Below are 69,959 nucleotides of genomic sequence, written 5' to 3'. Positions count from 1 at the left end.
GCTGGGTGCAGAATGATGGGCAGGAGTGAGGATGAGGAGCTGGCTGGGGTTTCATTCACCCTGAGAGAGGAAGGGTGTTGGCTGGCAAGGAGGGGTGAAATGGGGCTGGAGAAGGGGGAAAAAGGGATTGCAGTGAGGAGAAAAACCTGGCAGCCACAGTGGGATGCAGGAGCTGGGCTTTAAAACAAATCCATGTATTTTCCATAGGGATATTTGTCAAATTTAGTGATTTGCAGCTGGTGTTCTGCAGCCCCCATGCTCCAGGGACTGTTCCCAAGGGGCAGAGGGAGGGAGATACCTGGGAGTGGGTTCAGTTCATTATAAAACACCCATCAAGTCTGTTGGGAAAAACTGGGCCAGTCTGGATTTCATTCCACTGACAACTACAGCAAGTGTTGGAGAAAAATCCCAGCCTTCTTCTAAAGTTTTCCAGAAATGAAGAATTCCTCACAGCTGCTGTAATGCTCTTCCAACAATTTATTTACCCTCCAGCAGCCAGCTGTCATAAATCAGCCCTGGGGTACCCTCTTTGTGTTCTGGCCCCCAAATCCTCAGAGTAACCTGTGAGCAGAGCAGCCTCAGCTCCCCTTTGGAACCTACACACACACACAAACCTTTTTCTGTGTTTCCTGCTTTCCAGCCTTTTACTCATTATTGTGCATCTTTTGGAGCCCCCCCCAGTTCTGCAGGGTTCTTCCAACTGTGAACAGCAGATCCAAAATGACAAATCCTGAGCTAACAACAGGAGAAAATTATTCCCATTGCTTTGGTCTTGTCCTGGAGATTAAGCTGCTTCCAGGCTGATGTTTGCCACTTTGATCATCGCTGATGGGTGATTTTCCAGGTCTTTAATGGAAATTTTGGAGGATTCAAAATTCCCTCTGAGTCTGTATTTTATTTTTGTTTGTTTGTTTTATGGCCAGTGTTTGGGAACACCTGCCAGGGCCAGAGCTGGTGGTGGGAGGCTGAAATAAACCTCGTGTGTCACCTCGAGGGGCTCCATGCAGAATCTGAATTAGCAGAGAGCTGTGCTCTGACACAAACTCGGGGACCAGTTCCAGACACAAATAACAGGACAGAGCTGGGATTTTTGGGAGGCAGACTGCATCCCTCAGTTGCTATTGAAATTATGGCTGAGACTGAGTGATTCCATCCAGGTTCTTCCTCATCTTTGTTGACTTCCAGGGTTCCTCCGCTGAACTCTGAACTTTTCCCCTTACTTTGTTTCTGGTTATCTAAGGCAGATATTGCCATTAAATTATTTAATAAGTCTCACTGGGAAACAGAAATTTACCTCCTGCACTGAAAAACGTTTTTAAAGAAATTTTGACTGTCATCACAATCTGCAAAAATAATAAATCAGAGCCAAATTGTGAATGCTGGGAGAGCTTGTTAAAAACCTTAAAACCCAAACTTGGAGATGTCCTTAACCATGTTATTTTGGGGAATGAGGGAATCCTGTTTTGTGCACCCATAAACAAGGGGTTTTATTAAACCAAACAAGCAAAATATTCTTATTTTGAAAGCAATGAGTTGTGAGCAATAGGTGACCAGAGAAAATGGGCAGGGAGGTCATGAGGTACAAAGTTATTTGGCTACAACTGTTATATTGTTCCCCAACGGAAATTTCATTCATGGAGCCAGCTGTTCATTGCAATTTTGGCTTCTTGGGTTCTGAATCATCTGTGAAGCAACTGCAGTAATTGTTTGGTGGTTTTTTCATGTAGCCATTATTTGCCAGTATTATTTTGGTCCCATTTCCGTCTGCAGATGACCTTTCAAATAGAATGGTAAACTGTGACCTTCCAGGATGAGCACTCTCTCCAACAAGGAGACCTGTTCTGTGTTTGGAACTGCACAGATTTATTGCTCAGTGCTCCCTTATATCCCAAAATTATAGCTGATATGAAAATTTTATCTATTTAAAATCCACCAACCCAAAAAAAAAAAAAAAAAAACCCAAAAAAAGTGTATTTTCAATATCTTTGGTTTTAAAACATGTTTCAAATTTGGAGTGTTTGCAGCTTTTGAGGAATGGACAAATACAAGAGCTTGCACCTTCAGCATGGAAAACATCATCAAAATTGGGTTTTCCCAAACCTTTTTAGTGGTTTAAACAGCCTATCAGTTCATGGGAAAACAATGTCACAGAGGGGTTTTAAAGGAAAAAGCAGAAGAAATTTGTTTATTGGTATTGGGAATGGGGCAGGAGACTGTCATTAGTGAAAACATCAGTGATGGAGATGGAAGGAGCCCACTGAGGAGAGAGGTGCTACCAGGGACATTAGTCCCACATCCCAAAACAACACAGTGCCCCCATTTCCACTGCTTCCCTATCAAAGTGTTTTGGTGTCCTCATCATGAGGATGCCTGGAGTCTTCTCTCAGTTTCCCAGACAAGTAAAAAAGACTTTAAAGGATTTTCTAACCTAATTTTCAGTGCAATAATCTCAATTATAAATTGAGATATTGCAATTACAATAATTTAGTGCTTGTTTGGTGTCTCCAAAGCACTCCACTAAGGGGATCTCACAGTGCTGGGGGAGCTGCACAGTTAATTCTCCTCTCTGCTGAATGCTCAAAACCCACTTTGAAACCCCTTGTGATGTAGCATTAACATTCATTGAACATGATTCTTTCGCCCGGGATTTTCTCCTGGGAAGCTGAAAGATGGCGAGAGAGAAGGCCTCAGAGAAAAGGAAAACAATTCTTATCTCATTTGCTTCTCCTGTGCTTTGCTTATGTGGAATGTGTTTGGAGATTTTTTACCCACAGGTGATTGTTTCATTGATTTCATGTGAATTGTTCTGACTCATTGGCCAATCAGAGCCAAGCTGTGTCCAGACTCTGGAGAGAGCCACGAGTTTTCATTATTGTCTTTTTCATTCAATAAGTATCTTTTCTGTATTCTTTAGTATAGTATAGTGTCACTATAGGACACAAAATAACATGACCTGTACAGGCAGCTCTCTCAAGAGTAAAAAAAGAATTTTTAATTTCTGACTACAACATTTAAAGATTTCCAAAAGCGACAGTGGATTGGAGGGTGACAGTGCCACCTCTCCAATGACACTGGACGAACCAACAGTCCATCAAATTTCTCCTCTTCCATGAAAGGATGCAAAACATTAAGTTATTTATGTAAAGTGTGTGAGAAGGTTTGTTACAAGGATGTAAACATCAGAAGGCTTAGAAAAACAAAAAATGAGGGTGACAGTATAGTAGAGTATTCTTTATAGTATAATAAAGTAATAAATTAGCCTTCCGAGAGCACTGAATCAAATGCTGAAATGCATCGTCTTGGGTTGGAAAGACAGGAGTCTGCTAAGGAAGGCAGGAGCCGCCCCTGAAATGGAGAATGTAAACTCTCCCCACCCCTCCAAATTGCTACAAATTTTAAATTAAGGGGTTCTCAGGCAAAAATATGGGAGCAGGAAATAACAGTTCTTTAATGGGGAAGAAAAAAAAAGTATAAAATAAACAATGGCGTACACTAGAACAGCACTGACAGAGTCAGAACCCAACCTGATACCCTGTGGGTCAGGGTGTTGGTGGCAGTCCCATTGGAATTGTGGCCGCAGCCCTCCCGAAGTGTCAAGTGTGGTTCTGTGGGAGCAAGGGGGTCGTGTAGAGAAGGATCTATTCTTCCTCCAAAGATCCAGTGGAAGGAGAGGCAGATGCTGTTCCTCTGGGGAATCCAGTGGAGAAACCGTGCTGGTGTCTCAAAACCTCTGGATTATATCCGGGTAGCAATGCTTGGCTCCTCCCTCTGGGCTCACATCTCCCAATGGGATGTTATAGTTCTTATCAGTCATGCAGTGACATTCAATAGCTGTTATCAGCAATGTCCCCTCCCGAGGGAGAAGTGATTGTGGTCACTCAAAGAGAGAGATAAGGCAAACTGCTCACTTGACAAAGGCAATCTGCCATACAGATGGCAATTGAAAACATCTTGCATTGCAATCTGGAACAATCATTCTCTCCCCTTGTTGGGGTAGCCTGCTTTAACAACACCTCGTCCCGCTTCCTCCGGCGGGATGTTCCGTAACTCACCTTACAGCGAACCTGACTTCCTTTTCTTCTCTTTGCAAAGGATTATGAGTACCCTCTTCATTCTCACAGCTCCCAGCAGCAGCAGAAGAGCGACCGGTGCCCGCCGCCGCCGCAGAGCCTGCCGGAGCGCGCCTGCGAGGTGCCCAGCTGCCGCTCCGACGCCGAGTGCCAGCGCCACAAGCGCTGCTGCTACAACGGCTGCATCTACGCCTGCCTTGAGTCTGTGCAGCCCCCGCCAGGTACAGGGAGCCCCGGGGGAGCTGGGAGTGAGGGGAGCTTGTGGGGATGGGGGCAGTGGTGGGGGTGGGCTTCAGGTGTGTTGGCGCGGGGTGGGAGTTGGAGCGCGGGTTCTGTTCTGCACTTGGGGTTTCCGCAGGGTTGAGGAGTGAAAAGGGTGTCCAAGGAAAGCTGGTGTGGCAAAATTTCCACTTGGGTGAGTTGTAGAAGTCACTCAAGGCCAGTTATTTTCCTGGGATGGTATTTTTCATGCCCCATCCCTGGAAGTGTCCAAGGACAGGCAAGCTGGTGTGGCAAAATTTCTACTTGGGTGAGTTGTAGAAGTCACTTAAGGCCAGTTATTTTCCTGGAATGGCATTTTCCATTCTCCAGCTCTAGAAGTGACCAACAAAAGCTGGTGTGGCAAAATTTCCTCTTGGATGAATTGTAGAAGTCACTCAAGGCCAGTTCTTTCCCTGGCACGGCATTTTCCATGCCCCATCCCTAGAAGTGTCCAAGGACAGGTTGGATGAGTCTTGGAGCAGCCAGGGATAGTGAAAGGTGTCCCTGCCCACAGCAAGGGATTGGAATGAGGTGATCCTTAAGGTTCTTTCCAATCCAAACCCCACATTCTGTGTTCCTGTGTTTCTATACTCAGGAAAAGAGGCAATCCTGGCCTGAATTAGTGCTGATGGAAGTGAGGCAGCCAGCTCACCATCCCCTGCCATGGGAATGGGAATGGGAATGGGAATGGGAAATGGGAATGGGAATGGGAATGGGAATGGGAAGCAGCAGCTGCTTGAGCCTCTAGGACAGCAGGTTCTTGTGGCCCTGGACAACATCCATGTCTCCCTTTCCACTGGGACAACAAAAACATGAATGTAAGTCCAAATCAGATCAATCCATCAGGCAGCCTCCTCACAGGCCCACAGAGGAAATCCATGACTTTTCCATAACTCTGTGCCCTGTGGTTGCTACATCTTGACACCGTGGTCTCTTATTTCTGTCTCTGCAGTCCTGGACTGGCTGGTTCAGCCCAAGCCCCGCTGGCTGGGAGGCAATGGGTGGCTTTTGGATGGCCCAGAGGAAGTCTTACAAGGTACAGGACATTTCTCTGTCTTCTCTGCAATATCCATGATCCCACAAAGGCCCTGCAGAATGAATCCCTCGTACACAGAGCTTGCCTGGGATGTTGGGCTGCTGGGGCTGCTGGTGTTTGTCTGGAGTTTCCACAGGAATAACTCTGTGTGGTGCTGGGAGCTGCTTTCTGCTGCAGTAAATACTTTTTATGGATATGGATTATCCAGCAGAGCACTAGGAATGCTGCAGGGGCCTGGGCTTGTACCCATTCTTCAAATAATTAGAGATATATCTTCCTTTTAGAAAAAGGCTTTGTCATCATACACATAATTTTCTGCCAGCTTCCTGAGAGAGTGTGGGTGGACTTGGAATGGGAGATCCTTTAATCCAGAGTGGCCTCATCACCCAGATGCCTTGGGCTGGGGCTGTGGCTCTTGGATCTGAAGGTGACTTGGACAGGAGCCCTGGCAAACTGCTGCAGAGCTGTGCCAACTGGGCCATCTAAATTTGGAGGCTGACAATGAGATTGAGCTTCTCAGGTTCATTACATAGGAAAAGGGTTTTAATTAATTTTTTACAATACCTAAAACTGAAATAAGGAGGGAGTCAGGAGGTGGGAAGAGAAGATTTCTTCTGTGAGGCATTCGCAGGTGTATGGACACCTGAAGTTTTGGGGTTTTTCATGGAAAAGTTAACCCAGCTTTTGATCAGCTTTAGTCAGATCCAGGTAGTGCCAATAAATTCCCCTCTTTGGTCTTACACAGATGGTTTTAGACTCACTGAGCCTCAACTCTCATCTATTATGGAAACTCCAAGTACTTGAAGAGAAAATTCTGCCTCCAGCTCATTGGAGCTGCACAGCTAGAAACAAGATAAAATAGGTTCCTCCTCATCCATCCTTGTCATGCTTATATTATTTGTTCTTATCTGAACACCTTCATCTCAGCTTGAGGGAGTAATTAGGGAAGCAAGAGCCATCAGTCATGGCATGAGAATTACAGCAGAGGTGCTTGGAATTAAAAATGGGAGGGAGGAGTGGCCCTGCAGAGTCTGTACATGCAGTGGCCACAAATACTGCCCAGGTCCTGCTTTGCCTTCCCATTCTGAGCTGCACTTGCTGCCTGTCCCAGGTCAGAGTGGTGAAACCTCTGTTTGGGACAGGGGTGGCACTGCCTGACCCCTCAGTGAGTCACACCTGAGGTTTGGATTCAGCAGCAGGTCTGTGGGTGTGGAGCAGAGAGCAGAGCAGCACAATGCCAGCTTCCTGCTCATGTTCCAACTCCTCTCCCAGCCCAGAGCCTGGTGGGACACACTTGTCCCTGCCTGGGGAGAACAGCCCCATGGGGGGATCATCCTGCACGGTGGGCACTGATCATGCCTCTTTGGGCTACCTAAAAACAGAGGTCAGACAAAATTAGGAGGATAAAAAGCAGTTTATTTATATTTTTTGAAAGATCTCCAGGTGCATTTAGGGCAGACAAAGCCCCCCAGGGGCTACACCCAAAATGGACAATGGATCACAGGTTTTCACACTTTTATAAGTTTGATCCATTTACATATTGGGGTCAATTGTCCAATTACAGCTTCAGGTTATGAAGTCCCATCCTCCTATTTTGCTCTCTTCAATTCGCTGTTGTTTGCACTTTTTGGGCCTGAAGCTGCAACAGTGCCCTTGGTCCTGGGACTGGAAAAGGATTGTTTTGTGTGACTAAACTGTGAAGAGTTTATGTGAAGTTCATAGTCACACACCAATGCTGTACAAAATCTGAAAAATACAAAAGCTAAAAGAATTGCAGGATTACAAATACATGAAAAACATACAAGCTAAAACCCTGCAGCATCACTGGTGGGCAGTGCCCACCCCACAGCTGGCACACAGGCTGTGGGGAGGGTTTGTGCAGGGAATGGGGCTGAGCTGGAACAGAGGCTGGACAGAGTTAAAGGAATAAAGTAGGGATTTATTAAAAGGATACTTCTTGGGCAGTATAGGAGCTAGGCCATGGCTACACCCAAGATGGACCACAAGTTTTCATACTTTTATAAGTTTGGTCCATTTACATATTGGGGTCAATTGTCCAATTACAGCTTCAGGTTATGAAGTGCCATCCACCCAGTTTGCTCTTCTCAGTTGACAGTTTTTTATGCTTTTTGGGCCTGAAGCTGCAATGGTGTCCTTGGGCTGGAAAAGGATTGTTTTGTCTGACTGAGCTGTGAGGAGAACTTGCTAACACTTTATATGAAGCTCAGAGTCACACACCAGTGAAGTACATAATCTGAAAGATACAGAAGTTAAACTTAAGGCATCACACCAAAGAATTGCAGGATTACAAATACATGAAAAACATATTAAACTAAAACCCTGCAGCACCAGTGGCGGGTGGTGTCCACCCCAGAGCTGGCACACAGGCTGTGGGGAGGGTTTGTGCAGGGAACGGGGCTGAGCCGTGCCAGGAGGGGCCAGCCCCCGTGGCAAGGAGCCTGAGGTGGGGTGGTGGCCGTGTTGGGGTCCCTGTGGGTGTCACAGCATGAGGGGTTTCTCTTGCAGCTGAGGCCTGCAGCACCACGGAGGACGGGGACGAGCCCCTGCACTGCCCCACGGGCTACGAGTGCCACATCATCAACCCAGGCAACACGGCCGAGGGCATCCCCAACAGGGGCCAGTGCATCAAGCTCCGGGGAAACCCAGGTGGGTCAGGGCAGGAAACCTCCCTCGGTGGGATGAGGCCCTTTTCTGACTCCCAGATGGGGCAGCTGGGAGGCGTTTTAAAAACTTGTATTCCATTTTCGGTCTCAGGCGAAGGGTGAGACAATACAGATGGTATAATGCACGCCATCACAATCAGAAGCTAACTTCTGATTGTGCTAATTTCTTAATTATAATGCATTATAAGCATTTATTGGCCTATCAGCTTTAGACACACCATGCTGTAAATGCCTTAAAGCCAATAATCTAAAATTACCCCTTGTGAGTCCCACAACATTGCATCTTTCATGGTTCTGTTTCTCCAAAGTATCTACTCTTATTTGCAAGGCCACCCTTTGAAACTTGTTTCTAGCTCCATTTCTCTCTCAGCAATGTTTGTCCTATTCCATGGCGTTTCTAAGTCAGCACTTCTTGTCTCAAGGTTTGCATACAGATGCACACACTGTGTGAGCTTTCTGTCAGGCTTTGAGAATTCCCTATAAATCTATTTGCCACATTTTCCCCCCTCTCTTGAATGGAAAAAACCTCTTGTGCATGCTGATGTTTGCAGGGCAGAAGCAGAAGGGAAGGGACCAGGACACCAGGACACTCATGCCAGTGTCCTCTGGGGCTGTGTCTGTGTGTGCTGTTACTACACAGCACAAAAATTAGAAATATTTATAAGTTACTACACTCTTCAATGAGAAATCTGAGTGTTAAATTCCAGTTTTGTCTTCTGACTTTGCTCTCTGCATCCAAAACTTTGTTGCCTTCATTCTGCTGATGCATTTGCCCAAAAAAGAATTTCATACGTGCCAAAATATTTTCCAGGAAAGCTCATAGCATGTTTAGATATCCATTGAATGGTAGGATATGTACATTGGCACTGAGCTACAAATCACCTCAGAGCTGAGACATGAGGCATCAGTTTTGCCATTTGGTCACTGTAAAAAACAGGAGAAGCATCAAACCAGGTCTCTGAGCTGCTTCCAAAACAGATTAAGAGTTTTTCCATCATCTCTTTTATAACCTTTTATTTAATAACCAATCCATAGTAACCAATGTAATGCAGAACCGTGGGGATCTTAGACATGAAGTATTTCTAAGGGCTTAAATAATTTTATAAATGGTAAACAGAACAACCTAGCTGGAACTTGAATTATGTAAAATGCTAAAAGATGGTCTGAAAGGTTACCCAAATTTTATTTCATTTGGGAAAGCCTGTGATTCCTTGACTTGCAGCTATTGAAAAGGTTATAAAATGCTAGTGGCAATTCTCACTCTTATGGCAAATGAGTTGTGTCCACAGAGCCCTGTAATCTCAGCAGTTTATAAGAGGTTTATAGCAACCCAAATTACTTCAGCCACAGAGGACTTTTATTTCCCTCATTGTGAGGTCATTATTTCCCTATCTCTAATTTCTCTGTGCCACACACAGCAGGTCAGAGTTTAACACAAAAAATGAAGGTTGACTGGGTATGTTCTCACCATGAACCCTCTTTTCCAGATGGACACAACCTGAGGCATAAGTATTACAAGGAATATTTTGGTAAGCTTCTGGCATGAAGTGTTTGTTGTTGCTATTATTATTATTATTATTATTATTATTATTAAGCTTTATCATTCTTGCAGTGCTTACAAGGAATTTTGTGCTTATGAAATGAAGGTTTGTACATAGAAAAAAAAAAAAATTCTTTATCTTCAACTCTCTATGCTTTGGTCAGATCTTATTTTAAGATCCACAATGTCCTAACTGTGGACTCTTGAGAACCAGAATTTTCAGCTGTGACAGAATGAGTTAAGTGATGCAGCCTTCTGCCAGGGGAACCACCCAGACCAATAATCTTTTTTTATTATTATTATTTTTAAGCGTATTTTTGGAGCTTTGCTCTTGGCCCAGGACTCTTCTGTGTTGCAGCTGAACACAGAGCTCTGTCAAAAGCAGGGTCTTGGACTGTGGTTAAGAGATAAGGGATGGTGGAGCCCAGTGAATTCCCTCAGAGGTGTCAGGTCCCTCTCGCAAATCTGGGGCTCAGAGAAAGCAGGAGCATCTCCCACATCTTTCCTCATAATTCCAAAGCTCCTGGTTCCTCCCTCTTGGATCTGGATCAGATTGGAAGTGACATTCAGGTATAACTAGACAGCATCTTTGACATAAGATTTCCAAACAGCCAAATTTGGCCACTTTGGCTGTTAAAACCATGAGAGGATTTCCTTTCCTCTCTTCCAGTGTGGGCTAGCCCAGCTATCTGTTAAATAATGATATCAATAAACCTGCACTGCTGAGGGAACCTCGAGAAACCATTGACCACAGCCCAACCCAAAACCTGACTTTGCTGATGTTTGTTTTACAGGGAGCAATTCCAACAATTTGGTTGGCTATGTGAAAAACCAGCAGAAGCATTTAGGCTAATTGAAGGTGTGCCTGGGTAAGTGCCCTGCGAATAAAGGGAAAGCTGGGTGGAAATAGCTGGTGCTTAGAATGCAATTATTCACAGAAACATTGTCTGAGGGTGGTGTTTCCTCTGAGCAAAATGCTGGAGTAAGGACAGCACCTTAAACCCTGTGCAGGTGCATGAAACACTCTCATTCCACCAGACACACCTGATTTCTTGGCAGAACCTTTGCCTTGTGGGCATTTAGAGGATGAAAAACAATTGGTGTTCCTTAATACTTTAAACTTTGTGTTTAGAGGCTTCTTCTAGCACAGATGTAACTGGGCCTGCCAGACAAATTAAAAAGTTGTTTATTCTGGCCTGACTGCAAAAAGGGTCAGTCTTGCAAATCCTTCAGCACATGGGGGGTTTTGTGGGATAATTTTCTGTGTGTGAACACTTGTGCTGAGCAGTGGCACCACTCATGTGAGCAAAGGCACATTGATGTGGCCAGAGCCAAGCCAACAGCAAAAGCTCAGTCTGTTTTATCAGCCTTGCATCAGGCAAGAATGAAAATATTTATTACACCAAAAGTTCTGTCCCAAGATGGTTTTCTCAACACTTTCAGCTTCACTTTAAAGTTAACTTGGGTTTAGCTGGGAGTTGTGAAAACAAAGAGTTCAGTACCTACGTCAGGCTGGCTGTTAAGATTGCTCAGCTACTTAAGGACAAGTTCTGCGCAAACATCCTAGGAAGGATAAATATTTTAATTCCTCTTCCTCTTTTTTTTCTTTTGTTGTTTGGTTTTCACGCAGCTGGACCACTCTGTCAAGGAATGCTTTACCCAGCAGCTTTCTGGTCCCAGATCTCCACATCTCCAGCACCCCCTGATCCCTGCCCATCACTGACAAAAAAATTCATTATCCAAGGAACGGGATGAATTCAGATTTTAGCCCCACCAGGAAGGGGAGAAATGTGATCTCCTGAAGGAAACCGCATTGCTTATCAGCTGCCCTTCTACAAATGAAATGCAAACACCTCCAAGGGATCCCTGAAAGCCACAGTGCCATGATCAGGCTGCTGACACAGAGCCAGCCCTTCATGTGCTTGTTGTGTGACCAATTCAGATTTCAGGCCTGTGAACACAACCCAGTGACGTCAGAATTCTAACTAAATATCATCTCTAAGTTGCTTTAAAATAGGTGAGACTAAAGAGGTTCTCTGGATCAAATCCAGTGCCTGCCTGTCTGGAACAACCCCTTTAAAGAAGCCCTTTCATCAGCTTAAAATTCAAAGAAACCTGCAAAGAAACCTTCTTCTTTTCCTATTTACATCCAGATAAAAACCAGGCTTGACACCCACTCTAAATGGCTAAACCTGAAGTTTTAAAAATTTGAGGAAGTTTAAGCTAGAAGAAAAACAGCTTTATAAATGCTTTAGGTTACTTTCCTCTTCTCAGTCTGGTGAGCTGCAGACTGAGAGTTAATAATGGAACAGATTCCTTCCTACAATATCCAGGCTGACACACAAATGCATGCCAGGTTTTGTAATGTGCTGCTTTTAGCCAGCACAGCTAATACTCACAAAATCTGGGGGCTTGTACCTGCAAAATCTCAGCAAGAGGCCTGAAGTCTGGATAATTTGTTAAATGTGTTAGAAAATCAAACCCAGGATATTTTTGTGTGCTGAAAAGGATTGTCTGGCAGATGGGCCACTGCTCCTCAGGAGTCCTGAACCTTTGTGTTGATTTCCCTAAATCCTTAAAGTCTGGATATTGGTATTTGGGCCTCACAGCTTCTATTTAGCTGTTTACCATTATGCAATGGAAAACACATTTTCTATTAAGGTTTTCCTTTCCTGTGGCAGTCCTGAAGGGACAGTTGCATTTATTGTGACAAACCAGCCAGAATTGTCTGGCAGAAAAGCCACATTTGCTCCATGGTGTAGTCCATGTCCCCATCTGCCTGCATGACATTAACATTTTCATTTGCACAGTAGTAGCACTGCATATAAATACCCAATTCACAAATGCAAGCCCCTGCTTCCACTCACAAAATATAGGATTTTTTTTTCCCACTCACTAAATGGTTTAAGCCAAATCCAAGACACCTATAAAACTCGTGATACTTTGCACATGACATTTGCAGCTGGAGAGATGGAAGGTGCCAAACTGCTCTTCTGTTTCTTATTCTAAACACACTCCTGGGTGCTTTACAGAGCAAAGGAACAGCTGAAGGGCTCCACATTTTCCTCAATATCTCCATTTGTTGAACTCATTCTTTTCCAAAGTGCAAGATATTAAATGCAGCACCATATTTGGGCAGAGCTGTTTCTAGAATTTTATCCTATACAGATTCCTGCAGTGAGATCTTAATTCCAGCTTGGACACAGGAGCCACAGAACCAGAGAATTTTGGAATGGTTTTGGAAGGGAGTTTGAAGCTCATCACCTTCCACTAGACCAGGTTGTCCAGGCTCCAATCCATATTTTATAGTTCCAATCTTTGTTCAGACAAGAAACTTATCACTTATCCTACTGCAGCCTTGCTCCTCTGTGCTGCTCAGTGAAATGGATTGATTTTGTTCAGCATTACTTCCTGCAGGAAAAAAAAATCAAATTCTGATTATATGAGCAAAGCCCTCCAGTGATCACTGCTGGCCCCAAAGGGTAAATGCCAAAATGTTCTATTTTAAACTAAAAAATTCCTAAAACCTTGTGAGAAGTTAGTTGAAAAACTGGTGGCGTGCATTCACAAATTTGAAAGATCTAAACTTCAAATCTCAACCTAATCTCTCAAAGCAGCCCAAAATATGCTTAATTTGAGTGGACACATTCACTTCAGTGTCTGTTTTCTTTGTAGCTGCAGAAGCACATACCTGACCACCTGGGTGGGACAGTACAGGTATTTTCGGCTTGCAAAAGGAATTAAAATTTAAAAAAAGAAAAAAAAAAGAAAATTGACAAATAAATAATTTGATGATGAATTTCTGTTTACTGGGTGTTTCACAGCCATCACCCTTCTATAGTGGTGCTATAATGCTCAGGGGGATTTTTCCAATTTAATTCAAGTTATTAATTGTCAAACTCAGAAACAAAAGCCACAGAAGGGACTTGACAAAGTGCTGAAATGTGAAACTCAGACACTGAAATGAAAACACAGAGCAGGTGAGCTGTCCTCAGCTGCTCTGCTCTCCAGAAACAGATGCTCCATCAGCAGCCTGGTGCAGCACAGTAGGAAATGCCTGGTGCAGGATGTTTTTAACATTTTCATGACCACTCTGCAGCGTGTTTGGTGCTATGATAACCTTCCTGTGTGTCACTGAGTGCTGCACTGCCCACAGCCCCCCACATCCCCGAGGATCTGGGCAGCCCCAGGAGGCCCCTCCCTGGTTTGTGCTGTTCAGGTTCTGCTTTGGTGCTCAATAAAAAGTGACCAGTCTATTTTTCATCCCTGCTGAGTTTCTGTTGTGTCTTCTTGATGAACTTTCAGCTTTGGATTAGCGGAAAAAAATGGAGATTTTTTAGTTGTTGGGACAACATAACACAAGCGTAGGGAGACAAAAGTCATTTTGTCCACTGGGAGGGAGGTGATAGACCCCAAAACACATCCACCACCTCTGTCCCCTTTCAGAGGGGCCCTTGTTTTGGGTGAGACCCTCAGTTCTTGGCATTTGCACTGCTCACAGAGGAGCAGGTGGACAGTGATACCACAGGAGAGGTGACCCTTTGCACTGGGGCAGTGCTGGTGCTGCCAGCTCAGGTGCTTTGGGCTGCACCAGCACTGCCCAGGCAGCTTTGCAGGAGCCTCAGAGGGTGGAGAAACCGAGCAAGGTGAAGGTCAGAGCTGGGCTGTGCCCACTGCAGGCCAGAGCTGGCACAGGAGAGAGGCTGGGCTGTTCCCAGCCTCCACCACCCACCTGCCCCACCCAGGATCCTGCTCTACCTGCTCCTCAGGAGGGACAGGAGTGCTCCTGCTCTGCCCTGACAGCACAGCAGGGACAGGAGCTGCCTGCAGCTGAGACACGGGGGGACAGCAGCCGGGCTGGCACTTTGGGAATGGCTGGGAGGGTTCAGGTGAGCCCAGGCAGCTCCAGGTGTCAGGGGAGCTCCTCACTGTGGCAGGGAAGGTGTCCTTGGGACCACCTGGACCTCTCGTGGTCCTTGGGATCCTTGGGATCTCTTGGAGCTCTCGTGGTCTTTGGGATCCTTGGGATCACTTGGACCTCTCGTGGTCCTTAGGATCTCTTGGGAACACTTGGACCTCTCGTGGTCCTTGGGATCATTGGACCTCTCATGGTCTTTGGGATCATTGGGACCTCTCATGGTCCTTGGGATCCTTGGGATCACTTGGACCTCCCATTTGGATGAGGAGGTCACAAAGGGTGTTCACCTAACTCCTGTCTCCTGCTGGGAATTGTGGCAGCAACCAAGAACCTCAGCTTTCAGGAGAATGATTTGTTTGGTGAACACCACAAAATCATGGTTTAATTTCAGCTCATTTCCACGCCAATGCAAGTGAAAATGGTTTCTGCTGCTGTAGTTTGGCAGTGATCTTTGAGGGAAAAGCACAGCATGACCTGAGGCCGTGTCTGGAGTGACACTGAAGTGCTGCCACGGCATCCCAGGAACCGACAATGGGATCAACAAAAGGAATAATAAAATAGAACTTCAAGTAGTCTACTCCTACCACCAGAATAATATAAAATAAATTCTGATGTACCACTCTGTGGCATTGGAGCGTCTTGGTCACCTTCAGGAAGTTTTCCACAGTTTGCTGAGCAGTGAAGAAGCCTCTGAGGTTTGGACAACCCACAAAGGAGTTTTTGGACGCTGGAGGTTTCTCTTTGCCCGTGGCACAGCGGGGGTTGGCTCATACAGGGGGTTGTTTTCTTCTCCCACCTCACCCTGGCTGCACAGGCTGGATTTCCCTCTGGAGGTGGGGTTGGATGAGCATTGATTGTCTCTCTGTGGCAAAAGGATTTACTGCATCATTTAGCATCCTTTAAGGGTAAATTAAAAAAAAAAAAAAAAAAACCCCAAAAACCCAAAACAAAAAACCAAAACCAAAACCAAACAAAAACAAAACAAACAAACAAAACAAAAATAATCAACCAAAAACACTAAACCCAAAACAAACAAACAAAACCACCAACAAAAACCAACCAAACAAAAAAAAGTCAAAAAAAACCCCAACTTTTTCTGGTGAGTCTGCAGCGGTAAATCCTATTTCTTCCCATTATTTTCTCCTTGTTATTTTTCCATGCAGACAAAATAGCAAGAACAAGAGAGGTTGTGTAAAACAAAAAAGATTTTTAGAGAGTTTCCCAGACAGAGCTGTGGATGGTGGGGCTTGTTCCACTCATCCTGACCCCCCCACCAGGTAAGACTCCCAATTTAAGCAATGGAAACTGTGCAAAAAGAAACCAAAAGCTTTCATTAAATTCCTCTTCCTTGCCCATTACACACCTGGGGACAGACTTGGATGGGACAGGATGTTCTTTGCTTTAAAAACCAGGAGCAGCCCAGGGAAATTCCAACCCAAAAGTGAAGTGTTTGGATTTTTGGGTAGCAACAAACTCCATTCTACCCATGCAGAAGAGATTTTTTCCCTCAAGGTGGCACAAGAGGAACAAAAGTGCAACAAGCCTGGTTCTGGCAGAGGAGCAGGTGAAGGAGCTGTGAGTTTTGATCTCACAGCATCAGAATTTTGGGTTCAGGGGGTCTCAGAGAATGTCTCCTTTGCTGTGTGTGTCTTCATAACAGATATTTTCTACTTAAAAGAAAAAAAAAGGAAGGTTTTCCAAATAATCTCCTTAGAACTGGAGCTTTATTATCCAATTAAATAGGAAATATTGTAATGGCACTGAAATTGGGCTGTGTTATGTTTTTAGAGTGTGAAAATGATAGAGTGAAAAGAATACAACTTGTATTAATGTTGTTTTCTTAACAATATAGTCCTGATTCAGTCTATTCCAAACATTTTCTGAGCCATGGGATAGCAAAATACATTAATTTTGCATTAGATTTTCTAACATGCAGAAATCAACAGCAGCAAGATAATGAAACTTGAGTCCGTTCAGCAATTTCTCAGAGTGAGGGGCAAACAGCAACATTATTTTCCTGCATTTATTCCATCTCATCAAATATCATTTCCCATAACAGAACTGAGGGAACACAAAGATGAGAGAGAGGGACGTGGTCCTGAGCCCAAACCAGGCTGCTCCTCCCCAGTTTGCTGGATAATAAAACAGCCTGCACTGATTGTTATGGTGCACTATTGTACTCATCAACACATTTTTCTCCTTTTCTGTGCCCTTTTTGTCTTGGAATTTCTGTCAGTCCCACTCAGGGCATTGTTCCCCCTCCCTACCCCAGGGTGTGGCCGTGGTGCAGATTCTGGATTTTGCTCTTGGAGCTCCATGAGTCTCTACAAGCAGCAGGGCTGTGCCAAGGGGATGATGCTAAATAAGGAAAGGATCAGCCTGTTGTTTAATTAACCATGGTGGCTAATGAGGGCCACACTGGGCACGGGCACACCATGCACAGCACAGCCCCAGGATGCTCCTCCTGGGCAGCAGATTAGTGGATGATGGGTGAGGATTTGGGGTGGGAAAACCAAAAGCAAAACCAAAGGGAAATTTTCTTCCTACCTGCCTAGAAAGGGGGAAGATATTTTCCACCACTTTTCTGTCAGGAACACAAGGATTTGGAGTGATGTTAGGATTGTGGAGACCACGAACAGGCTCAGGTGGGCAGGGGGAGGGATTCCCTGGCAGGCAGTGCTGCTGTGCCTTGTCAGGAGCTGCCAGAGCCAGCTGGACGTGCTCCAGCTCCTTGGAAAAGCTGCACAAGGAGAGGGAAACCAGCTCAAGAGCACAAATGAGCCCAAAGAGGTTTCACCTCCTGATTCCCACACGATAAAGTCCAAATCCCTCTGTATCAGCTCCAAGCCCTGGCTAAGCACCTTACCTAAGCCCTGGGCAGGGCCTGGATGTGATATTCCCGAAAATCAGAGCCCAGCATCACCGCTGGCTCCTTTCCCACGGGAAGGAGCGCTGTTGGGTGATGCAGGAGCTCCCTCCCTCTGCCTGACGCATCCCGCTCGGATCCTTGCGAAAGAATTGCTCAACCGCGGGAGTCGGGAAGCCCCAGCTGGGTTTTACAAGGTCCCGGCTCCTTGCAGCCTTTCCCAATCGCTTTGTTTTCCTCCCAGGCTGGGAAGAAGCCCCTCCCTCCCTCCACAGCACCTCGGTGGGTGCTCTCTGTAGCTGCGTGGAGTATTCCAGGAGCTCCCCAGTTTGTCCTGGATCTGGGAGATGCAAACAGGATACAGATGCTCCATGGAAAAGCAGCGTTTTGGTGAGGGGTTTTGGCACCACGGGTGTCACAGAGGTCTAGGGGCTTGGCCTCATTGTGGTCCAGAGCAAAATAAATGTGCAGTTTTCTGGACATCGTCCTTGGAGGAAACTCTCTTCTCCTGCAGAAAAGTGCACATCTGGTTTTCTCTGGCTGGGAATCACTTTTATTCCCTCGGTGCAGTTTTTACTGTCAAAGGAGGATCTGAATCTCCCAGGTTACACCTCAGGGACAGATTAAGGGTAAGTGGATCCTGCAGTCACAGTGCCTGGGGGAGGATGTCAGACTCCTGGGGCAAACCAGAGTGTGATGCTCCCTGACAGGCAGCCATAAATCTTTGGGAATGATGCAACCAGTGCACTTTATCAATCCTAGAATCACAGAACCAGAGGATAGGGAGCTAGAAGGGATCCACAGGGATTACTGAAGTCCAGCTCTGGACACCAAAGTCCAACCTTAGCTGTGTGTCAGGCTTCACCAGGAAAGCGCAAATGAAACACTGTGGGTTTGATAAATGATCATTACAGATCCTCATATCACACCTCCATGATGTAAACACTTCTAAATCCCGGCGTTGTGCTGACTGGAGCATTTCCTAAGGAGAACCATCCCAGCCTGGAAGTTTACAAACAGGCTGGGCCGTGCATGTAGCCTATCCCTGGCCAAACACCTTCCCTATCTCCCCGCCGACGCTCCTCCCGCAGCAATCCTTCTGAGGGCGGAGGAAAAACCCCAACCTGCTCTTCAGGTGCCCATGGAGGTGTGCCTCGTGTCGCAGCCCGGTGTCACACACAGCCAGCCTTCCCGGCCGGCTTTTATGGGAGCAGCTCGCAGGGCGCGCACCTCCCTGCGGCTCCGGCGGCCGAGGGAAGGAAGGCGTGACTTGGCGGCAGCTCCAGGTGCCTCTGTCTCCCTGCAGGTAACCCCGAGCTGCCGGGGGGACGGAGCCAGCCCTGCTGCTGCTCCCAGCCTGCTGATCCCGGTGGTGCCAGCCCGCTGGTGCCGGTGGTGCCACCCCGCTGGTCCCGGGGCGCTCCGCAGCGCGGCACGGCGAAGATGGGCCGAGGGAGCATCGCCAAATTCTTCCAGAAAAAGTCGCTCCTCCGCTTCGTGCAGAAATATCAGCCCCTGGGAAGCGGCGAGCCGGAAGAGGAGGTGAGGATTGCCTCTTGCCTGGACCTGCTGGAATAGTTTGTGTGGTTGGGGTTTGCTCTGTGCGCTTCTCCTGCTTTGTCCCGCCGGTAACTCGAGATCGCTGTGGCTGCGCTGTCCCCGCTCCGTGCGAGGCTCCCGCAGCAGGGGGATGAGGTGGGTGCTGTTTGCCAGGGCCAGAGCCATGGGGAGCCTTGTTTCTATGCAGCAATCCAAGAGACGAGGCCCGAATCCTGCCCAGGAGCTTTGTTCCCTGCTCTGAGGAGCTTCCAAACCAAGGAAGAGCGTGGGAGAGCCCTGGAGTGCCATGGGAGTGTGGGCAGGACAGGGGAAATGGAGAGCAGGGTTCCCCTGTCGCCACGATACCCTTGCCACCAGTGCTGGTCACTGGCAGAGGGGCTGCCACCCTGGGGCTGTGACCCTTGGGATGTGACCCTGGGGCTGTGACCCTGGGGCTGTGACCCTTGGGATGTGACCCGGCTATGTTATGGCTTTGGGTTATGGATTACCCGGGCTGATACGGGCTGTGACCCTGGGGCTGTGACCCTTGGGATGTGACCCTGGGGCTGTGACCCTTGGGATGTGACCCTCGGGCTGTGAACCTGGGGATGTGACCCTGGGGCTGTGACCTTGGGATGGCGCTGTGACCCTCGGGATGTGACCCTGGGGATGTGACCCTCGGGATGTGACCCTGGGCCTGTGACCCTGGGGCTGTTCCTGCACCCCTCTGTGCTGTTCCTGCACCCCTCTGTGCTGTTCCTGCAGTCAGGGCTGGCAGCCAATGGCCAAGGAAAGTTTTGGCTCAGACCTGCAGAGTCCACTTGGAAATATTGCTTTCCTTTCCTGAAAAATGCTGCACTGTTGTGCCCTCCCTGTCCTCAGCACAGATGGAGTGGCCAGTGGTGGTTTGAGTGACATATTTGCTGTTCTTCTTGGTTTTTCACCACAAAATCTTCCAGTCTGGGATGATCTGACTATTTGCTTGGCACAAGGCTCCCACGGCTCAAGCCCCAGTTTTTCTGGCACGTGGCAGATGGGTTGGGTGCTCTGCCACGTGAACCCCATCTGTCTAATTCCTTCAGCACATGGGCTTAGCCCTTACTCCCATCCCAGTGAGCTCCAACCACACACTTGGAGAGATTCATGAGCTTTTCCTGAGTGACTGAAGCCTTTCCCAGCTATCATTTCAGCTAATCCCCTTTCTGAGGCTCGTCTGTGCCGTGTGGGGTGGGTCAGTGGCACAGGGAGAAGAAAATGAGACATTGAACTTTCACACTGTGCAGTGCATGGGGTGATGCTGCTCTGCACTGCTCACCCAGAGCTCAAAACCCCAGGAAAAGAAGATCTTGATGAGGTTACAGAAAGTCCCTGTGCCCTGGCTTGGTGGGCAGCTGAGATTTCTGATTGCACGTAGGCAGGAGGCCACTGGCAATTTAGGCTGGCTTGTTCTTAGGCTGCACTATTTATGCTGTGCCAAAATAAATAGTGATGTGTTTGCTTCCAAATCTAAACCCCTCTTGAATTTTAGCTCTGGTCCTTGCAGAGAGTGGTCTGTGTGTAACAGAGGAGGGAGGTGAGGAGAGCTTTGGCATGGGGTAGGAGGTAGGCTGCAGTGTAAAATGAAAATAAGAACTTGGCAAATCAAGAACTTATTCCCAGAGTATGATTTAGGCTGGCAAATGACTCATTTTCCCCCTACTTGATGGCATTTTGCTACTTCACTTGAAAATAGTTGCAGAGCACTTTCAAACTTATAAATATTCTAGTCAAAGCACTGTGCTGGGCCATAAAGGTGTGATTGCAGGAGATCTGATGGGACTCCAGGCAGGAGAAATGGCCAAGAGTTGGTGAGGAAATGCCTTCCCCAACATTTCCTGTGAAGGAAAGTCCCAGAGCTGTCGCTGTGGGTGATGACCAGCTCACCTGTGGCCATGGTGTTACCTGGAGATGGCAGAGCACACACCCAGCCCTGTCCAGGCTCTGCTGGGCATGGTTTAACCCTTTCCTGCAGTGCCCCATTCAGAACCAGGGGAATTCAGTCCCCAGTTCAGGGGAATTCTTGTGGGGCTGGTTTCCACTTTAGGAGAATTGTTTCCTGCAGAAATCTGAAGAACAGTCAAAGATTTTTTTTTCTTCTGAGCATCCGAGTGTGTGTGAAAGTGGGAGAAAAGCTTGGGCACTGCTTCTTTACATCCCCCTTTCCCTCTGCCCACGTACCAGGGGCACCCCCAGTGGGCACAGCCCAGGGCAGGACTCTCAAGGGGCTGCAGCTGGGTGCTTCAAATCAGCTTTGCTGCAAAACCTGGGGCCTTTTGCACAATCAAATGCACTGTTTTGAGGTTTGGATCTGCAAGCAGGTGGGGCAGGTCTTTGTTTCATGTAAAAATACTGGAATTCTGTTGGCAGATGTGCAACAGGGGAGTGGGAAATTGTGTGGGAGGTGCAGGAATGGTGGTGGTGGTGGTGGGAAAGGGCTGGGAGCTTGGAGAGGGAAGCCCAGCAAGGCAGCTCCTCACCTGCAGGGCTGAGGGCTGCTCTGGGCTGGATTCTGCATTCTGCCTGCACCCCTGGAACATGGCTCTTTTTGCCTGCCATGTTCACCCCAAAAAAAAAAAAAAAGAAATGTAAAAGGCTTTGGAGAGAATGGTTTGATTAATTTATTGGATTTTTGGCAGGATAAAGTTTAATATTTGGAAAAGCTTCATGTAATCTGAATAACCCAGCCCACTCTGGATTGCAGTCCATTAGCTGCTCCAAAGTAACCTAAGACAGGGAAAAGAATATGCAAAGCCTCAGCAGAGGCAGAGGTGGGGGAAAATCCCGAGGACTGATATTTTGGGCTGTTTGCCAGAGTACACAAAAAGGGCTGTGTGCTCTGCAGAAAGCCCCACGCTCTCTTTCTTCCACATGGGCTGCTCAGTGGCACAATTGATGGATTGTTTTGGGATGAGGGATGCTCAGGTACCTCCAAAGTGGCTCTCAGCCACACCAGCTGCTCTTTACAGCCCCCAGTGTCTCCTGATCTTGCAAAGCAATAGATAAACTGATAATTCCCCTTTTGTTATATATCATATTTGTTGTATTTGTGTTCCTGCCCTGCTGCGTGGAGTCTGTGCTCTTGTGCAGAAAGGATAAAGGTTATAAATGTAAATGGATAGTGTGGATAAGCCACATCTGCTCTGCAATGTAAATACAGAAGCCAGGAGAGGTTTGTTTGGGAAGGGATTTGCACAGGACACTGCCTGGCACCCCACATCCCCGGGGTGGGATGGGATTGGGGCACAGGGGCTCTGCAGAGGCAGCACATGCAGAGGAGGAGGAGAGAGATGGGGCTCCTGTGATGCATTTCAGGGGCTGTTCTGGTGGGGAAAGCTGTGTCATGCTCATGAGGGAGGAGCCCTTCATTGGGAGAACTCATCCCAGTGCAGCTGTTCCTGTCCCAGCAGCCCCTGGCTGCCAGGAGCAGGAGCTGCTGCTCTGGACAAACCACAGAGGCTCAGACACATCCAGAGCCTTTGGCATTTATTTCCTCCACGCCTTTTTGAAGGTAAATATTGCTGATAGAGCTGGGCCCTGCTTCCCTTGGGGACTGCAGGCATGTTATCTTCATGTCCAGGTCTCTTCCCTGCCCTCCAGCTGCTTTTATTAAAATTTAAACTCCTACAGGGCAGAGCTGTACCTTGATACCTGTGTGTGTCACTTGCAGCACAGAGGAGCCACATTAATCAGCCTGGCAGTGAATTCCAGGATGTGTTTATCCATGGCAGCCTTGTGTTTTCTTCCCACCAAACCCTTCCACCTCCATAAGTGGCTTTTTGGGATTTCAGTGTCTGGATGTCAACAAAGTTACAGGGAACTGATGGATTTGTACAAGCAGCACACCCAAACAGGTGTATAAATCAAATAAATCCCCCAAAGAAGGCTATAAATCAAATAAATCCATGAGTTTTAAACATGGAAGGGGTATTTTTGTCCCTTCTCAAGAGGTCTGTTAAGGAGATGTGGAAATAAGGGTGATGTCCAGTGCTAGGATGGCTCAAAAAGGGGAGAAATGCTGCAACTTTTCTGGGCAAAATGGGGTCACCAGCTTGAGGGAAATGTCAGGAAATGGCCCTAAAAGGGGCTGCAACAGATGGACTTGGCTAAAGCCTGGTCCAGGAGCAGGGCTTAGAGATGCTCTGAGCCCTCCAGAAACCCCAAGACTGAAACCAACTCCATGAGAAAACAGCCAAGGACATTTTCTGCACTTATGATTTTCTGCATTTATAATTTTCTGCATTTATCATTTTCTGCATTTATCTCAGGTTTTAGATTGCAAAGCCCTGCATGTTCCTAGAAAGCTCCTGAATATTCAAGTCCCCAAATACCCCTGCAGGAGGATGAGCCAGACCTGAGTGCATCCCACAGCAAACATTCCAGGGTGCTGGGAGCTGGTGCCCAGTGCCTGCCACGCTCTCTGGGGGTTCCTTTCTTAATGAGCACACACTCCTGTGCTTTATGGATGAAGGGAAAAGGGAATGGAGCTCCTGTCCCTTGGGAAGGGGGAGATTGCTCCCTCTCTGTACTCAGCCTGATCACAGTGCATCCATCGTGGGCCTGGCAGAGATTCTGGGGGTGCTGCTGCTCTGGGAAGTGCATTTTGGAGAAGGAAATGAAGGGAATGGAAAGGGAGAGGTTGGGATGCTGAGGGTTTGGGCTGCCTGGATGGGGCAGGAAGGGTTTGCCCTGCTTGGAGGAGCTGCAGAGTCAGCGGTGGAGCAAAACAGCTCTGGACACAGGAGGGGAGGTTTTGCTTCTCCTTCTGGCTCACATTTTCAGTTCATTTATTATGTTTTTAGGAGGGGAAAGGTGTTTTCCTTGCTCTGAGCATCGAGTCTCGGCTGTGAGACTCTGGCAGGGGACAGAGCTGCTCTGGGCAGGACACTCAAACAGCACAAACCTCTCCTGATCAGCACCATGAGCTTCCCTTTGTGGCTCCCCAGCTCCTCACAGCCTCTCTCCCCCCACGAGAACCTGCCCCTGCCTTTAAGCCTGCTCTCAGGATTAATTAGAGCTGGTATTAAAGCTCTGAGGTTTGGGAAGTGTCGTAGTGACTGAAGGAGCCCAGCTGGCAAGGGAAGGGAATGGGATGAAGGGAAGAAGCAAGGAGGTGCTGGAAGGCTTTAATTAACACTGCTCTCACCTGACCAGTGCTTTGCTGTGTTTGCTCAGCCCCAGGAGGAGTGTGAGCTGAAAATCATCCAGCACGAGCAGGACGTGGCAGTCCTGCCCCCGAAGGACGCCTGTAAATGCCACAAGGAGGACTTGGCAAGAGCCCTCAACGTAAGGATTTGCCCTTGGGAATGTGGGATCTGCCTGTGGGAAGGGCCTGAGCTGCAAAATCAGCCTTTAATTACCTTGCAAACTCCTGGAGTGCCCAATCCCTCTGCCTTTCTGTGGAATGGATCCTCTGAGGGTCCTCACCGCCAGGGAAAGCTTCAGTGCTTGGCTGTATTTTGGGTTCTGACCTCAGTATTTTTTAAATCCAGGCAGAATAGATTTTATCCCTTCTCATTTTGTTCCCTTTGAGTTTTGTCAGGGTGTATTTGTTTTTATTTTCTCTTTAAATACACAGTGCAACCAGAAAATCCTTCTTTCTTTTACTATTTTAGTTTGCTAATTCATTATCTATGATATAATTTCTTCCTCTTAGAAATATACTTTTTTTTAAATTAACTTGTGCTTAGTTCATGAGTTTCTGTGGGGGTTGATGGTAAAATTTTATAGTTTAACAAAAATATATATTTAAACAGAAAAAAAAAACAGATAGATTTTTTTTTTTCATGTGGGACTGAGCCATGAAGATCTTGCCTAGTCTGCTAATAGGGGTTTAATATAAATTTGACATAATAAATTTTCTGTAACTATAATATTAAGTGTTTGGGTTGGGTTTTTTTCCCCTCTAGGTTGATTTACAGACTGGACTCTCCGAGTTTTCCGTGCTCCAGCGCCGGTCAAAACACGGCTGGAATGAATTTTCAGTAGAGAACACAGAGCCAATATGGAAGAAATATCTGGACCAGGTGAGGATTTTCTGCACAGATCCTCATTTCTTGGCAGAAACAAAACCTGGCTGGGTTTTGCTGAGCGTGTGCCTGCATTGAAATATTCAGGGTTTCTACTTCCAAAGGCTGAACCTTGGAACAGGCTGTGCCCTGGGCACAGGAGCTGTTCCTTCCCTTGGGAAAAGCCACTGTGAGGCTCCTCTGCAGCTCCCTGATAACATCTGCAAACAGAAATGGACCTTTTTATCCCCACACAGCCCACAAATCAAACTGTAGATCAGATTGCTGGAGCATATTTATTCCCTTTAAGGCAAGTGAGAAATTCATGTAAGGTTTGAGGAGAGCCAGCGGTGGCTGGAAGATGCTCTGCTTTTGGAAGATGCTCAGATTTGGAAGATGCTCTGGTTTTGGCTGTCCCTCCAGGAAAGGGGCAGCTGTGGAGCTCAGGGGAGTTTTAGGGTTGTGAAGGCTGATCCAGAACAGAGACTAGATGGAGATCAAGTAGGGATTTATTCAGAGGCCTCAATGGATCCACCTTGGGCAGCACAACCCAAAATGGCCACAAAAAAATAAAAATGGACAACTGGTCATGGGATCCTTCACTTCTATAAGTTCTGCTCCATTTGCACCTTGCAGTTCATTGTCCCATTCCAGCTTTAGCCCAGGCAGTCCCACCCTGCTTGTTTTTCTCTCTCCAGCCCACGGTGTTTGTGCTCTTGGGGATGAGATTTGGATCATTTGTCCTTGGTGCCCAGCTGGAGCAGGAATTGTTTTGTCTCCCTGCTCTGTGCACAGAGCTCACCATCCCCTAAAATGAAGCTCAGAACTGCGCACTAAAGCAGCACAGAATGTGAAAAATATGAATATAAAACCTGAGGCATCAGGGTCTCTGCCAGTGACACACAGTGACAGGTACATTCAGAAATGGTGCCATGTGCTGTTGACACCCACAATTTCACAGCAGCTGCCCCAAAAGCCAGGCAGAAAGTGATATTTGTTGTCTTGTCTTTCCCCAGCTGAGTTATCCTTGAGTTTTGCTTTTATTATCTATTTCTCATCAGTATTTAATACATCTTTCACCTCTCTTTGAGATCTTTTAACCAGAAAAGAAGGGCCTTTTCTTTGTTTTTATTTTTCACTTCCAACCAGTGATTTGACAGATCTTGCTTAGCTGAACCACAAGGATTTGAGTTGCTTTGAAAGACTTCATTTTTATTTCACGGTTTATCACTTTTTTTGTATGATTGATATTCTTTAAGCTTTTGGTAAGGATCACTAAATCTCTCCAAGGATTCTTTTATTCCTGATAAAAAGTGAGATGGTGTTTTTTTCTGCTCAGCCTTAAGAACCAGTTTCTCCTAGAGGGACACCAAAGGGATTTGTTGGTACATCTCTGATCCTCCTGCAGTCTTTTGGTGCCTCTGCTCCTGCACCATTCACACCCAGCAGCCCCTTGCTGTTGCTTTTTCCAATTGCTATTTTTGTAAACATCCCCTTTGCCTTGGTTTTCTAAAGAGAAATGGAAGGGACTTTCACCTTTGGATCCATCCAGGAATAAATTTAAACCCTGGCTTTCCTGCTGAGCATCACCACACATCTGTTGCACGAACCAGGCAGATTTATCTTTATCCATTTAATTCCTTTCCATCAATTCCCACATCAGTTAAACAGAGCTGTAATTTTCTCAGGTAGCAAAAGGGGCCTCAAAATCTCTGCTTAGAAGAGAAACAAGTGAGCACCTGACTCCCACAGCCCTCGGTCCAGTGAAGATTTGAGCAGATTAATTAAAGAAAAAATGAAAAAGAAGAAGAAAGAGGATTTCTGGTTTCAGATTCTAAAAAGACAGTAAAGGTTTTGTTTGTTCTTATTGTGCATCTAAGAAGCTTTTGGAACCAGCTCTATGTCTGCAAAGGGGAGCAGTGCCTGTGCAAAAAGGGGAGAAGTGGGGGGATTCAGGTGTTTTGGTGTGAACTTCACAGAATTCACAGAATCACTGGGTTGGAAGAGACCTTCAAGATCATTGAGTCCAACCCAGCCCCAACACCTCAACTGAACCCTGGCACCCAGTGTCACATCCAGGCTTTGTTAAACACACCCAGGGATGGGGACTCCACCACCTCCCCAGAACTTTATCACTCCTTCTGTGAGAAACTTTTCCCTAATATGCAACCTATATTTCCCTTGGCACAGTGTGAGACTGCAGCAGAGTTTTTCCTGCTGGTCCCCAAGGCCACCAAATCCCTGTGGGGCAGGAACTGCAGAACCTGACCACGATGCAAGGAGGGTCCTGCACAGAACCACCCAGGGACTCTTCCTGCGGGAACCTTCCTGCTGGGTCCTTCCTGCTGGGCCCTTCCTGAGGGATCCTTCCTGAGGGATCCTTCCTGCTGGAACCCTTCCTGTGGGACCTTTCCTGCAGCACAATCCCCCAGGGACCCTTCTTGTGGGGCCCTTCTTGTGGGGCCCTTCTCGAGGAATCCTTCCTGTGGGATCCTTCTTGTGGGACCCTTCCTGCTGGGACCCTTCCTGTGGGACCCTTTCTGAGGAACCCTTTCTGAGGAACCCTTCTTGCTGGAACCCCTCCTGAGGGACTCTTCCTGCTGGGCCCTTCCTGTGGGACTGTGGGACCCTTCCTGAGGGACCTTTCCTGCAGCAAAATCCCCCAGGGACCCTTCCTGAGGGACCCTTCCTGCTGGAACCCTTCCTGAGGATCCCTTCCTGCTGGAACCCTTCCTATGGGACCCTTACTGCTAGAACCCTTCCTGAGGGATCTTCCCTACAGAACCCTTCCTGCTGGCCCCTTCCTGCGGGCCCCTTCCTGCTGGGCCCTTCCTGTGGGACTGAGGGACCTTTCCTGAGGGATCCTTTCTGAGGGACCCTTTTTGTGGGACTGTGGGACCCTTTGTGTGGGACCCTTCCTGCTGGATCTGCAGCCAGTTCACCTTCAGCACCTCTCCTTCCACATTTCCCTTGTGTTCTCAGTTCAAGAACCCCCTCATCCTCCTGCTGCTGGCCTCAGCTCTAGTGAGTGTCATCACCAAGGAGTACGAGGACGCCGCCAGCATCACCATGGTGGGTGTCACCTGTCCCCCATCACCATGGTGTCACCTGTCCCCCATCACCATGGTGGGTGTCACCTGTCCCCATCACCATGATCCTATATCACCCTGGTATGTGACACCTGTCCTTTATGCCCATGACGGGTGGCCCCCATCCTGCATCCCCATGGTGGGTGTCACCTGTCCTTTATCCCCATAGTGGTGGCCCTATCACCCATGTGACACCTGTCCTTTGTCCCTGTGATGGTGGCCCCTGTCCTTGTCCCCATGGTGGGTGTCACCTGTCCCCCATCCCCATAGTGGGTGTCACCTGTCCCCCATCCCCACAGTGGGTGTCACCTGTCCTTTATGCCCATGATGGGTGGCCCCCATCCTGCATCCCCACAGTGGGTGTCACCTGTCCTTTGTCCCTACGGCGGGTGTCCCCTGTCCCTTGCCCCCACTGTGGTGGCCCCTGTCCTGTCCCCTGTGCTCACACCTGTAACCTCTCTGTTCCCAGGCCGTGCTCATCGTGGTCACCGTGGCCTTCATCCAGGTGGGTTGTGCAGAGCTCTGCAGTGGCCATGGCCAGCAGCACAGAGCCCCCTGCTGTAACCTGGCTCTCCTCTCCTTTTCCTTCCCAAGGAATATCGCTCAGAAAAGTCTCTGGAAGAGCTCAACAAGCTGGTGCCCCCCGAGTGCAACTGGTGAGCCAGGGAGGGGGCTGAGAGGGCAGCACCAAAGGGAGAAGAGAATTATTCCAGGCTGTGGTGCACATAGTGAGAAGCTGGTCTCTGGAGGGGTGGCACTGTGAATGGGTGCAGCTCTAGGTCGAGGATGAAATAATCAGTATTGATCAGAAATTATTAAAATTTTTGTTTAACTATTAGGGGAAAATTAGAAATAAGGAGTAGGCATCCTGTGGAATTAAATAAATGCTAAGACAGGAGGGTCCCAGAAAAATCTGTTCCACGTCCCTGCAGCATCCTCTCTCCCCAGGCAGGAAAAACCTCGCCTGTGTATATATATTTTTGCTTTAGGGTAGTTTTTCCTTACAAGAGCGGGGCACAAAGCAGCACCTGAGTGCAGGTGCAGGTGGGATGGGGTTCCTGTCCTGCCTGGTGCTGCACACCCGTGTCAGGCACAGGCACAGCTGGGTCACAGCCCATGGAGCAGCTGCAGGGTGGATCAGACACCTCTTTCGCCATGGCTTTGATGTTTGTTATCAGTGCTGGAAATCACAGGAAACGTTTTCCTTATTTATGTCTTTGCAAATCAGTTTTGCCGCAGCCAACAGGAAAAAGTTGTGAGGCTCAGGGAAGCCTTGCCCTGCCAAAGAGGTGTGGGGTTTTCCTCTGGTCCAAAGTTCACCCTGGAGCTTACAAACCCCACTGTTGGTTCTTTATTTATTTATGATATGACACCAGAAGCATCCAACTGCCTGGAAGGCTCCACTTTGAATGCAACAGTGGAATGCCAGGGGTAATTCTAGCTTTAAAAAACCTCTTTTTTAGGTTCAAGAATCTGCAATTCATTATTTAAAGCATGAAAGCACAACTTCTCATTGCTCCTCTACTGTATAAACAATGTTTGAGTCACTTCTGAAATGTAAATCATCCATAACCTGCCCATCTCTTTACTAATTAAAACCAAGCCCAAGCTGAACATAATCCTCTGCTCATTGCTATGAAGATTTTCTGTTCTTATTTACATTGGAAGCTCTTTGGGGCATGGCTTCTTGTTTTCTTGCCAGCCACATTCCCAAGCTTGCAGAAGGAATAAAACCCTCACAGCCTGCTTCCCTTTCTTTTTTTTTCCATTTTCCTCATGTAGCCTAAGGGAAGGAAAACTGCAGCACCTTCTAGCACGAGAGCTAGTGCCTGGAGATATCATCTACCTGTCTGTGGGTGACAGGGTTCCTGCAGACCTCAGGCTCATCGAGGTAAATTCAGCTGGAAACCAGCCTGGCTGGCAAAGCCCTTGTCTTAACAGTGCCAGAAATGCACCTTTTGAATTAGGTTACAGATCTGCTGGTGGATGAATCCAGTTTTACTGGAGAAGCTGAGCCTTGCAACAAGACTGAGGGTGTGCTGCTGGAGGCTGGGGACATCACCACGCTGAGCAATGTGGTTTTCATGGGGACCCTGGTGCGATACGGGAAGGGGAAAGTGAGTCCTGACATCACTGATCTTTTCCTTTCCTGGGCATTAATTACAGATTCTTTTGGTGTGGGCATGGAGAGACAGGAAAAGGTGAATAACAGAGGTGAGGTTGGATATTGGGAAGGAATTCTTCCCTGTGAGGGTGGGCAGGTCCTGGCACAGGATGCCCAGGGCAGCTGTGGCTGCCCCTGGGTCCCTGGCAGTGCCCAAGGCCAGGCTGGATGGGGCTTGGAGCAGCCTGGGACACTGGAAGGTGTCCCTGCCCATGGCAGGAGCTGGAACAAGAGGCTTAAGGTCCCTTCCATCCCAAACCAGCCTAGGATTCTCTAGGTTTTTCCACCTCCATCTCTCTTTTTCCCTTTTTTCAGGGCGTGGTTATTGGCACGGGCGAGAATTCCCAGTTTGGCGAGGTGTTCAAGATGATGCAGGCTGAGGAGGTAACACAGCCCCTGGCTGGGGAAATTCTGGATGTCCTGGATGAAAAATTGTGAGCAGGAGCAGTCCCAGGAGCCAATGCACTGGGCTCAGTTCTGCTTCTGCCACAAATGCCCATGTGAGGGGGGGACACCAAGTGACAGAGAAGGACAGGACAGGCTCTGCCTGTTGGAGGGTTGAGGGTGGGAAAAGCACAGGGGACCATGAATTGAAACCAGGACTGTTGGGTCACTTGTTCTGAGCTAACCATCATCTCCTCATCCCACAAAACACCCAAAGAAAAAGCACTCATCTCTACTTTTTCCAGACTCCCAAGACACCTTTGCAGAAGAGCATGGACAGGCTGGGGAAGCAGCTGACCCTGTTCTCCTTTGGGATAATTGGTGAGTGGGATGCAGGGCTCACACTTGCATGGCTGGCTGTGGGGTCCCTGTGTGCTCTCCCAAAAGCACTGGTGGGTCTGACTTACCTTGGACTTTGGGGTTCCAGCAGAGACAGCACTGAAGGAGAGATTTGGTTGCCTCATTGGGTTTTAGTTCTACAACATCAGCTAAAACAGGTTAGGGAATTTTTTAATTAATTTTTTAATCAAATCCTTTACACCCCCAGGTTTGATAATGCTCATTGGCTGGCTGCAAGGGAAGCATCTCCTCAGCATGTTCACCATTGGAGTCAGGTGAGAACTGGAGAGCCCTTTTCTCTTTCATTCCTAATGAAACATCCCAAGGAATTCCCTGCTCGAAACAATGGACTTTTCACATAAGAGAACTTGAGTAAAACCTTTCAGAGTTAAACCTTTCACAAATACGTATCTGGCAAAATTAATTTAAGGTTTAAATAGAGTGGAGAAAAACAGAACCAAGCTTGAGGGTTTATTTAATTTTGTAAACTGTTATCTCAACAATCTTCACTGGCATCTCTACCTCATCCTGCTGTGAGTGCCTTTTCCTAGCTGTGCTGTGAATTTAGTGGGAGTGTACCAACAGCAAATATTACTCTTTGCTGTTCCTACTGGATTTACATCTAAAGAAAGGAATGCACACCTCATACGGCATAAAGAAGCATGCACAGCTTCTTAATCAAACACAATAAAAATGTGTTTTCAGCAGTGCCCATAAAACCTGTTAACTTTGCGTTGTCATGGTTCTAAAATAAATTCTTAAATAAAGAAGTGTTCTATGGAAAGAAAAAAAAATTCCAGGTGAGGAGATGAGAGAGGTGCCAGACTGATTGAGTGCCACCTTCCTGTCTCCCAGGGGATGTGGTGGCAAAGGAAAGGGGTTAATCCTGAGTTTTGGAGGGCAGCTGATGGTTTTATAATTCTCCTGGATTACATTTTGCACATGCCTAGAAGCATTCAGAGCTTCCCAAGGAATATCTAATATCCAATATACAGACTGGGGCTGGATTTTTCCAGCATATCAGGTGTTGCAGGTTTTGATGATGGGGACATTTGGGGAGCTGGTTTTGTCCCCCACATCATGGGGTAAGAGAGGAGGTGAGGGGCTGCACGTGGCCAGGAGCCAGTGGTTAATATGTGAGCCCTGATGCCAAGGAATATTCAATTCCCATCCTCAGAAAGTTAAATAAATGAAATTAAATCCAGCCTCTACACCCTGGCTTAACCAGAAATTACAGCTCTTTGGCAATGTAAAGAAGAAAAATAACTGCTCTGTCAAAATCATCCAGGAAAAGCTCGAAGGGCTGGATAAATATCCTGCTTTTGTATTTACAGTGTACCAGGAGTCCCAAGGGTTATCCCCTTAGGAAAACTCAGCCCTGGGGATGTCCCTTTGGCACCTTTGGGTCAGTATTGTTGTTTGGGCCCCATGTTGAGGCTGTTGTGTCTCTGCTGTCCCCAGCCTGGCCGTGGCTGCCATCCCTGAGGGGCTGCCCATCGTGGTCACTGTCACCCTGGTGCTGGGAGTGCTGCGCATGGCCAAGAAAAAGGTGATTGTGAAGAAGCTGCCCATAGTAGAAACCTTAGGTAAGGCTGCAGAGGGGCCACACGGCTTGGTCACCTGCCAGGCTCCCAAATCTGAGCTGGGCAGCCACAGGCTGATCCAGAAAAATAAATTTGGAATAGGGTTACTGGGACAAAGCAACCCATTCAGAATTAAATACATTTTCTGCCCTGTGTTTCCCTTAGTTTGGTGGTATGAACACAGGCACATGCTTGGATTGGTGCAACCCAGCCCAGGGGGAGCAGGCACACATTGGGTTAAAATCTTTGTTTCTCCTTCCTCTCCATGAGTGGGATCCTCCTGCAGATCCTTCCCATCCCCTTCTTCAGTGTCTGGCTAAAAAACCTCCCCAGCCCCTTCCTGGCAGCAGAAATAAAGCCATTTTTCTTTCTGCAGGCTGGGTGGACATGTCCCTGATATCCAAAAGGTCATGGAGAGGAGGACAGAGGGGACTTGAGGAGGTGTCCAGCACATCCTCACAACTGCAGGGGACAACACACCGGGATGGAATTGTTCTTCCACCTCCTCTTATCTTTAATTTGTCCCTCACTCCCAGGTGGCTGTAGTCCAGGCTTTGCTGCTCTGCCCTGGTCAGGGTGGCAGGGGTATGGAGGAGGAGACACAGAGTCTCTTTAGCACCACTCATTAAAGACACAATAAACACCAAGGCTGGTCCGGGCAGTTCCCAAAATCTGCTGCACGGCCACGTCCTGCAGCTAAAACCTGTCCTCTAAGGAAACACTGCTATTGTTTGAACTGCCCTTGTTTGTTCTGCAGTTAAGGAATCTTATCACCCTGATTTTATTGTCTCTGCCCTGACCCAGGACATCTGAAAGGGCTTTTCCCTCCTGAGGGAATTTGTTCTGCTAGGGCTGCGCCCACGGAGGCGGAACTGCAGGTGCAGAGAAGGCACAGCCAAAACTGTCTGGGAAACTTCTGAAAAGGAGAAAAACAATCCTTCTTTAATTATCACTCACTGAAAATGAGGTATTGGAGGTCACAGCTTTGCTTTCTGCTAATCCTTCCAAAGTGTGATTCATTTAATTGCAGCCCAATCTGCTTTATTTTCTCTCCAGGTTTTTACCTGGAGGTCACTGTGCTCATGGGGTTTGTGCCTGAGCACTGTGATCACCTCCAGAGCCAGGGAAGATATTCACACTCCGAAGGAAGCTGGAGCCTGATGCTTGTTTTGTATTAATTTCCTCCCTTCTTGGGAGTAGAAACTATCTGGAAAGTGGTGCCTCTGCTAATTCACCCTCTTGTGGTATTTTGTAAATGGCCTCTGGAAAAATGTGCTTTGCTGCATCAGGATCGGTACAAAGCAGAGCAAAGGGGCAGATTCTGCTCTTAGATGTGGATCTTTGAATATTTTTTGTGACAGTCTTTAACCTGTCTCCTCTCACAGTCCCTTGGTGAGGCAGGGAAGAGCTGCTATTCCTGATTTAGAGAAGCAAGGCTTAATTGGCAGGGTGGGAATTGGGTCTGTCTATTTGGAATAGAGCAGCTCTTCTGTTCTGTGATACTGAACTCAGAAACATTGACCAAGACAATGTGACTCTCTTCAGGTGTCCCCTACCACATCTCACACCCCAGTGATGCTCACAATGCCCCAGTGTGCACTCAGATCCTTCTCTTCCCCATTAGGAACCTCGCCCACCCACTTTTCCCCCTTTCACCGGTGCAGTTCAAACACCACAAGTGAAACTTGTTCTCCCCCTCTCAATCTGCTGGGCTGCATTATTGCCCAGTTCTGACTGGAGCCATCCCTGCCCCAGGTTGCTGCAATGTCATCTGCTCGGACAAGACGGGCACCCTGACTGCCAACGAGATGACGGTGACGCGGCTCGTGACCTCGGACGGCTGCCAGGCTGAGGTAGGGATGGGGCTGAGGAGCTGACCCAGCCTCTCCTGCTGGAATCCAGCAGCACTCAATCTGCTTTTGGTTCGCTCAGACCCAAACCAGGGAGGTTGGCCAGCCCCAAACCCAGCAGTTTCTGTCATATTCTGTACAGAGAAGGGATTTGTCCAGCCCTGGGGACAAGCAGAGGTGGGGCTGAGGGTAAAGAACTGCTCAGGTCCCACAGAGATGTTCGTTGGAGAAAAGGAGACTCAGGGGTGACCTTATCACTCTCTACAACTCCTGAAAGGTGATTGTGGTCAGGTGGGGTTGGTTTCTTTCTCCAGGCAGCACTGACAGAATGAGAGGACACAGCCTCAAGCTGTGACAGGGGAAATATAGGTTGGATATTAGGGAGAAGTTTTTCAAAAATAGTGATAAAATATTGGAATGGCCTGCCCAGGGAGGTGGTGGAATTGCAGTTTTTTTGAACACATCCCTGGATGTATTTAACAAAACCTGGATGTGGCACTGGGTGCCAGGGTTTAGTTGAGGTGTTGGGGCTGGGTTGGACTCGATGATCTTGAAGGTCTCTTCCAACCTGGTCATTCTGTGATTGGCATAACCTGCTGTTCCCTGCAGTTACTGTAAATTCTGAAACCTGCCACTGACCTGTGGATGTGACAGTCTGGTCAGAGAGAGAAAGCCAGATAAACTTTCCCAAGAATTGTTCTGGGCAGTTTTGAGAAGGCTGAGAGAAAGAATTAAAGCAATCTTACAGGTGGTGTTTTGGGCAGTTGTTTTCTCATAAGATGTTTACCAAAGGGTGTCTTCTTAATTAGCCATTGGTGTGGTGGGATGTTGATTAAATGACCAATGGAATGGTGTATAAAAGAAAAGGTTTTCAATAAAACTCAATTTAACCTGCTGAAGAAACCTGGAGTCTATGTGCACCTCACTCCTGTTCCTGACTCAGCAGTGACACTGACCCTTGCTGGTCCAGCTCCTGCAGGGATATTTATTATAAAAGCAGCTTCTTTCTCTGCTTGGTTCATTTCTCTGTGAAAAATGAGGGAAAATGCAAAATGTGAGGCAGAGGAGAGATAAGGCAGTCAGCAAGAGGGCAGGGCTTGAACAAACCCAGTCATGCCACTGCTGCCAAAGGTCTGCATCTCTCCCCTGAGCTGCAGGAGACTTCTGGAATCACAGCAAACAAGTTCCCTATAGGACAAATCCACTCATTTTGTCTCTAAAAAGCCATTTTAATGTGATATTGTCACTGTCTGCAACCTTTCCTTTAAGCCTTGCTTTGAGAGAGAAAGAAGAACCCCTGTACTCCTTCGAAATGAGAATTTTCTTGAGTGCAGCCCCCTGCACACATCTGCAGTCCAGTCCTGCCTGGCAAAGGAGAAATTTCCCACCTCTCTCTCCCTCCCTCCCTCAGGTCAGCGGCGTGGGCTACAATGGAGAAGGAAATGTTTATCTTCTGCCATCCAAGGAGATCCTTAAAGAATTTTCCAACATCTCCATCGGGAAACTCGTGGAGGTCAGTATAAATTATGAACCAGCTTATCCTTATTACATTCAGTCTTCAGTTGCACAAATAATTTTGGATAATTAGTGTGAAAAAGAAATCCCACTTTTGTAATTCTAAAATGGACTGGCTTGCTAAAACATTCTCATGGGAAGACTGAGTGTGATGTAATTCCTGAAGTTAGGAGTGAAAGGCAGTGATCTTAAGGTATGCAAGGAGAGACCAGAGCCATCAGCTTCAGGAATCAATTATATTCTGGATAAAAACACAGTTCTGGCAGAGGAGAAACTAATAGATTTTACCCTGTTCAGGTTTTTAATGTGCACAGTTTCTAGACATTAGCCAGCTACACAGTCAGTTTATAAATTTATTGCGATGTTCTCTGGGTTTTGTGTCAGCTTTACATAAAATTTTGAACATTCAGCTGGAGGCTAAAGTGGAGTGTTTGGGTGGTGAGATGATTCAAGCTGGAATCTCAAATGGAGACTAGGTGCTGTTTTATTCATACTGCACATTAGAAACAATAGGAGGAGAGGTTGAGCCTTCATTTTCATGATCTATGAAGCTCATTAGATGTATCTTATGTTTTCTTGATGTTAATTTATCCAAATCATAATATTTTTGCCAAAATATTGGTGTATTATATGCATTAAGTTAGAAAACACAAGAACTGATCTCAAGTGATGCTGATGAGTTTTTCCCCAAAACTTTTGGGATGTGGCTCCTTTCATTCCCCAGCCTTCCATCTTCCAACCTTCATTCCTCTTTTTCCATTTCATTTAAAGAGATTAAAAAGCTGTGACTTCAGTAATGACAAAAATAGCTCATGTAAACCTGTCCCTTTCTCCAGGCTGGCTGTGTAGTCAATAATGCTGTTATCAGGAAAAACACTGTGATAGGACAGCCCACAGAAGGAGCTCTCATTGCCCTGGCAATGAAGGTAAGACCCTTAGAGTTTAAAATTTCCCTGCAATTCAAATAAATAAATAAATAAAAGCTGGATTTGTGAGGTCTGGCAGCACAGTGAGAGTGCTTTAAATTCCCCAGGCTGGTTTTGGTCCTCCCCTGTCCCCTCTGCCGCAGATATTTCCTCTCCCGGCCATCCTTTAGTCGTGGACAAACACTTTCCTTGAGCTCCTGTGCTGACAGTAATCATTGCTTGGCTTGGTTAATCCTGCTGTTAGGCTGGGTAATGCATTTCTTTTGGGTTCAGACGAGAAAACCTTTTTTATATTTCCTGCATGTGCCAACGAAGAGTCCAGGAGGAAGAGTTAAAAACAGGAACAGGCCAGGCCAGATTGCATGGCAGAGGGTCACCCTCATTTTGGGGCATCTGCTGGCTTGTACTTTTTCCTGGTCATGATTATGTGAAACAAGATGTTGTTATGAATATTGCACTCACACTCCTGGGCAGAGCTGTGAAACACCCCAAGGTGTCACTGATGAGGGTGACAGCTCATCAGTGCCACCCAGGCTGTGGCCTCAGCCCTCAGGTGAAGCACAGGAGGTCCCTGATGCCCCTGCAAACATCTGATCTTACCTCCTGCTTTTAAAGCTCATAACTCTAGCAGAGAAATCATGATTTTTTAAATTTTTTCTTTTTTAAACAATATCATCTCCTTTCCCCAGATGCTGAGTTAAAACCTTCCTCCTGCTCTGGAATTCAAGCCAAGCAATAGCAGAATATGAGGGAGGGTGTCTCTCCTATTTTTCTTTTTAATATTTTGGTTTGATGGGAGCTGGGGACAGAGGTGATCAAAAGCAGCTTCCAATGTCTCCCACTTCACCTGGCACACCCCCACACTCTGCTGGAGCAGGAGTGCATTGATCTGGACTGAAAGGTTTTGTTGTGAATTGCTTTTTGAGTGTAATTCACTGGGAAATAATTCAAAACCACATCCACGACTGACCATTCTGTTATTTGCTATTTCCTTTCTTCTTTCAAGTAGAGTTGCTGGGAAATAACCCAGAAAAGAAACCCAGAAATCTGCTCAGCCATAGATTTAGGGAATGGACTTGATCCTCCTTTGACCCAAAGCCTCACAAAAAGGCAGGGCAGCTCCCTAATTCTTTAAAAATTTATCAGGAATCAAGCTTCAAACTCCAGTTTAATTTATCCCATATCAGGCACACCAAAAGAGAAGAAATGGTTTGAAATTTGAATTTTGCTCTCCTCGTGTTTTCTCTTGAGCTCTGTGGTATCTGACAGCCTGGAAGGACACAGGCAACAGTCAATCCTTGTGATATGGAAAATATATCCAGGTTTTGGCAATGCCCAGCCTCACAGTGCTCTTTTTGTTTTACCTTGCTTCAGATGGAATTAGCTGACATAAAGGACATTTATGTAAGAAAGAAGGAAATTCCATTCAGCTCCGAGCAGAAATGGATGGCTGTGAAATGCACACTGAAAAATCAGGTAAAGCAAACAGAGGCAGGGGCTGGTTTCGTGTTTCTAATTGTGCACCTCAACAATGGGCATGAAATGGTATCTCCTCAGCAAATAATGTTTTCAGGAGTTAACTATGTAGGGAGAAAATGGAACAAACCTCAAAACTCCTGGCTTGGGGGGATTTTTAGCCTGTAAAACTGAGTTTGAATGGGAGGGGGGAATACTTTTCATATAGTTTGAGCAGGAAAACAAAAGCTTTTCAGAGATGACTGACAGGGAAGGAAAGGTCTGGTGTTTGGGAGGAAAGGTTGGCCCTTTATCCCTTACTGGGTTAAGGAGTTCATTTTGGCTGATATTATACTCTGGTTTAAAAACTCACCAACCTTTTCATCACCATGCTGTCTGTGAGGGCTGAACATGAGAAATGGCCAGAGCAAAAATATCCCATCCTATCCATAATATATGCTCCTGGGCATCTCTTGAAACAGGTAAAAGAGGAAACAGGATCTTTTCTACCTAAAGACTTACTCATTCAAAATGTGCTCCTTTTTTTTGGATAAAGTGTATTTTCTCCTTGCTTTCAAGGATCAGGACAATATTTACTTTATGAAAGGAGCATTTGAGGAAGTTATCCAGCACTGCACTCTGTACAACAGTGGTGGCATCTCGTTGTCACTCACACCCCAGCAAAAAGCCCTCTACCAGCAGGAGGAAAAGAAAATGGGCTCCTCAGGACTTCGAGGTCAGTCCTTGCTGCTCCTCACAGGTTATCTGGCCTAAAACTTTCCTGCTCTGTTGTGGTTAGGATGGGCAGAGGCTCAGTCCTCACAAAATCACAGAATGGTTTGGGTTGAAGGGACTTTAAAGTTCATCTCATCCCACCCCTGCCATGGCAGGGACACCTTCCACTATCCCAGGGTGCTCCAAGCCCTGTCCAACCTGGCCTTGGACATTCCAGGATCCAGGGGCAGCCACAGCTGCTCTGGGAACCCTGTGCCAGGGCCTCCCCACCCTCACAGGGAAGAATTTATTCCTAATTTCCAATCTAAATCTCCCATTTCACCTCAAAGCCCTCAATTCTTAGATCACTTTCATGGTCTCTTCCCAAGTCTTGTCAGAGTGCCAAGGGCCATGCCTTAGGTCTGCTAGCTGATCTTTTTTTTTGTGCTGGGTTTAAATTAGTGAGTTTGAAAGGAGCTGAAAACAAGCACTGGAAATTGAGTGTTTCTCTTCCATGGGGAGCTGTGATTGTCTGGGACATGCTCTGGGTGCTGCACTGCAGAGCTTTGTGCTGAGCCTGATCTAAGCACTGCTCTGCCAAGTTTTGGTTTTGGAGAAGACAGCAACAAAATTCCACTTTGGAAGGAGTTCCAAACATGGATTTGGGAGCTGAGATTTCTGTTTGAAGCTTGGTTCAGTCCTTTGCTAGGCCCAAACCTCTCGATCTCCTGATCCCAGCTGCCTGTCAGTGCACAGCCCACAGGAGCTTTATCCAGGTGTCACCTCCTTCATCACCAGAACATCCCCCCAGAAACATCTCAGACTTCCACACAGTGACACAGACACCATTCCCAGCTTGCAAGGAGATGAGGAGAAGCCTTGGCAGCAGGATCTGGAGCATGGTGGAGTTAATGCACAGATTCTCCCACCCTGTGTCCTGTGCTTAGGAGCTCCTGTGCAGCGCTTGATTTACAATATCCAAATTATCTGCCCTTGTGGCAATGGCAAATTACTGCTCTGAGGGGAAGTGATTAACTCAGGCAACTGCTGCAGCTTTTGATTCCATCATCAAAGCAAGGCTGACATGAACCCCTGGCAAAATATCCTTGAGTGATTTAAGAATGATTGAGTGATAACGGGTGTACACCAGGAACAGAGACAAAATGTTCAGAGCCTGGATGTTTACATGGTGGGAGTTTCATTGGTTTAACTGAATTTACATTTCACATTTTTAGGTTTTAAAAAAAGTGTAAATTTTTGCATGAATGCTCTTGTTTAACTTAGGAGTTCAACAGTGTCTGGTTTAACATAACACTGTCCAGGTTTAATCCATCTGCATTTAGGCAAGACGTGGTAGACAGCTTAAAATTAGAAAGAAAGAAATCCTAAGAGAAACATGTCAAACAGAAATGCTCTCATTCACAGAAACTATTATTTAGTGGACTGAATTTTTGTGTCTATACAAGATCTGATTGTAATGACTAAAGATCTGTTTTTAATGACTTTTTCTGCTAGGAAACAGGCAATTTAATATCTTCTCTAAATATTCCTTTTAAAGCACGGAAATACATCATTAACATTTTACTCTTGTCCTCTTTTTCTTCCCTTTGTTACTAGTACTTGCTTTGGCTTCAGGTCCAGAACTTGGCAAACTAACATTTCTAGGTCTGGTAGGAATAATTGATCCCCCAAGGGCTGGGGTGAAAGAAGCTGTGCAAATCCTGTTTGAGTCTGGTGTGTCAGTGAAGATGATCACTGGAGATGCCCTGGAAACAGCTGTGGCTATAGGTACCAAACTTTGCTGCTCTCCTGGGAGTCTGTGGTATGTCTGTCACATCAGTCAGGTGTTTTATCCCTTAATAATCAACTTTATCATTGTTTCTGTGTGCTCAATAGAGACTTTAAAGGTCACTGAATTTTTGCTTTTCCATTGAAACAAACATTAAATGGAGTATAGAGCAGTTACGAACTCGGCCAAATTCCAGTAAATTAATTCCACTGTTTTAGCACCAGAAATGGCAACATCTCACTGTAAGCCTCTTGAAAGACACAGCATTGCTAGGATTATAGAATGCACTAATATTTAGAGTGTGAGTATCTCTTTTCTTTGCAGGACAGAACATTGGTCTCTGCAATGGGAAGCTGAAAGCCATGTCTGGGGAAGAGCTGGACCAACTGGCAGAGGCAGAGCTCTCCTCCACTGTCCAAAATGTAATGGCTTTAATTACATAAAAAAAAGCCTATTTCCAATAGCTTCCATCTAATACGAGATTATATTTTGTCTTTGTTGTTTTTCAGATTTCCATTTTCTTCAGAACAAGTCCAAAGCACAAACTAAAAATAATAAAGGTACTAAGAGCCTGTGAAATTCATTGTACACCTCACAAAAACAAGGGGGAGGGAGCCTCAGTTCTCTGGATGATCAGGTCTTCCCCAGCAGCATCAGCTCAAACTAAAGGATTATAATACCCCACCTAGAGCACTGGCACTGTTTCTCTGAAGGTATTAGGTGTGGAATTGGACTTGATGATCCTTGTAGGTCCTTTCCACCTCAGGATATTCTATGATTTTATTATTTTTCTTGCAAGTCTGGGCCCTGGGCATACCAAAAAAAAAAAAAACTAGTGAGGTATTAGCAACTACATCATCAGGAGAATGATTTCTGAGGGTTTTGCTCCCCTCTTCTAACTTCTGCTGGAGTTATGAAATTCCCTATACTCCTAAAAAACCTAATTCTTGCACTGAGCTTTGTGCTCTGTGCAGTGCCGGGTCCATTTTACCCTCAGAGTCCAACAGAGCTTCTGATCTTTCAATACAAAAAGAGCAAAGCAAACAGTCCAGGCTCTGAAATTGCCAGCATGGCTTGTTCCTGTCCTGGTTTGAGAGCCTCTGAGCTGTCCCCTCCCACAGGCCTTGCAGAGGGCTGGTGCTGTGGTGTCCATGACAGGGGACGGGGTCAACGACGCCGTGGCCCTGAAATCGGCCGATATCGGCATCGCCATGGGACAGGCAGGGACAGACGTCAGCAAAGAGGCTGCCAACATGATCCTCGTGGATGATGACTTCTCAAAAGTCATGTAGGTTTGGAGATCTTCTTACTCTGCAGCTCTTTTCTGGCTGGCTGCTGCAGCAAGCCTGTAGTGTGAGGAGGGCTGGGGATGGACGTGGAGAGCCCCAGGGTGGATCTGACTCACCTTTAGTTGCACACATGGCTTTCCTTCCAAGTGGTGCTGACCAAGCCACCTTGCACCTGAAAGCCCTGGCTCCTCCAACTGGGAGCTGAGAGCACCTAAAAGCCTGGGTAGATAGAGCTTTTTGCTCATAATTTGGGCTCAATGATCCTGGAGATGTTTCCCAACCTTTATGATTCTGTAGCTAACTGGGGATCTGAGTGCACCTAAAAGCCTGGGTAGATCAGAGCTTTTTTGGTCATAATTTGGGCTCGGTGATGCTGGAGGTGTTTTCCAACCTTTATGATTCTACCTCATACTCTGCCTCATCCAGGAAGCTCAGAGGGAAAATGTAATTTGCAATGCTCTGTTGGTTCATAACAACAGAGTGGGCAGGGTACAGTGAGTATATAAATGGGTCCCAGGCCTGCTTTATGAACCAAAACCTGGCCACGTGACCCAGGCTTTCAGATCTAAGCGTTGATAGAGGAATTGTAAGTGAGAAGCTGCATTGACAGCCTCCTGCTGAGCTGGGCTCTGAACTTCCTCTGAAATAAGGGCTACAAAAGACAATTGTGTTTTGAGTGTCACAGGGAGCTCAGTGTAAACAGTGTGAGTGCTCTTGACTTAATAAAATCCCCTCTCCCTTCCAGGAATGCAATAGAAGAGGGAAAGGGAATATTTTACAACATAAAAAATTTTGTCCGGTTCCAGTTGAGCACGTAAGTTCCTGTTCGCTTCAGCTCCTGTGAAAGCACTTTGGGGTGAGGCCCTGCACAATAATGTTCTGTGCTTGCAGGAGTATTTCAGCTTTGAGCCTAATTACCCTGTCAACAGTGCTCAACCTACCCAACCCACTCAATGCTATGCAGATCTTATGGATCAACATCATCATGGATGGGCCGCCAGCACAGAGGTATGGAAGAGTCCAATGAGCAAAATAACCTTGGGTTTAATATGTCTGAATTTGGCCTAGGAACACAAACTGTTGTGATTCCTCATCAATCATCATCAGTGCTTCAACAAGCTGCACTTCTGTTCCCTCCTGTTCTTTTAAAAAGCACTTCACATTTATTTGAGGTTTTCTGTATTTTCCAGGTTTATGGTGGGATCACTTAACTATTCCATTTTTTGACTAGGAATGGCCTGTTATCCTGAAAATACCACCAGGGAGTAGTGGGGATGTGCCCCAAAATTACAAGACTTAGGAACCTCATCCAACTGCTAATTACAGCTACAGCTAAATACAATTACAGCTTCCACATTATGCTCACTCTCACTCTGGGGTGGCCTGATGATTTCATGTTGTTTTAGCAGCTCAATATGCAGAAAAGACCTTTGGTATCAGTGACATGGACAAATTTGGGCCGAATGTCAACTTGCTTGAATATTCACACTGTGTCCCAAAGAATTGCATCCTCCAGCCCCATCCTGGTTTCTCAGGATGAACATTTTGGGACACCCTGCATTAATTAACACATCCCTCTGCTTCTCTTGGAGGCAGCTTGGGGGTTGAACCTGTTGACAGGGACACCATCAAGCAGCCCCCCAGGTGCATCACAGACACCATCCTCAGCAAATCCCTGATCCTGAAAATCTTCATGTCAGCAATCATCATCATCAGTGGAACCCTCTTTGTCTTCTGGAAGGAGGTGAGGGAAATCTGCACTCGGATCTTGTTTCCATCAGGGTGGGTGGAGCACAAATTGAGGGCAGTTTCTGAAGGACATGAGAAGGACTTTCTGGAATCCATCCCATGGAGAAGAATCAGTGTGAGCAGAGTCAGCTTCCAGCTCTGCTCCTGCCTCCCTCTGTTACCTCTAATTTGGTCCTTCCAATCCAGAACGGGAAACCTATTACTTAATCAATACTTTAAGGGACTTTTCACCTCCAGCTTTCCATTTTCCCAGCAGAAAATGCCAAGTACAATAGATTGCTGTTGGTACTTTAAGTTTCAGTAATTTAATTTAGGATATTCTTTACTCAAAGTCCATATCAGTTTAAGAATTTAAAGTATGGCTGATAAGATCATAAACTTTAAAATTAGCAGAGAGAACTGAATGCTACCTACAACAGCTAGAACTACATTTACTCTTTTGTTTTACTACCCTTTGATTTGACTGGGTTCATTAAAGGGAACATTTAATTCTTCTATTGAATTGGCATATTTTTGTAAGGTTAAACTAACCCCTGAATTTTTGTGTGCTTCCAGAATCCAAAAGGGGGCATAACTCCTCGAACCACAACGATGACTTTCACCTGTTTTGTATTTTTTGACCTCTTCAATGCCCTGACATGTCGTTCTCAGGTGAGATGGCTCTGTCAGCAGTAATTTCTTGTCTCAAATCACAAATATAAACATTAGAATACCAGCATTTTGCATAGTAAGGGGTTTCTTAATGTTATTTAAAGCAGTATGATTTTTATCAACTTTTTATACAGATAAAATTATCCATCACAAGTGCAACTACACTTTCACTTACGTAGCTCTAAGTTAGTGTTTATATAACTTAAAAAGTAATGGAAATGAAATACAAAGAAACAGGGTGTCATTTAGCTCCAAGAGAGATTGGAAAAAGCTACTTTTAAATTTTTTTTCCCCTTTTCTAGACAAAGTTGATATTTGAAATTGGCTTTTTCCGAAACCGCATGTTCTTGTATTCCGTGCTTGGCTCATTTTTGGGACAGCTGGCAGTTATCTACATCCCTCCACTACAAAAGATCTTCCAGACAGAGAATTTAGGAGTGGTAGGTAAGTTGCAGAATAAATAATGGTTTGTTTTGGGTTTTTTTCCTTAAAGTGACTTTAGCAAGCAGATGCCATTCCCAGTTTGCTCTGTTAGCTCCCAGCACATCACTGGTAGGTGAGATCAAGCAACACCTCCAATCTCTGTGTATTTACACAGAGCTATACCCAAAGAGTAGTAGTAGTTCATATATCCCAGCTTACATTCTGAATGTTGATTTACTGCACATAAATGCAAATAAATTGAGACATGCCAAGATTTTCCAGCTCTGTATGATGATATTTCTCAGATCATTATGCAGACACTCCCTTTGTAAAGAGCTGGGTTAAACTTCAGTTTCCCAGCTGAAATGCAACAGAGATTTTAATTTCAATCAGCAAATTGCAGCCTACCTCACCATGTTCCATCTACATTAGGCTGTGTTACAAGCAGGGGACAGGATGATTCCTGTTTCCACCCTCCAAGGGGACGTGGGTGGCCCTTGTCTGCTGCAGTGGTGTCCCCAGCTGTGAGCTGGCAAGGGCACAGCGAGGGCACACGTACCCAGGGGCTCACCAGCCCAGTTCCAGCTGCAGGAAAGCTCTGGGCTGGGATTCCTGCCCAGCTGAGCTCACCTCCACTCCCTCCTCTCCCAGACCTGCTGTTCCTCACCGGCCTGGCTTCCTCTGTGTTCGTGGTGTCCGAGCTCGTCAAACTCTGTGAAAAGCGCTGCTGCCCCCCAAAGCACACCAGGGGACGTCACAACTGACTGAGACTGCTCTGAAATACACCTGGAACACAGCTGTGACAATCCCAATCCACCACTGCTGCCCCCCAAAGCACACCAGGGGACGTCACAACTGACTGGGACTGCTCTGAAATACACCTGGAACACAGCTGTGACAATCCCAGTCCATGGCTTTGTGACCCACACATCCTTCCTGAAGGTACTCAAGTGCAGCTGTACCAACAGTCCTCACACCAGAGACTCTTCTACCCCCTCCACATGAGCTGTCTGTAGAAATCTCCAGAGTGGCTCCTTTTTTAAACCAAGAGCAGGTATATTTTTATAACACTGATCTCTGTTCCAGAAGGCTGAGCTAGTCCCAGACAAAAGAAGAGTTTCACACCTGTACAGAAAAATCTATTGTGCATAAACTGAAATTTTATTTATTTAAATCAGAATCATTTTTATTAATAAAATCTACATTTTAAAATGTTACTGACAAGTATCTGAGTGAGACTCGTGATTTAGACACGTCCTTTAATGTTTCACTACAAGAGTGGAAAAGACCTGCCTTGAAGCATTTCTTTTCCTTCAATCTGTAGTGTTTGTGGATTCCCAGATATCCAGCCTTGACTCAGCAAGACTTACAAGGAAATTGTGGAGAGCAGGGAACTGAAGTGCCAACCCTCAGTTGTCAGTTTTTGTACCTGTGTGACTGACAGGAGAAGAAGGGAAGGCTGATCAGACCCAGTGCTCAGCAGAGGATGGATTTAATGGGAAAGGGACTCACTTCCAAAGAGCCTGAGAATAAAGATGAGTCAGGAACAGAGCAGGGATGTTGGGTTTTGCAGCTGGGCCAAAACTGCACGAAAGAGACTGAGCTGTTCAGATCATAGCTAAGCCCAATGCTGACAAAAGCTTGCTGGACATTTTTAGGTGCATGAGCATGAAGCCCAGATTTCTTAATCATTAGGCTCAGGTTAAAAAAAAATTGAGTCTTTCTCAAACCCATCTTTTACATTTAAAGAACAATTTGGAATAATCCCATCTGCTGGTTGGATCAGTGGTGTCCTAGCAAATAATGCTTCACTGAGACATTTGCTAAAGTGCCAGTGTCAGTTTTCTTCTTGCCCCAGCTTAACACCTTCAAAATGAAGAGGAAGAGTCTCAGACACAAACTTGTCAAAAAACTACAATTTCAGAGGTCACAGTGCTATGCTGATAGTCACAAGAGTTCAAACAGGATTATATTTTGGGTTCATAATCTAGAAAGAAACAGCTTTACTAATACTCATTAAAAATCAAAGAAAACCTGGCCACTGAAATATTTTTGGTGGAGAGTAGCTTTGTAGAATTCAGGTTTTTCATACCCTTGCAGATGGCTTCAGTTATCAAAAACAAGCTTCTGCCTTGTAATGGAAGGAAAATAAAGCCTAGCTGTTTATTTTATGTTTAACAGCAGAAATTCAACTGTCTCATCCTGTATGCCATCTACATGGGAGTGTTTAATAGGCTTAGTCACTGCTAAGTGAAAAGGACCTCTGAGACTCATGGTGGGAATTTGAGAATATTCAAACAAAAGCTGCTATCACCACACTTACAGACAGCATCATGTACTTACTACTCCTTACATTGTAAAATTTAATCTTTTTAATATTATTTATAGATAGAGAGAAGAAAACTATACAAAAGTATCAGTGCAATTGTTCTGATGCTTATTTTTTTTCTGTGTGCTACAAACTTGGGGGATTATCTGGTTTCTCTAAGCAAGTACAGCATAAAAGGACATTCTCCCAGGCCTTTCACAGCACTCTCTGTACTGCAACAAACAGCATGTAAATGCCCCAAGCATTAGTTCAGGTACTCCATAACACACACAGCTGAGTCCTAGGATGCCTGGCTGGAGTGATTTGTTCATGCTCTCCTTTCAAAACTAAATTCATGTTGTTTAATACAATTTTCACAAATGAGATCTACGTTAAGGCACGAGTGCAGATTGTTCAGAATATTCAAATCTGGCTCCCTATCAAAAACAACAGGTGGGGGGAAAAAATCTCATACAAGAAAACACCAAGGGAAAGGATTTTAAGGAAGGCCACATGAGCAGAAATTATAGAATTCTATTGTTTTTCTCTAAGCTGCAAAGAAGACAAACTCATGCCAGGACAAAGGAGATTGGACATAGTCCTTTTCCTCAGGAGGAGAAAAACAGACAGTCAGAGACACTGATAACCAAACACTTGTTGCTGAGTTAGAAATTGCAGCCCCTGGTACAAAGGGTTATTTTTGACAAGTTAATTACACATAGAATTAGCAAGGTCAAACTAATAATTACTGAGAGATGGGAACTAATTCAAGTAGAAAAAGTCCTGAGTATAAGAGACCTGACAAAATTGGTGCTGACTGGTGAAGAGTCACAAAACAGAGCACAAACCCCAATAACTGCATTTCACATTGTGGGGATCCTTTTCCATAACAAAGTAATGATTCATTATGTGGAAATAACGTGTACAGCGGTCTTCTTTAAACATTTCACAGACATAACCCTGATTTTTATTTCTTTCACAAGGTATCTGCAGATCCTATTCTCAATTAAGTGTGGCTGCTTCTTACTCAACCTTTTTTACAGCCTGATCTTTTACTCCACTCTCATGAGGCTACTGAAGAATGTACCTTCTCTAGAGAATTCTGCTGGAGGTATTTTTAGGATAAATATGGCTCCAATGATTCTGGTCTAAGTTTAAAAAGCAACAGACAAGTTTCTGCAGAAACAGATGAAGAGAGCTGCACTAAGGATAGTGTAGTACTGTAAAACTTGTTGTGTAACATCCTGCAGCTCACATGGAATCACTTGCTGAAAATCTGACTTAGAAAGCTTGAAATTTAATGCTTTAACTGAAGCAATGCAGATTTATAGCACCCTTCATATGGCATCATGTGGACTATTCTATGTTCAGCAGTGTAAGACATTGTTACAGTTTATAAGCTTTGCTGACTAATTTCATTACATGCAAATAAATATGTGCAGTTGAGGTATAAGAGCTTTAATCAGTGCCTGGAACAGGTTTTATAAATATATAACTATGTACATATCAATTCTCCAGGACAGAAAGCCATACTGTCAATAACTTCTGCTGCTTTTAATTCAGTGTGCAGACATGATCTATGGGGAATGAAAGCAGATTCATATTCAGCTGGAGCTCAGCCATGCCTAATGATTATGTCCCCAGTTAATTCTTCTGTCCTCCACAAACAAAACCCTTCAGGCAGATTAGTGCTTTACACCTAAATATTACACAAGTACAAGGCTTAAGCTTTGTCCCAGACAATTAGGTACATTCAAGGAGAAAAAAGAAAAGGAAAAAATATCTTGTCCAAGGAACATCACCAGCACTTGAAGAAAACAAAAGTGAAGTTTTTACATGTTACTGTGGCTCCTTTAGTTCTCATCATCATCACCTTCATCCTCTTCCAAGGGCTCCCGCAGACCCTCGCTCTGACGGCTTTTCCCAGCCATTTCCAGCAAGGCCTGAGCCTGAGGATCCACATCCAGGATACTCTTCTTACCTTTCTTCTTCAAAACAAAACAAAATACAGTCAATTTAAAGGGTCAGTATCAGGCTACAGGGAAGACACACTCAAAAGTCTGTAAGTGATGTGGTCTGCATGCTTGGCACAATGGAGAAGATGTGTTTCCAATTTCAAAATTCACAAATACATCAAATGATTTTTACTGCTGCAGCTACATAAAACAGCCATAAACTTTTCCTAAGATGACAGTGAGATATTTCAAGTTTATTCAGGTTACAAGCCATCCAGGACATCCTGGTTAACCCCACCTCAGTCTGAAGTGCTGATGTGAGGTTTGTAAAGAGATCCAGTTACAATTCAGCATATTCTGTAAACAGTTTGCTCTGTTTCTACTTAGAGCTACATGTCCAGTGGAGTCAGGATATGTGAATTTCATTTGAAAAGAAGTAAAAATTAAAAAGAAATAAATTTTAAAACCCCACCAAACTGTACAGACCAGACAGTTTGATCAGAGAATAAATTGCAGGGATAGAGGAGACTGGAGAGAGGGTTTCTACTCATTCCCAAAAATAAACCATGTGCAGAAACACTGGCATAAATCTATTCACAAAAGTTCATGCTAAAACAATAGTAAATTTAAAGTTACTGATAAAGAAAGCTTTTGGATCTCTTCTTGAACCATAGATTAGACTTTACTTGAGAATTTCCAGTGCTTTTAGAAACTCTTTGTTTTACTGAGCCCCTCCAAGGAGGTTCCTCCCAGAGACCATTCCTCAATATTGAAAATGTCTCTTAAAATTCAAAGTACTGCTATTCTGACTCTATCACCTCATGGCTCCTGATATTCTTTCTTGTGGCAACCTCAGTAATTCCACTACAGCTCTGCTATTTGGTGCTACAAAACACATGGCACCACAGGGCCAGGCAAAGAAAATATTCACTACAATGCAGAGAGAGTGTTTAAACAGAAAACTGCAGCCGTGAGCTTTGCATTCACATCTTCTGTTCCAACCAGGACACAATTTCACAGGTTCAATTCACAATTTCACCTACCCCTGCACTCTCAGGGGCATCTCCCACTGCCCAAACTTCCATGGCATCCAGTGTAAAATCCTCTTTGGCTGACAGCTGGGGGCTGTTGTAGGTGGTGCAGCGAGGTTTGGCTTTGCTGTGGCCCTTCCCATAGTCACTGTCTATCCAGAGCCCAAAGTAGCCATGCTGCCCACCCATACCCTGTGGAGAAAAGCAGCACATTAAACACATCCTGCACAGGGAAAACAGACTGGCAAAGTCAGGAAACCTGAGAGTAAGCTGCTGTGGTCAGTATTTATGCCACACTTCTGTGGAGAGGTGAAAAAAGGGGATACCCCTAGTAGGGGATACTACTATTCCTGAATACAACTGAAAATTTACCTGAGTGATACTGCCCGACCTCTGTGCTTCACAGAATACAAATATCTGTCACTTGTGCCAGAAATTAAACTCCTGGCTTTTGTTTATTGACTATTAACAGTTCCATTTCAAATGGAGTGGCAGTGGTTGGGTTTGCTGCCTCCTTTCCATTTAGGAAAGTATCTACAGAAACCAATAATGTAATTTGATGTTGTTCACTTTTTCTAGAGCAAATTAATTCCAGCCTGCTGGAAATCCCCAAATTTATGGGCACATAATGCTCCAAAACTGTGAAGTATTTCCAGGACAGGTGGTGTGTTGTAGCTCTGTAGAAACTCCTCTGCATCTGGAGAGCTCATTTGTGAATTTGAGTAGGAGTAGCTCCTACCACTGTCATCACACAGCAGCAGCAGCTACTTGCAATGTCTGCACTCTCATCCTGCTGGGCTTTCTCCTCCATAATTCCAAAAGCAGTTGCTGTGGCAGGGAGAGCAGCCAGTGGAAGAATCCTCAGTTACACAGATTACTGTTTTGTGCTGCTTCAGGCATGCAAATTTCCTCAGAGAATAACAAGTGAAATCAATCTGCTCTCAGAAAGAAAAAAAAAACACAAAACATTTCCAAACGCCAGCCACAAATCCAATTTCCAAATCATCATTTCTGAATACTTACAAGTCCATTTGGCATAGTCTGTTGGCCATGGTTTAAATACATGTAGTGGTCATTGTACCCTGTGTATGTGTATACAGCCAGAGTGGGGAAAACAGAAAACAGAAAGCATCTGTTGTCACCTGCAAACAGAGAAGCACCTCAGGTCAGACAAGAGGTCAAGCAATAACAAATAAATTAGAAAAAAATAATTTAAGCTGAATAATTCAAAGACAGCGGCTGCCATCTCAGAAAGCCAGTAGATCCCCCATCAAGATTTATATATATTTTTTTACTCTCAGTGAACTCTGTACGGTCACAAAAATCAATGCAATTACAGGCTGTGATCAAGGGCAGAGTCAGAGGCACCACTAGGACATTATGTCACTATGTCACCTACCTCAGACTGCATTATATCACCTAAAACTGGCCAACTGACAGATCTGTACAAACTGAATGCAGACATCCCTAGCTCTGACAACACTGATAGATAAATCAGTTCAGAGTCAATGATTTAAAGCAATTTTCACCATGTCCAGTTCAGGATTCAGAGGCACCTGTGGTGTGCTTGCCCTGTAAGCTATGTATGTTTCTCTATCAGGAAAAAATACAAGGAAATGGATGTGCAATCAGTGTAAAATAATATTATACCAACTGTCTGAAGTGGTAATCTTCAAATACTCATTTAGGACATGAATTGAGTTTCTAATGTAGCCAGAGTGAGGATTCCCAGCAACATTAAATACCCATAGCCCATGATTTTTTTTCACAAATCCATCACAAACATTCTTTCCAAAGAGTTCTTCAAAAACCTTCTCTTCTCCCTCAAAGTTTTAAGGGAACAAGAAGTTTAGCTTGCCCAAAGAATCCTCTGGCTGCTGGATTTTACAAGGGGAACAAAGACAGTGCACAAATGGCAAGAGGAGGCTCAGGTGTTCCTGATGGAGGACTGCCATCCTGTGGTCAAATTATTTAGAAACTAATTCATCATCTGTGATCTACTTCATTCATTTTCATTTGATTTTCAACCTAAGCAGCTACAGGGCTTGACAGATTTCCCTGAAAACTTGTTCTGTGGTCAGTAAGTCCTGCAATTTTGAAAGCCTTATCAAATAAAAAACTATAAATATTAATCAGCAACATGCCTGACTGCCATGCTAAGAATAACTCTGCGTGTGTTTTATATTCTTTGAAAATTAGTGTTATTTTTGTCACAGAGAAATTCACTTGGAAGTGTAAGAAACACTTTGTGTCATTAAAGGGACAGTATCCATTAAGGGGACAGGATTCTTGTGCCTGTACAAAAACCAGGGAATTTACCAGAGATACTAAAGAAAGAAAAGTAAGTTTTACCTTGAAACTGTGGCTTTACCTCCCAGGAGTGAGATGCAAACCCACCAAAGAGGAAACCATCCAAGTCCCTTATGATCACTATGCAAGGACCTTTGTTCACTATATGGGCACAGAGCTGTGAGAAGCTTTCCCCGTGGAGCCTGGAGGAAAATAAAAGCTGCCACTTGTGCTGCATCTCTGCAGGCAGGTGGGAGTTGATGTAGATGATGGCTGGGATGTCAAAGAGACTGACAACTCCTCTTCCTTTGATGCCTTTGCAGTGAGGAACCAGGTTGAGGATGTCATTGGTTTGGTCTGGGAGGGAATGCAGGACGTGGAGGCCTTGCCTGATGACAACACTGAGGAAAACTGAGATCTGGGGAACTCGGTACACCCAGTCCTCAATGACACTTTGGTCAAAACTTGTCTCCAGCAGCTGAGAACCCACGGGTTTTGTCCCATCTGAAGAATAAGGCACACAGGGAGAGGAGTAAGTCTCCTGTCTGGAAAATAATCCGGTGATTTTTAAGTGTAAACATAATGGTCCATTATTGTAATGGACAGAAAACCACATAGGAAAGGAGCCAGGAACAGTAAAATGTCAACATTAAACAAATTAAACAAATGCAACCATAGAACTGAGAAACCTTTACTTGTGGCATTCTTTGATTGGGCTGTCATGATTTAGAAACAGACTTTGAGCTACAACTCATGAAGTGTTCTTTACAAGACAGCAAGATCTGTTATTACAACAGTGCAAAGACAGACCTATGCTTTATAAAAGGACATAGCCAAAAATACATGATAAATTTTATTTAAATAAATATTATTTAGATGCTCATTCCTATCACTTGCAAGTCAGGTATTTGTAAAATAGACATGTTCCATGACAAACGAGGACTTCAGATCAAATCTCACTTGAATTTAGGGGCGAAAGATGGTAAGGTTAAATAATTAAAATTCCAATGTCATTTTCTAAGCACTAGGTTTGAAATTTTGGTCTCACCCTTCAAATTCAAAGATGTGACCTAAAGAGAGAAATTCTCATGAGATCACTGATTACACAAGCTCTGGGGAAAGCTCAATCAGGGCTGCTTACCTGGAAGCTTTAATTCTGAGAGCAGCTCAGAAGCCAAAGCTTTGACTCCACTTGCAGAATCCCTCGTATTCTCCAAACTCCAACCTTTCAGCTCCTTCCTGTAGCTCAGTACGTGGACTACAGATGTGATCAGATCCTCTGTGAACTTAAAAAGATTAAAACATCACTATTTTGGTATTTAAGTGAAATTTCCAGGACCTTCAAAGTTCTGTCTGAGGATAAAGTCAAGCAGTAGTGATGCTGTAATCCCAAAGGCAGAAACATCTCTTGCCATGACAAGTCAGGAACTACAGAAATGCTATTTCAGTATCATAGGCCTTAAAAGGATCCTTTTTCAAGTTGTTTCATACATGTTACTTCACAAAGCACCTCCATAAAATAGAGAATGAAAGAGGGAGGGGAAGGTCAAGTTTTGCAGTGTAGGAGCTGCTAGTGAATTACTGTTCCCTGATACCTCAAAAGTTACATAGTTGATCCTGCATGAAAGCTCTAGAAAGCATTTTACAAAGTTCCCAGAAGTACCAGCCACACCACAGCCCATGCTGGCTCTTAACCACAGCCCTGCTGCTCTCTTACTGTCCCCCCAAGACACATTTATCTGCTTGTTTACCTCTTGGATTTGTTTGCCCTTCAGAGGCCCTCCCGTCTTGGCGATCATTCTCATTATGATGCTAATCTTCTCATCTGCGTTCCCTTTTAAGAGGTTTGACATAAAAATGACAAACTGCTCCTTAGCAATCTGTTCACTGAGCCCAGCTGATTTGCCAGGCAGGTCAATGCTTTTCATTCCATTGTACAACCGAGCAGTCATTGCCTCTGGCAGGGGCTCCCGGGTGTGTGCCTGCAGTGACAGAAACAGCAAAGAGCACGTTTCACAAATGAGGAATAACTGATGTGTTCCAGTTAATCTGTACTGACATACAGTATGTAGTACCAGCAATAAAATTTTGTCAAAGAAGTGCTTTGCCAAGAGAAAAACTAAAAATCTCTATTTTTATAGTGATATTTTTAGTGAATTAGGTTGATACTGTTTTCTAGAAACACCAGGGACTTCAGGAAAGTCAACACTGTAAAGTCTTAATAGGATATTAGCAAAGGGTTCTAGGTGATAACTCTGGTGCAAAGGTTTACAGCTCTGCCAGTAAAACATTCAAAACTGTGTTTTAATTCTGCTTTTGATAGTGCAGCTCACTTAAAAGCAAAGTGGAGTGTTTTCCATATCTCAGTTTTGGCCTCAAGGCAGTGTTTAACCCCACATACACGTGTAGAAACAATCCTGGAAAATTTCCCCCTACATAGCAACTAATTGAAGCACAGATCACCTGATTTTTAAAAAGCATCCCTGGTGTTAAAGAGAGTCAAAATCAGCACTTATTCATGTGGATTGCATGTTTGGCCCTTTGAATTGAAATCTAGCTGGAATATATCATCACTTATCACAGCTCTGTGGGAAAGATCTGACTCTGGATTCAAAGTGTTCAAGATAATTACAGAGTTTAAAAATAAATCACCTCGAGTACATGCACAGAGGAGGGGGTGATTACCCAGTGTCCTCACTGTGCACAGAGGTGTGCTGAGGACCTGCCTTGACTCTTCCACACGGGGTATAACTCAGTGGGGACTGTGCTGAAATCAGTGGAGCCCCACGTGCCTAAAAGCCCAACTGCAGCTCCACTCAGGGGAGCTGCTATTGCTGATTCTGGTTCAATACCACTCCTGGGAAGCCACCTGGGCTGCTGCTATTTGCTGTTAATGGCTGTTGCTGGGCATGAGAGATCCAACACCCTGAGCCCTGTGCTGCTGGCACTGACGTCAGTGCCACAGCTCCCACTGATTCCAGCAGCAGAAATAGCAGCCACAGCATCACATCAGAGTGCTCCACAGCGAGGGAGGGATGCTCACAGGGGGTACAGCTGCCTTTGAGAGGCTTTCTAAAAATCCTCTATGAGCCTCAAGTGGGAGAGGCAGCAGGGAACACAACTAAAACATTATACTCAAGGGTTTTTTACTTCACACTGCTGAATTACCTGCCTACTCCCTACCTAATCCCATCACTTCACTGAACTTTTTCAGTTTGCTTCTAGCTATTCCAAAGAGTGGGCCTGGGGTGTGAAAAAAAAGAGTTGTGTAAAAAAGGAATTCTTAATAGCCATCTAACTCGCACCTCTGACAGCTTAGAACCCTTGTTTTAAAAAGGCTTCATGAAATTATCAAGAGGTTCCTGCTCCACCTGCTTCCCAAGCTATGCAGCGCAGCCTGTCCTGGCCCAGATGCCTGGGGCCTCGCCAGTGGTACCAGATTGTTGTTGGATCAAATCTGTCACATCTCAGTCCAGACATGAGGCACTGTCACCTACGAGGCAGAAATGCCATTGCCATTCTCCCTGCACCCACAGGAAGTCTTCCAAAAGATTTTAATTTAAGCTGGCAAACAAAAAAGCAGAAAGGGAAAAGGCAAATGTTCATCAAAGATCACACTGATCTGGGGCAAAGCTAGAAAGAGAACTTCTGCCAGGTCCCAAACAATTAACAGGCACCAAGGACAGTGGATGAACTACTGCTGAAAAATCAGGCAGCAGGAACATCATTTCCAAACTTGGTGCTCCAAAAAGTGGTGACAGCTCACAGCCAGCCAGGCTGCAGGAAGGCTGAAGCTGGTCTGTATGCACAGGCATTGCTGAACACCTTAAAATAACCTGCTGCTTTCAATGAGCTTTAATTGGACTCCATTATCTGTGTAATATACATCAAACTGCACTTTACCACCACATTCATTTGGCCACTTAGTTCCTGACTAGCTGAAGTTATTAAGGCTCCCAATTACTCATTTTTCTCTTTTCTTGATTAGAAAATGAATGCAAAGTTAATCAGAAGCATAATGCATGTTAATTAGCTAAAACAGGGAGCCACAGCTTAATCAAGTCAAATTGAATTCTCTCCTTTTAGTACAAGTGAAGAGATTAGAGAGAGTGATATGTCAAGGGAGACAGGCATAACCAAATAAAAATTGACTTTGTGACAGCTTCTCAAGACAATCTGTAAATGATCCCACACTACAGACTCCAGGGATAAAAATATTCTTCCCATTTTTCAGGTCTCTGTGAAAATATTTCCACACACCCTAACTTACTTCAGAATTATGAAAACTGCAATGGATCCAAAAGTGCAATTTAAGAGATAAATGCAAACCTGAAGGTCACTACTCTGGTTAAACTGCAAGAATAAGTTAAATATCCATCCTGCCCCAGAATATGAAAAATTAAATTGAGATGAGCAATCCTTAAAAAATACCACATCTTTATAGTTTATTTCTGGAATTCTGTTCAATGCACTACATCCCAGATATATGATGAATAACAGACTGTCTTACCTGTAGTGCTGCCAAAGTCACAGTTTTCTTTGCAGCTTTGGCATTTTTTGCTCCAGCTGAGCCACTGGATCCTGATAAGGTGTCAAACAGTCCATCAATGTCAGACTGCTCCTCTGGAAGAAATCTGGAAAGGTGATTCTGATAGGCATTGCTTTCAGCATTCCCCATCTTTTCAACCTGAAGCAAAGAGAAAAAAAAAAAAAAAAACCATTAAACACAGAAAGGTATCACAAGGGCCATGAAAGACACATCAAACAGACTGACATACCAGTGCAAGCTTTACAAAAAGAGCAAACTGGCAGCCTTACAGGAAATTATTAAAACTACTGTTTAGTCTCTGTATTCACCAAGGCTCAATGAACCTGGAGAACATCTGTGAACAGTAAGTGTGCTTTAAAAGCTGACAGTCTGACAGCTCTTGGCTAAAACCACCCTGGCCACCAATGCCAACCTCAGTCAAGTCTCTATCAAATGGAAAAACCAATATGATCTAATGGTAAAATTAGTTTACACAAAGTGACCGTGAGTTTGACAGCTGGATTACATCCCTAACATGAAGGGAAAAGCCTGATAATGGATTAGTTATGACAGATTATGCTGCATCTTTCTGGTGCATTAATGGACTGAACCTAAGTTTGCCAATATGATGGTACTAAAGCACCTTCACTGCAAAGTCTCTGAAAATCACATAAGAGTGGGGTTTTTTCATGGACACATTATAAAAATAATTTGAAACAAAGGAACAAAAACATTCAGGAACACAACTCAAAACCCATTAAAAACACAGAGATTTATATGAAACCAATAAATCAGTTATTGGGAGTTGGTACCCACAGAATTAAAACTGGCACTGGGCAGTTTGCTTGGGGTTTCTTTGTTTCATAGTTTTAGTGGTAAAACCATTTTTGTCAAAGTCCCAGGAGTCACCTGCATTACAGACTGATTTTTAGTGTTGTCTGGGCCACGTGCTCTGCCCTTCTCCTTGGAGCAGCACAGCACAGACCTAACAGAGCCTGAAACCCCAAATTCCACCATGTTTTGGTTTTTTTTATGATGGGATAATTGGGCAAATATAACAACAGTGACGGCCACCACTGCCAACAGCCTTCCCACCTGTCTGGGGAAGACACAAACCTGGGGTGTGACAATATGGAAAATATCAGATATGGAACAAAAAGATCATTTTGCAGGGTTTTTTCTGCAAATTCCATATCCTTCCCGACACCTCTCCGTTGTAGACGAAACCATCACACAGTCCTTCCTTCTGAAGGACACACTGTTGAGCCCAATGGTATTTCTGTCGTTAACTTTGTTTACCGCAGACAAGAGGCCGGGTTGTGGCTGCTTCACCTTCAGGCCTAAAGCCTTGTTTGCCTGAGGAAGATGCCGATCGTGGAGTAAACACCGAGAGGTGAATGGAAGCCACTGCAACCTAAAAAACAGACCGTGGGCATGTTGTTAATTTAAGCAGCGAAAAGGGGGCTTTGAAGGGTTTACTCCCGCTGTGCCCAGCTCAGCCCTGCCCTGCCCATCCTCCGCAGCCGGTGGCAGCAGCTCCCGCCCCATCCCGGTGACGGGGCTGGGGCTGGGCCGAGCCCCCCGCCCGCCCCTCGCTTACCGGCAGGGCGGGCCGGTTCCGATGGGCCCCGGGCTGTAACACCGGCCCGGGCCTCGATAGCTCCCGATGGGCCCCGCGCTGTGACACCGGCCCGGGCCCGGCCGGCGCCATCCGGCACCTCCGCCCGCACGGCCGGGGCGGAGCGCGGGGCCGGCCCTCGGCCACGGGGAGGGACGGGCGGAGTGAGGTAGGCAGGGAAGGGATGGAGGAAGGCAGAGAAGGGGTGGAGGAAGTGGAGGAAGGCAGGGAAGGGATGGAGGAAGGCAGGGGAAACGAGGAGCAGCGGTGTTGCCCCCGCGATCCGGAGGGGACAGGCGGGCGGTGAGGAGGCAGCCTGAGAGCTCCGGACACAGCGAGAGCGCGGCCTCCATCAGGGCTTCCTCAGCCTTGAGGGGACCCTTCTCTCTAAGGGGACGCTTTTCCCTGAGGAAACCCTCCTATTTGAGTGGACATTTCCCTCCTTTCTGAGGGAACCCTCCGCCCTGAGGAAAGTCTCCATTTTGAGGGGACCCCTCCACCCTGAGGGGACCCTTTTCCCTGGTGAGACTCTCCTTTAGGGAACCGCCCTCCCTGAGGAGACCCTGCTTTTTCAGGGAACCCTTTTCCCTGAGGGGACCCTGCTTTTCCAGGAACCCTCCTCCCTGAGGGGACCCTGCTTTTCCAGGAATCCTTTTCCTTGAGGGGACCCTGCTTTTCCAGGAACCCTCCTCCCTGAGGGGACCCTTCTTCCTGAGGCATCCCTTTTCCCTCAGCCTCCCTGGCCATAAAAAGTGTTTCAAAAAGAGTAAAAATTCAGAGCTGTAGCTGGGACACAGCAACCACCCTTCACAGCTCCTGTCAGGGCTGAGGTGCCAGGTCCCCTGTGCTGAAGCATTTTAAAAACCATCCCAGAAATTATCCTGGGAAGGTCCTAGAAGGGTCTGTGGGTATAGGTGTTGCTGGCCCTGATCTATGCTGGAAACAGCTCATGGCTTTGGGATGGGAATAGCTGGGTGTGCCTGTGTGTAGTAAATACACACATACAGGTCACTTTCAGGGTATAAACACTCCAGCTCTGGTCAGTTTCAATGGCAGTGAGGAGTGGAGGAAAAGCACAACAATTTATCAATGAATAGATTCAGTTTCTGTCTCCTGACTGGCAAAATCAGGCTGGTCTGAAGCTGAGAGGTAAAAAGGCTGTACATGGGCTAAGGGACAAATGCAAGGTGAGAGGAACTCGCCATGCCTTCAGTCAGACATGTGAAGACTTGGGAGAAAAAATTATAACCTCAGTGGTTGCAAAACTCTGGTCCCACAACTCCCTTTTTTTCAGGTAGCAACTTTTCATCCCATTTGCATTATTCTCCTTGTTCTTTCAGCTACAGGGTTTGGTTCCTGCAGCATACCAAGGCCTTCATATTCAGAGCAGTGACATCATTATTGTCCATGCTTTGTCTGACTCTGGTTGATTTTCTTGCAGCTTGAGCTCAGTGTGAAGCCTCCTTCTCCTTCCAGAGATGGGAAGTTCATGCAAATCTGCAAATTCACACAAATTCGGTATTGTGAGTGTTCCTGCAACAAGGTACCATGGAACAGGTTAGCAGCTTTGGCATTTAACTTATTTAATTATAGTCTGATCAGTGTGTTTTCAACAGAAAGCAGAAATGTACAAAAGAAGAGAATTTAGGGAGAAAAAATAGTTTCCCAGAGAAGTTATTAATGTCCCATCCCTGGAAGTTTTCAAGATCAGGTTGGATGGGGCTTGGAGCACCCTGAGTTAGTGAAAGGTGTTCCTGCCCATGGCAGGGGTTGGAATGAGATGAGCTTTAAGGTGCTTTCCAACACAACCCAGTCTGTGATTCTGTCTGCACTAACCATGGCAGAGCTCCCACTGTTTTGCTCTTTTGCAAGAATGAAGAAAAGTCTTGATAAAATTAAACCACACTTTTTAATTGTGGGGTGGTTTCTTTAACCTTCACAGATGCAAAATTTCATAAAAACCTGTAGAATAATCTTCCTGTTGTCAGCTCAGAAACAGATTGACCAGAATTCCAGGGTGGATGCTGTTTCAGACACTGACCACCACTAGAGGCACAGGAGTTACCCACCTCCTTCAGCAGGGTCAGCACATAGTAAAGTAAAAATGAAGGAATTAATGCCATGTTCATATGATGTGAATATATCCTGGGCTAGTGGAAGGTGTCCCTGTCCGTAGCAGGGTCGAGATGACCATTTTAACTCAAAACAGCTCAAAACATTCCAGGATTCAATGAGATTCCTCTGGAAACTGCTGGAGATGTCTTTGCCCACACGATGGCATCGCATGTTTAGGAAGTTCCCCACACTGCGGGCTCCGAGCGGGTTGGGCTTCCCCCGTTTACACACTGTGTGTTAGAAGTAAAACCTGTGTAATAAATTAGTTTATCCCTTTCCTATTAACTCTGCATAATGACCGTGAGGACAAAACTCTATTCTTGGTGGAAATCCCTCCCTGGGCTACACGAGCAGGTTCTGGGAAAAGTCTGCTGTGTGTTTGGTTTCCATCAGTGTTAATGAACTTCCAGAAAGTGAAACGCGCGCAATGAGAAAAACAAAGTTTTTTCATTCAAGTTAACTTTTTCTTCTTTAAATTATTTTTAAAGGTTAGCGTTTCTGTGGATGTATTGCTTCACATGCAATTGGAGTTTTACATTTGTTTGTTTTATTGGTTGTGTTTCATATTTTATCTCTTTCTGTGGATGTATTGCTTCACATGCAATTGGAGTTTTACATTTGTTTGTTTTATTGGTTTTGTTTCATATTTTATCTCTTTCTGTAGAACCTCTTTTCAGTCTGAAGATACAAGACTTGAGATTCTAGTCTTACTGACCTTGCACTCAGACTGACAACCAGCCAGCTAATTCTGATTGACCAGTATCATCTTCACAAAGAAATTATGATTTCAAGACCCTTTTTCTACAGAATCAGTCAAAAGCTACTGAAAGGTTCCTGGCCTGGCTTAGCTCCAATTTATCCTCCTTTGTTCAAGCCTTGCCCGTTTGTGACAGAGCTGACTGAGCTGTGGGTTTGTTTGCCCTGCCCCTCAATCTAACCCGAGCTTCCTGCTGCTCCTGGATGGAGTTTTGTCACTTGCCTGTGACATTAGGCTGTAAACTGCAGGGTCACCAGCTCTTAAAGCCACGAGATACTCACACTAAATCGCACAGATTATGCTCCTGCTGAGGGAATTTCCAGGTCAGAGGCTAACCAGCCTTTCAGCGCCTGTTCTTTGCGCTGTAAAAAGTCAAGTTGGAAACCTGGTGTGTCAGGGCAGCAATTCACAGCTCTCCTTAAATGAGTCGTCACTTCCTCATGTGTATTTTCAGCTACTCAGCAGAGCTGGTGAAGTGTCTCGAGTGCTTTGTTTCTGCCAGTCAGAAAGAGAGAATACACTAAGATGCCTTTTAAGGACATTTAAGAATACACTGGTGTATAAAAAACAGGAAAAACACACAAGAAGGTTCTATAAACAATTGTGGCTAATTTTGTGAACTGGTGTTAGACATATGTTTGATTGCAGAGTGAAAAAACCAAAACCACAAAACCCCAAACTATTTATTTAAAAGACTATATATTTTTGACTTTAATAAAATGGAGCAGGTTTGGTTTTATTAGTTTGCCAAGACCACAGAAAATTTAGATGACCTTAGTTCCAGGTACTCCTCATTTCAGTTCAAGTGTCTCAGTTCAGGTAAGTCTCCTTCAGTTAAAATAAATTATTTCAAGATAACAAAACAGAATATTTATATGCATTAATATCTAGCACATCTGTTTTACCTCAGTTATCTTTTAGTTTCTTTAAAGTTATTTTTTTCTCCTCTCTTGAGTTGGAACAGAGAAATTTTGCAGCTCATTAGTCTTGTATACATATGTTAAGGTTGTTTCTCTCTGGTGTCAGTGACTCAGAATAGTTCTGATTCACCTTTGATATGATTCATACCTCGCACTGAGTTCTCACTGAAGGCCAGCTGAGAAAGGGACCCTGCTGTGCCAAAGACTGTGCAGACAGACAGGATTTCTGCTCCAAAGAGCTTATAATTAGCTGCACTCACACATGCAATGAGCAGAACTTCAGCCCTCCCAGCCACAGGCATCTGAGAACTCCAAAAATGGCATTATCACACCGGAGGCACTTTTCAGCAGGGTATTTTGGGGGTATGTTCACCTCCTGGGAAAGAGAGATTGGGACTGTAGGTCCAAATAAGCCGTTCAGTTTGAAGCCTCTTGCAGCCTGGAGTGCAGATAAGCACTGCTGGGAGTCACATGGAGGAAACAGAGCTGATGCTTTTCACTTCCCACTTATTACTCAGCATTTCAGTTACATTATATTGCAAAAGAGGTCACACTTGAGTTAGAAGAGTTAAATTATAAAAGATCCTTTCCATGTTTTAGGGTCTAGTGAACACACAAGTCATTTCACCCCTTTTTATGCCATGAGGCTCAGTGTTTCCTGTTTTGATGGACACATGAAGTTTCACAAGGCATCTGCAGTCACAGTGAAATCCTGCAATAATGGTATTTGATGAAACTAGTGGTAGGCTTGGCCCTCTGATCATCTGTAGGGTGACCTCAGCACAAAATTCTTTTGACTTTAAAAGGTATCTTCCAAACCTACCCCTCACAGCCTTTTATATCCATGTTGTTCAGCTCTGCCTGTAACTGGCTGCTGTAACTTCACAGCTTCTCACCTGATTTGCCTTCGGGTTTTTGTAGTGTTGCCATATAAGGGTAAAAGAAAGTCTGATTCTCACCCAAACTGAGTCCTTAGGTAGTCACAAAGGAAGTTCTGGGTTTTGCAAGTCTTTGTACTTCCCTTTACAAACTCTGCCTGCTGGTAACCAACTCTTCTATAAAAGGAGAAAAAGGGGGCAGTGAACAGATGAATCTGATTATTGGGGTTGGAACTAAGTGATGTTTAAGGTCACCTCCAAACCGTTCTCTGATTCTGTGATTAGAACATGCATAATTTTAGAAAATGTACTTACAGGTGGGATAACATTCATATAAACCACAGCCAATTCAACAAGGCAAACAATCCTTAACAAGAGAACCTTTTCCACCAAATATGCAACCTCTGATGCTGAGGAAACCCTACACAGCCTCCTTTGTTTATTTTCTGCTTAGCCCAGGCCTAGTTTGAATTAAATTCCAGATTACTTACTGCATTACCCAATTCTTTTGTTTTGTTTGCAAAGGTTTGTAATCTGTGTTTAGTGAAAACTGTAGAGGAATACAACAAACCTGTAACTGAGTAAAGGAATCAAATGGTAGAATTCTGAATATCAACTGTCTTTGGGTTTGCTTCTTTTTTTTTTTTATTTGGTTGGTTTTATTTGGTTTTTTTTTTTTTTTTTAATTTACAGTCTGCTTTCTATGAAGGAATTTTAGAATTTGTTGAGGGTATTTTCTCCAATGAGGAAGTCTTCCATAGAAAATATATAACTTTAGCTGTTTCCATATATAGTACTGCAGGATGGAAAGCAGAGGATGCAGATGGAAACAGAAGGTCTCATTTCCTCAGAACACAGCTTAATTCCTCTATTTCAATTGTAATGTGGGCAGCATTACACACAGTGACAATGTGGCCCAGGCTTTCTGTTCTGTTTGTGAGCATGGATCACCTCACAGGGTGTTATCACAATTGTCTCCTTGGGGTCAGACTGTTTGGTCTGCCCACCCCAAACCCTGGAAGTGCCACCGCCATCAGAAACAATGAGGGGCAAACACAGTGAAAAACATCAAAGAATTTTAGAGCACTGAGTGTTGCAAACAAAAACATGTTTGAGTAGGAGATGGGAAAGTTCTGGTAACATTCCTGAACTCATTTTCACTCTTGTTCACCTCTTTAATGCATGCAGACTCTTTCTCCAAGCAGTGGGAGAAAACCCCTTGAAACATCCTGGATTTGTGAGGGAAGGCTTTTTCAGCAGGGCAGCTGTGTTTCTTGGCACTGTGCAATATTGACACCCACCATGTAACAAGAAACCAGTGTTTTGTTCTCTCTTGTATGGAAAACCCTTAAGTTTTGAAAATAAGTGATGGAAACATGATCATGGCTTGTGATGTCAAGAGCCATTGAGGAAACAAATAAATTTCTTGCTGTTTCAGGGGTTTGTACAAGTGCCCTGCTTTGTTACGTGCAGCTCCTTTTCCCACACAGCTTCTTCCCTTCCACCTGGGCTGGATTTGATCTATTCATTCTTTGTTTGTTCTTGTTCTTGTTGTTTGTGCAGAACAGTTTATTTTCCACCCTAACTCATCTTTTTAACTGCTTCCCATATTTCTGTCCAGGTGTGGAGTGTGTCTCTCAGAGTCCAAAGCCTTTGGTTACCTTTCACAGAGTGACCCAGAGCTCACAATGGGATGGTTATTGCCCAGAACAAAACCAGTGCAGGTTATGGGAGCACCCAGTTGTTGCTGACTGCTCAGTGCTGGGATCTCTGCTCCAAGAGTATCCAGGGAAAGGTGAGACACCAGATCAAAGTGTGGGAGAGGAAGCTGTTCCTGCCTCATGCCTTTCCCAGGGATGTATGTAGATATGATAGATAGATAGATAGATAGATAGATAGATAGATAGATAGATAGATAGATAGATAGATAGTTAGATATACACACACACACACACACACACTATATGTAGTATGCAGTCATGTCCTTGTGCATCTCAGCTTTGCCAAATTGCTCCAGTCAGTTCCAGGTTGGTTTTTTCAAAACTTTGGGCTATAAAAGCCTGGTTCTGGAGCAGCTTTCTGTGTGATCCAGCCGGATGGAGTTTTGTCACTTGCCTGTGACATTAGGCTGTAAACTGCATGGTCGCCAGCTCTTAAAGCCACAAGATACTCACGCTAAATCACACAGATTATGCTCCTGCTGAGGGAATTTCCAGGTCAGAGGCTAACCAGCCTTTCAACACCTGTTCTTTGCACTGAGAGTGTACAAAGTCAAGCTGGAAACCTGGTGATCCAGCAGCTGGATCCTGTGTGATCCAGCAGCTTCTTGTGTGATCCAGCTGTGCTGCCTGCTGGAGCCATGAGCTGTGGGAGGAAGTTAGGGCAATAAACTGCTTCCATCTCAGTGTTTATTCCATGTGTGGGTACTCCAGTACCTTCATTAAACATGTGTGTCAGATGTGTCCCCCACAGATGGTCTCCAGAGCAGAACACAGCAGCTTTTTCTGTTTTCAAGTTGTACTTTATCACAGGAGAGGGAAACCATCATTACCAACAAGCAGTCTTAAACTGCAAATCCAGCTCTTCTGCCCAGTACAAAGAGCTATTAAAGGTCAGCCTGGCTTTTTACAGCTTGGGCCTAATTAAGCATTGCAAACAAGCAAGAGGATAACCTGTGCTTTTCTACTGAGGAAGGTACCAGTGAGATCAAGATAATAGCAGTGAGCTGGGACAGCTTTGAAGGGCTGCCTGTAAATCATCTGCTGCTGGAGGTGACTCAGAGCCTGTGTCCCGAGACAGGGCTCAAGTTGCAGTTTAAAGCAGCGATTTCCAGCACTAAACAGAAAATGTGTCACAGGAGATCAGAGTGCAAGCCAAGCTCTGCCTTTTGGTAGGGCTCTGTGCTGGCAACTGATGTGGGGAAGGGGAGATTGAAGGTGGTGGCAAAAGAAGGTGAAGTGGTGAAATGCTTTGTGTGAATGGTTGGGATTGAAAAATGAAAAAACCTTTTTTTTTTTCCCCCAAGGTCTGTCCTTGTCTTGCTCTATGGCCTCAGGCAGGTTTGTTGTTCACTTGTACATCTCTCCACACAAATACTGAAAGAGTACATGGTGTAATGGCCCTGATTTTATTGCAGTGCTGTAGCAACATGCTTTCTAACAACACGGGGAAGAAAAGTAACAGCAGTGTTTCTACAAGCACCCCTAGAGCCACCCTTTATTTCCATCCTGCAGAAAGAATCTCCTTCCCTTACGTACCTCCTCTCAGAGGCACTGCCAGGCTGTGGAGCTGCACAGAATAAAACTGGTTCCAGTGGCTTGGGGTGCATCAAAAAACCCCCGACACTCAAAAACAGCCACAAATCTGGCAGAGTGTGAGGCCACCACCAAAAGTGGGTGTCACACGATACCTTCTGCCACTCAGGAGGAGCAGGCTGTTTCTATGGCTACTACTGCCTTTCTCTCAAATGCATGAACCACTGGTGCTGATGAGATCATATTGTATTATAGAAAAAAAAAATATTTACTCACATACTGCTTTACACTGCAGCATTTGTTGAGCTAGTAAATATCTGACTTCCTATGATAAAGACATTTTCTACTTAACGTATTTTTATAAAAGGGTTGGATTTTCCTTGTCTCTGATTTATAAATGCTTCCGTTTTGGCCTCGAAAATCCTTGTTCTGGTTTCCATGACAACAGCTCTGATTTTTGAGACTATTTCTTCCCCTTACTTCATCTTGGGTGGGGAAGAGTTGCTGTCCCCTTCCAGTAGCAGTGCAGTGGGCAAACAAAATGGTTGTCTTGGAGGAAAATCTGCAGACTTGAAGCCAGAAACTTCAGCCAGTTTTTTGAAACACAAGTGAGAAATGGCACTGCTAACCTAGCACAGGTTTGAGTCAGATTTTTTTGTACATGAGAAGTCAAGTGCGTATGTAATTCCAGGAAATTTTAGTCATGTACCACCCAGTCGTGTACTTAACAAACTGCTCTGGTATCCCTGAATAGCTCTGTGTTGGCACACAGCAAAATAACCAGACAAAGAGGATCCAGCCAGTTTGTTCATATTGTCACTTTGCAGATTAATTAGTACTGAATGCACTTTATTATTTGAAATACACTCTCACCAGCTCTATTTTTTCCCCCAAGACATCCCATTTTCAGTACTGAACTGCTGGGACTGTCTGTTTTACAGATCATTCATGGGTAAGGCATATTCCTTCAATGTGGAACAGTGCATTTGAGAGCATGGGTAGTAAAGGCGCCATAAATAATCCACAGCTGCTCTGCAAGGAGCTTTCCAGTGCATTTTGCACTTTTAACATTTTCAGGAAAAATGAAGATAGACAGCTGCTGGTACTCCATGGCTGAAGTGGTTTAGTAATTGCTCTTCTAAAATGATAAAAAGGCCTTTTTTGCAAACTCCTCATAAAATCCCTGGAGAGGTCTTGGTTCCTTTTCCCTGCAGAGAAGAAGCACAATGTACCTGCATCCTTTTGGGTAATAAGTACCTTCAAATGTGCTGTCCACCCAAGTTTCAGATGAAGCTTCTGTCTTTTACTTTCTGCAGAGTTTTCTTAATTTATGTGGGTAAAAGGCATCATTACCACAGTGTTAAAAGGTATAATTGTATCATGGCATTATAATCTCATTTGAGCTGGCAGCAGCTTGATAAATCATCTACCCATTCCTGAAACAAGTATGGGATTGCTCCCAGGTCTAATCCAAGTCCTGGAGATTCCAGCCCATCTTTTGAAGCAGAAATCCAAGAGTAGGTCAGGTATTCTCCATTAAGACAGAGGGCAGGAGTATCTAATTCAGGATGTTTTATCACATGCAATGTGATAAAATGTTTATCAGGATGTAATTTACATTAGAGGCTACTCTGTGACTCCGCTGTCCCCACTTGTGCAGTCCCTGACACATCTCGGGGTAAAGTGAGATTATTGCTGAAAGCCAAGAGCAGTTAGGAGTGAATCAATACCAGGCACAACACAAAAGTGATTCAGTGATTGCCTCAAATAACCACGCACAGGTTTTGCCTTCTGTCATGACTAAAACATGCTGCCCATGCTGAGTCCCTTGGGGACAATGAAGTCACAGCAGCCCCATTTCAGCTGTGCAGCCAACTGGAGACAATATGAGCACCCTCCTTTTCTGTGCCCTACCATGACATGCAAGGGATTAAAATGTGAGTCATCTGCTGAAAAAATACTGATCCTGAGGCACTAGCATGGCTCTTAAGAAAGGTTTTGAATTCTGTAAATATTAATTATGAGTGGTGAAGAAAGCAGACACGATTGAAAACAATGAAACCTATGCAATTCCATCTGCACTTTTAACTTTTCAGATATCAATGTTTCCATCTAAATTGCTCTCACACTTTAAATGCTTCAGTGGTTTTATAACCCATTGAAAATTAATTTTTACCTTTCTGGATTTTTTCATTGCTTGTGGTACAACTTCATGTGATATTGCCCTCCACAAAAGTGTTGTGTTGAAAGCCTAAATTTTGTTTGTAGTGCTGTCTGAATGGTCCTGCAAATAATTAATTGATTCCTGCTTTTCATATAGCCCAGAGCAAGTTTAGAGGAAATAAATGTAACATGAGTTAGTCATCTTTAAATAATCTCGAAGCAGGGAGCCCTACATTAACAGCAGGCTGATAATAAGCTGTGCAGTGCTATCTCCACTGAAGCTTTGCTCATGACTTCAAATAAATTGATGAGCTGTCATTTATTTGTTTGTTTGCTTTTTCTCAGCGGGTGAATTTACAATCTTCTTGCTGAAGTATCAATTATTCTTGTAGAATTGAATACTGCTCTTTTAGGATTATGCATGTAGAGACTAAGGTGGCTTGAGACATGATGCAAATTAGTAAAATACCAACTCTGTTAAGACACCTGTGATAGGTTTGGGGTTTTTTTGTACTAGAGATAAATATTATGTTACAGGAACAGCAAAGAATGGGATTAAAAAGAATCAGCAGACCTGATCTAACCATTTAATTTTTTATTTTTTCAGACTTCTGCTGCCGACCATCTGCAGCTGCTGTCGGTCAGGCATTGATCTGACCTCTGAGGGACAGAAATTCATTCTGTTCCCTGCCTGGCCATTCAAGGCTTTTTATCCTGGCATTTAAATTGGATTTTATTCAATTTTATTTAAATCCACTGTATCAACACTTAATGAACAGAAGCCCTCCCACTCTGCTCTGTGGCATCCCATTGTACAGCAGCTTTTTATTCTTGTGTGTGTGCTATGCATATTCATGTCCCTTAATCTTTCATGCTAATGTACATTTCCCTTTCCCATTCTTTTTCCCTTCTTGATTATCATTAAATACCTGGGTGATACTTAAATGTCAGAAAAGCCCTGAGAAATGCCACATACTGGAGAACAAATAGTTTGTGTTTAAAAAGCCCTGAGCATGGGAATATCTGCTTTCCAGGCTAAAGGAACTGTTCTGGCCAGCTCTGAAAAAAAAAGAGATCTCTTGAAAGAAATAGATTTATGTTGCTGGTGGTGTTTTGATTTTGAACTTTGATATTGAAATTGGACGTTCAGAAATGAATCCTGTCTTCTCTCTAGTTCATCTCTGCCCTGACATGATAATGGGTCA

At 45.1% G+C, this 69,959-nt stretch overlaps 3 protein-coding genes across 4 annotated transcripts in view; 2 read left to right on the top strand and 1 right to left on the bottom strand.

Moving 5' to 3' along the window:
- Nucleotides 1-13,852, top strand: part of WFDC1 (WAP four-disulfide core domain 1) — a 16,201-nt gene extending 2,349 nt beyond the window's left edge. The window contains exons 2-7 of the mRNA XM_030956367.1: nucleotides 4,093-4,291; nucleotides 5,284-5,367; nucleotides 7,894-8,034; nucleotides 9,539-9,580; nucleotides 10,386-10,460; nucleotides 11,222-13,852. Of these exons, the coding sequence (XP_030812227.1) occupies nucleotides 4,093-4,291; nucleotides 5,284-5,367; nucleotides 7,894-8,034; nucleotides 9,539-9,580; nucleotides 10,386-10,444 (525 nt within the window). The 3' untranslated portion in view covers nucleotides 10,445-10,460; nucleotides 11,222-13,852. The remainder of the gene's footprint in view (nucleotides 1-4,092; nucleotides 4,292-5,283; nucleotides 5,368-7,893; nucleotides 8,035-9,538; nucleotides 9,581-10,385; nucleotides 10,461-11,221) is intronic.
- A 4,752-nt stretch (nucleotides 13,853-18,604) lies between these two features.
- Nucleotides 18,605-46,081, top strand: ATP2C2 (ATPase secretory pathway Ca2+ transporting 2). Its single transcript, XM_030956137.1, has 27 exons — nucleotides 18,605-18,917; nucleotides 24,126-24,236; nucleotides 24,860-24,976; nucleotides 27,941-28,030; nucleotides 28,517-28,552; nucleotides 28,642-28,703; nucleotides 29,830-29,938; nucleotides 30,015-30,164; nucleotides 30,527-30,595; nucleotides 30,901-30,976; nucleotides 31,203-31,269; nucleotides 32,456-32,580; nucleotides 34,333-34,430; nucleotides 35,839-35,940; nucleotides 36,779-36,868; nucleotides 38,243-38,344; nucleotides 38,903-39,059; nucleotides 40,655-40,825; nucleotides 41,151-41,248; nucleotides 41,336-41,386; nucleotides 41,948-42,114; nucleotides 42,861-42,929; nucleotides 43,007-43,123; nucleotides 43,712-43,859; nucleotides 44,420-44,515; nucleotides 44,818-44,959; nucleotides 45,590-46,081. Exons 1-27 carry the CDS (start codon nucleotides 18,819-18,821, stop codon nucleotides 45,700-45,702), a joined length of 2,832 nt encoding a protein of 943 aa, XP_030811997.1. The 5' UTR covers nucleotides 18,605-18,818; the 3' UTR covers nucleotides 45,703-46,081.
- Nucleotides 46,079-58,791, bottom strand: MEAK7 (MTOR associated protein, eak-7 homolog). 2 transcript variants are annotated; one of them, XM_030956135.1, is made up of 9 exons: nucleotides 58,650-58,791; nucleotides 58,349-58,463; nucleotides 57,032-57,208; nucleotides 54,273-54,503; nucleotides 53,663-53,807; nucleotides 52,585-53,025; nucleotides 51,256-51,374; nucleotides 50,245-50,424; nucleotides 46,079-49,234 (listed from the first exon to the last, which is right to left on the bottom strand). In XM_030956135.1, exons 3-9 carry the CDS (start codon nucleotides 57,197-57,199, stop codon nucleotides 49,100-49,102), a joined length of 1,419 nt encoding a protein of 472 aa, XP_030811995.1. In that variant the 5' UTR covers nucleotides 57,200-57,208; nucleotides 58,349-58,463; nucleotides 58,650-58,791; the 3' UTR covers nucleotides 46,079-49,099. The 2 variants fall into 2 exon arrangements, with proteins under 2 accessions (XP_030811995.1, XP_030811996.1); XM_030956136.1 differs by having other exon boundaries at nucleotides 46,079-49,231.
- Between the last annotated feature and the right edge of the window lie 11,168 nt (nucleotides 58,792-69,959).

Source organism: Camarhynchus parvulus, chromosome 11, assembly GCF_901933205.1.
Source record: "Camarhynchus parvulus chromosome 11, STF_HiC, whole genome shotgun sequence".
Taxonomy (NCBI): domain Eukaryota; kingdom Metazoa; phylum Chordata; class Aves; order Passeriformes; family Thraupidae; genus Camarhynchus; species Camarhynchus parvulus.
This window is presented reverse-complemented; position numbering and strand designations above follow the sequence as displayed.

What these genes read in the sequence shown, in the direction of transcription:
- MEAK7 (XM_030956135.1), bottom strand. Translation starts at nt 57,199, where the DNA reads ATGGGGAATGCTGAAAGCAATGCCTATCAGAATCACCTTTCCAGATTT. An exon ending in TGACTTTGGCAGCACTACAG is followed by an intron (nt 54,504 to 57,031) that starts GTAAGACAGTCT and finishes CTGTCACTGCAG; the next exon opens with GCACACACCCGGGAGCCCCT. An exon ending in AGACTATGCCAAATGGACTT is followed by an intron (nt 50,425 to 51,255) that starts GTAAGTATTCAG and finishes TTTTCTCCACAG; the next exon opens with GGTATGGGTGGGCAGCATGG.
- ATP2C2 (XM_030956137.1), top strand. Translation starts at nt 18,819, where the DNA reads ATGGGCCGAGGGAGCATCGCCAAATTCTTCCAGAAAAAGTCGCTCCTC. An exon ending in ACGCCGCCAGCATCACCATG is followed by an intron (nt 28,031 to 28,516) that starts GTGGGTGTCACC and finishes CTCTGTTCCCAG; the next exon opens with GCCGTGCTCATCGTGGTCAC. An exon ending in CGGACGGCTGCCAGGCTGAG is followed by an intron (nt 34,431 to 35,838) that starts GTAGGGATGGGG and finishes TCCCTCCCTCAG; the next exon opens with GTCAGCGGCGTGGGCTACAA.